Here is a 64,155-nt window from a genome sequence, read left to right as displayed (position 1 = left end):
CTCGTTACCCAGCCTGGGTTATTTGTACGCTGGCGCTAGCAAAAAAATAAAATAAATAAATCATTTTGTTTAATTCATGCGTACAGGTCTACTTCTGCGGTTGATCCCTTTGTGTTCCTCTCATACCAGCATATTGTCCTGTCTCGGTAAGGTCTTTGGCTCCAAAATTCATCCGCTGTCACACGTTTCTTCTTTCTCCATACCTCAGCTGTCAGGTGGTCACCAGGGTCGGTTTTCTTTGCATGACGGTTTCTGCAGTGGCGGTGGTGGTGTCAAAGCACGGGTGTTAGTCAATCTTGGCACTTAACAGTGGTAGTGACGGTTCGTCATTTTGCTTGTTTCAACAGTCCGGTCATGTCTCACGGGTCAGATATCGTGGATGCTTCTGGCGAAGACCTGGGTTCTAGGGCATCGGAATCCGGCAGTATTCCATCTCTGCGCAATTAGACTGTGCCAAAACTCATGTCTGAATTAGCCAAAAGAGGCATTCCTTTCCCGGCCGCTGCCCGGAAGGCGGAATTGTATAGGCTACTGGTGTCCACCCCGGCAGAACCTGGCCAGCAAGAGGTCTCCATGGCCACGGTTCAGACCTCGTTAACTCAGCTCCACGTCATGCTGAATAGCCTCACCTCCTCCGTGTTCGGGGTGCAATCCAGATTGGAATCGGTGGAGACTAGGGTCGCTGGCTTGTCCTCACCCGCCACTCTGTTGCCAGTCGTAGCGGCACCCGTTGCCAGTACTTCAGGTAACTTTGTTACAGTGCCCAACGTCACTCCAGCTCATTTTATTCCGGCTAACATCAAGAAGGATATCCTCGATGGCAGAGACGTGAACTTAGCCTCCCTCCTAATTGCCACTCGTGACTTATCGGACAATAGGGTCATTGCGTGCGGCGATGTTTCTGTCATCCTGAAGGGGCGCGATCTTAGGCTTAGCAGGAAGTTGACGATTCCGGAGTTTGTACTTGCCTTTAGTCTCTACCGAGATATCATCTGTTCGGTACGACCAGATAGGAGAGAAGAGTTGGACCTGTATCTCTTCAGGGTCACTGAGTTGGGCTACAAGTACGGAGGCTTCGGGTTTTATGATTACCATTGCTCCTTTTCTGCCAAGGCAGCAGCTGCGCTCAGTCAGTTCCAGTTTACTACCAACTGGGCCAACATAGACACAGAAATATTCTGTAGGCACTTCGCTGGGCTCAAAGCACCGGCATGCTCTTCATGCCAGTCTATCTATCATACTGGAGAATGGTGTCATAATGCCGCAAGCGCCCCTAGGTCCAACCCTTCTCCTCCTATTCCTGGTCCATCAACTGGCATCCAGCAGAATTCGGCGGTTGATAAACTCGGCCGGCCAATCAAATATCTGGGCAGATCGCAGATCTGCAACAACTACAATTTTGCCACTTGCAATTATAGTCAGTGCCGTCTGTTGCACATTTGCACCAACTGTTTTCGAGCCCACCCGAAAGTTGCCTGCTCATTAAAAACCGATAAACATTGCATGAGCGTGGTAAATATAGACCTCTTGGAATCATACTTACAGGGGCATGAGGATGCTTCCTTCTGCGACTTTCTTGTGTCAGGTTTCACCCATGGTTTCCACACAGGTCTTGTGGCATTACCGGACCACACCCATGAGTGTAGGAACTTGCAGTCCGCATCCCTCAACCCCGGGTCCATAGATAGACTTCTCCAGTTGGAGCTAGACAAGGGGTACATCATCGGCCCCTTCTTGTCGTCCCCATTCGAACGCTGGAGGGTCAGCCCCATAGGGGTGGTCACGGGAAAGTTCAGCCACAAAGAGAGATTGATTTTCGATCTGTCAGCACCTCACGGGTTAGCTACTCCCAGCATGAATTCACTCATTCCAGCGGAGGAGGTCAGCATGGTGTACGCCTCCATCGATCAGGCTATTGCACTCATCCTTGCCACAGGCACTGGGGCGATCTTGTCCAAAGCGGACATATCAGACGCCTTCAAGTTGATGCCTATCAGGCCAGAACTTTGGCGGTGGCACGGGATCAAGTGGAATTCCCTTTATTATTTCGCCACAAAGTTGACTTTCGGATCCCGTAGCAGCCCTTGGATTTTCGATCAGCTGGCGAAAGCCTTGCACTGGATACTCGAGAACAGGTTTTGTTGCGAACACGTGACACATTACTTGGACGATTTTTTGCTGATCGAATCTCCACAGGGCTCGCGTCGCGATCTTCAGAGCTTGTTAGCTTGTTTCGCTCAGCTAGGGGTTCCCGTTTCCCCCAAGAAGGTTGATGGTCCTGCGACCACCATCACCTTCCTGGGCATCGTGTTGGACACAGAGACCATGTCAGCAAAGTTGCCAGCAGACAAGTTGGCTAGGGTCCGGGCAGTTATTCGCAGTTTCGTCACTAGGAGGGTCACCACCAAGGTGGAACTACAGTCGTTGTTAGGCATGTTAAATTTTGCCATGCGCGTCATTCCCCAGGGTAGGTCCTTTGTAGCCAGATTGTTACCACTCCTCTCAGCAGCTCCCTGTCAGGATAGTCCAGTATTCCTGGACAGTCAAGCGCAAGCGGATTTGAGCATGTGGGACCACTTCTTGAGTCATTGGAATGGCGTGTCCATGTTTGTCCCGGCGGTCTCGCATAGCTCCCCCATCATATTCTCCAGCAGCGGGGTCAGCCCTGGTTTCGCTGCTATTTTTGGCCCCCATTGGCTGAACGGGGCATGGCCGGGGGAGATTTGCGAGACCACGGGAGCCCCTCAGACAACGGAGGTTAGGGACTTGTATCCCATAGTGGCGGCGGCTCGTGTTTGGGGCAACCAGTGGACAGGCCGCACCGTGGTCTTCGCCTCTGCTAGTCCCTCCTCCCTGGCCATCCTTGACAGTGGCAAATCCAGGTCTCAACTGGTTATGTCTTTGATGAGACGTCTGGTACAGTTGTCGCTCCTACACAACTTCTTATTCTGTGGTTCCCTCATATGTGATGCGCAAGTAGTAGCAGTTGACGCTTTAGCTAAGATGAATTACTCTTTATTTTACCAGGTTTGCCCCGAAGCCGACACGTCGAGAACCCCGTCTCCTCGTCCGGCCACGCTCTTTCTCAGCTAAACCAATACCTGACCACGGCCCATGGGCTGTTTGCCAGGTCGCTCTCGGCTAATACCACCCGAGCGTACAACACTGGCTGGCGGTTGTACTGCAAATTCCAGCAGGAACACCCCCGAGGCGGCCTGAGCCACATAGACTTCATATTGGCGTTCATCGGGTACTGCCATGAGCACATGCACCTTTCTCCCGGCACCGTCAAAACTTACCTGGCAGGGGTCCAACATAATTTGTCTCGCTCGCAGCCAGAAAGAACGTCGTTGTTTTCCAGTCACGTGGTCAAGGCCACGTTGAAAGGTTTACAGAACTGTACCCCAGGTGTCACCCCCCGTAGACAGCCCGTGTCTGGCCCTATCTTCAGAGGCATGTCCGATTGTTTGACCTCAGGCCCTTCGGGGTTCTGCAAAGCTTAGTACTCAAAGCCGCCATTTACTTGGCCTTTTACGGCTTCATGAGGCCGGGGGAGTTCACGTCACTGTCACTCAGCGGCCCCTTCCTATCCCGCCGACAGTTGGTTCCCAGCCCAGAGGGCTTTGTCTTGTCTTTACCTGTGACCAAGACCTCCCAGTCGGGTCCCCCTACCCAGATCAAATTCTTCCCCACCTCACACAAATGGTGTCCGGTCCACGTTCTGCAGGAGTTGTCAGAGGCACTGGCCAGTCGCGGCACTGACACCCCACTGTTACCCTTCGGGACAGCAGCATTGTCCACATCCCAATTCATAGCGCACGCACGCATACTGGCGGCCAATTTAGGTTTAGACCCCCTCACGGTGTCAGGGCATTCGTTCAGGATAGGAGCAGCCTCTGCCGCTTCCAGGAATCAGGTGCCAGCTCACATTATTCGTAAGTTGGGCCGATGGCGGTCATCTTGTTACAGTCGGTATGTTCCGAACCCTGTCAGTGAGATTCATTGTGCCTTTCAGAATTTGGCGTTGTAAATATGTCAATAAACACGTCTGTATTTTCATGCTGGGTTTTTGGCTTCTTTCAGGTGTACTCTCGACGGAAGCGGTTATGCCACAACTCAAGCCGCCAGTCCTGTTTGGGGGGTATTTCAGGGCAGTAGGTTCTTTCACACATAGCCCCGGCCACAAGTAGCAAGGCCGATTCATTGGCCTGTATTTGTGGGAGGGGCGTCCTGGCCTATATCTGGCTCGTAACATGGAGAGAGGTATGTCGGACGGCAGCGGTGTTCCCCTCCCAGCCCGCCCCATTCCTTTACATTCTCCCATAGGGTATACCCTCTTTCAGGTGTACTCTCGACGGAAGCGGTTATGCCACAACTCAAGCCGCCAGTCCTGTTTGGGGGGTATTTCAGGGCAGTAGGTTCTTTCACACATAGCCCCGGCCACAAAATATATATATATATATATATATATATATATATATATATATATATATATATATATAAAATTAAAATATATCAGCTTCTGGGCTAAATCCTAAATAAAATTGTTTCTTCTGGGTCCTTCTGATTCAGAGAGTCTTATCCAGGAGCCAGATTCAGAATATAAAAAATATCCATACGTTAATTAAAAGAGAATGGAAGGCCCCTTATAGAAAATTGTTTATTTCCAGAACCACACAGATTACCCTTTTGTAAGGAGGATGAATTAGTGTTATTAACATGCTGTAAACTAGATGTCTCTTTGGCAAAATTAGTAAAAAATACTAATGTGTTGCCTTTTGAAGATATGGGAACTCTGAAAGATCCCATAGATAAAAAGTTAGACACCTCTCTTAAAAGAACTTAAAGGGAATCTGTCACCTCCTTTTACCATTTTAAGCTGGCACCATCGCTATGTTGACTAAAGTAGCTTATTTCCAGGACTCTTTTTTTTTACTTTATTTCGTTTAGTAGTTTTGATATAAAAGTGATTTTTATGTTATGCTATCGAGGCTCCAAGGTGCCCAGAGGGGCGTTTTTTCCACTCTCCGGTGCCCAGTGACGCCCCCCGGCAGTGCCCAAGAACGCCTCCTAATCATCAAATAACCTCCCACAGCCCAGAAAACTGTTCCGCCCCCTCCCCACGTCATAGTGTACCTTGTAGAAATGCCCCGTCCTTCTTCCTGTCTGCGGCCTGCGGCCTGCGCCTGCGCGATCATCAACGTCCTGAGGGCAACAGCGCTCAGGTCACATCACTGGGCTCAGCGCATGCCCAGTGAGACTTTTGAGTCTGTTGCCCTCAGGACGTTGATGATCGCGCAGGCCGCAGGCGGTACTGCGCCTGCGCGAGTTTTCTGGCCGCAGACAGGAAGAAGGACAGGGCATTTCTATAAGGTAGACTATGACGTGGGGAGGTGGCGGAACCGTTTGCCGGCTGTGGGAGGTAATTTGATGATCAGGAGGCGTTCTTGGGCACTGCAGGGGGGCGTCACTGGGCACCGGAGAGTGAAAAAAACGCCCCTCTGGGCACCTTGGACCCTAATTAGCATAACATAAAAATCGCTTTTATATCAAAACTCCTAAACAAAATAAAGTAAAAAGAAGACTCCTGGAAATAAGCTACTTTAGTGAACATAGCGATGGTGCCAGCTTAAAATGGTAAAAGGAGGTGACAGATTCCCTTTAAAAGTAGCTTCAGCTTTATTTAAACAGAATTCGGCTTCAACTTCAATGGCTAGGTGTCAGCACCATAGGCAGGAACACACAGACTGTGAGCCCTAACTGGAACCCAGCCCGCTTTCCCTCCCTACTTGCAGTGCAAGCCCTAGGCAGCATGTCCACAACTGGACAACAGTCCCTACTCTGCTAAGTATGAGACAGACACACCCAGACGAAACAACACAGAAACATAGTCGTAAAGGAATGGATCGGAACTGGGCAGACGATACAGTACCAAATCAGAAGACAGAGGATAGTTAGAGTAGCCAAGCCTAAGTCAGAACCAGAAGGGAATCACAGTACAAATCGTGAGACAGAGAGCAGTCAAAGGTAAGCCGAGGTCAATATAATAAGCAACACAAACACACACAGAATGGAACCAGGAGTATAGCTAGGGTGAAAAAAACTATAACTGGGAATGGTGTATTGTCAGCAGGGGATTTAAATAGAGCACCGAGTCCCTGAATCAGAACCTAATGGGTCCAGGACTCAGCAGCACCCTATTGGACCAAAACACAAGTTGTCCTACTATAGGCAGGTTAAGTCACTCAGCCTGCATCATAGTCCTACACACCTAAACCATATACCACAAAATCTCCCCCAGCATGTATGCATGCGTTGCAGTGAGATGGACACAGTCAAGTTACCAGGGGGCATGGCAATGCAGCCCATCACGGGGGGTGTGGCCCGGAATCGTGTCTCACACGGCGCAGCAGGCTATTTTTCGATGGTTCTATAGGAATGATATAAGGGTGGCCACACATGCGCAGTGCACCCTCCTTCACTTTGTGAGCTCCATTAAAAAGACAGGTGTGGGTACCAGAGATCAGACTCACACCTATCAGACATTTGGAGCATATCCTAGAGATATGCCCCCAATGTCTGAAGTGAGACAACCCCTTTAAGTTTAGTTATATAAAATAATATGCTTAGGCCCCATGCACATGACAGTATTTTTTCACGGTCCGCAAAAACGGGGTCCGTAGGTCCGTGATCCGTGACCGTTTTTTCGTCCGTGGGTCTTCCTTGATTTTTGGAGGATCCACGGACATGAAAAAAAAGTCATTTTGGTGTACGCCTGGCCGTGCGGAGCCAAACGGATCCGTCCTGAATTACAATGCAAGTCAATGGGGACGGATCCGTTTGACGTTGACACAATATGTGCCATTTCAAACGGATCCGTCCCCATTGACTTTCAATGTAAAGTCTGGAGTCCCTTTTATACCATCTGATCGGAGTTTTCTCCAATCCGATGGTATATTTTAACTTGAAGCGTCCCCATCACCATAGGAACGCCTCTATGTTAGAATATACTGTCGGATATGAGTTAGAGCGTGAAAACTCATTTCCGACAGTATATTCTAACACAGAGGCGTTCCCATGGTGATGGGGACGCTTCTAGTTAGAATATACTACAAACTGTGTACATGACTGCCCCCTGCTGCCTGGCAGCACCCGATCTCTTACAGGGGGCCGTGATCAGCACAATTAACTCCTCAGGTGCCGCACCTGAAGGGGTTAATTGTACTATCATATCCCCCTGTAAGAGATCAGGGCTGCCAGGCAGCAGGGGGCAGACCTCCCCCCCCCTCCCCAGTTTGAATATCATTGGTGGCCAGTGCGGCCTCCCCCTCCCTCCCTCTATTGTAATAATAGGTTGGTGGCCAGTGTGCGCCCCCCCCGGCCCCCCCTTTCTCCTTCTATTGTAATAAATCGTTGGTGGCACAGTGTGCGCCCCCCATCGCCCCCCCTTCCTCCCTCTATTGTAATAAATCGTTGGTGGCACAGTGTGCGCCCCCCATCGGCCCCCCTTCCTCCCTCTATTGTAATAAATCGTTGGTGGCACAGTGTGCGCCCCCCATCGGACCCCTCCCTCTATAGCATTAACAACATTGGTGGCCAGTGTGCGGCCTCCCATCTCCCCCCCCCCCCGATCATTGGTGGCAGCGGAGCAATAGTACAATATTAGAAGATTCATACTTACCTGCTGGCTGCTGCAATGTCTGTGTCCGGCCGGGAGCTCCTCCTACTGGTAAGTGACAGTTCATTTAGCAATGCGCCGCACAGACCTGTCACTTACCAGTAGGTGGAGCTCCCGGCCGGACACGAACATTGCAGCAGCCAGCAGGTAACTATGAATCTTCTTCTATTGTACTATTGCTAAGTAACCATGGCAACCAGGACTGCAGTAGCGTCCTGGTTGCCATGGTTACTGATCGGAGCCCCAGCGATTAAACTGGGACTCCGATCGGAACTCCGCTGCCACCAATGATCGGGGGGGGGGGGGGAGATGGGAGGCTGCACACTGGCCACCAATGTTGTTAATGCTATAGAGGGAGATGGGCGGCGCACACTGTGCCACCAACGATTTATTACAATAGGGGGGGGCGATGGGGGCGCACACTGTGCCACCAACGATTTATTACAATAGAGGGGGGAAGGGGGGGGCCGATGGGGGGTGCACACTGTGCCACCAACGATTTATTACAATAGAGGGCGCACACTGTGCCACCAACGATTTATTACAATAGAGGGAGGAAGGGGGGGGGGGGGCGCACACTGGCCACCAACCTATTATTACAATAGAGGGAGGGGGGGGCCGCACTGTCGTGTGCATGAGGCCTTAGTGTGTGGTGCTGTGAACTCTCTAGGATGTCCGGATCCAGTAAGACACTGAGGAGGAGCTGGAAGAGGGTCAAATTTATTCTTCGTGTCCCTATGTGGTTGGAGGAGGGTCATCGCTGAGTAGTGCCATCGTAGAGGACTCGTGAAAAGGAAATTACTGGTAAGTGTAAGTGTCATGCTGTTGCCCGACCATGGCCATAGTGCGGCCCGCAAACAGAGGGTCCACAATACACGGGCACCGGCCGTGTGCACCCGGATGCAGACCCATTGACTTGCATGCATTACTTTTTTGCAGTGCGGACAGTCGAATGCGGATCGCTGATCCCATTAATGAATGGGTCTACGATTTGCATGCTGCGGCCCCCGATCGGTGCCCGTGCAAATTGCGGTCTGCAGCACGGGCCCAGGGTCGCACACGTTCGCATACGTGGGCCCTAATCCAGTTTCTTTTTTTTCAGATTTGTGCTCCGATCCTCAAATCCAAGTGTAGGTACTATTTTTGTCTATATTTGCACACAAGAATTCTATTAATGAGAATGAGAAAAATATGGAATTTACACAGAAGGTATCCATATGATGCAGACCAAAATATGGACATGGCCGTGTATATGAGGCCTTAATCGGCGAATATCTATTACTTCTACAGTCAGTGGCAAGACTTAGAAATTGTTGACTCATCAGATTAGCTACCATAAAGTCAGCATTGTTTCCCTTGGCGTGCAATTATAAGAAATAATCAGCGTTGCGATGAGGACTCCCTGAGGGCTGGCATATTGCCTAGACTACTTATAGCTCTTTTATTGCAATTTAGTGAAAGAAACAAACAAGAAACTCAGTAAACCATCACAACTGTAACATGGTCAATGGCTCTAATTCTTTATTTCCGATACATCCTTTCACAATGAAAATGCTGATCAGCTACTTAAAGGGGTTGTCCGGGTTCAGAGCTGAACTCCGAGAGCATGCTCTGATGCTCTCCTTTGCCCTGCACTGAATCGCGCAGGGCAAAGGCTTTTCTGGACATCTGGTGACGTATCGGGCACTCCATGGGTATAAACAAACAGCCCTTGCCCTGGGCATTGGGCAATACAGCGCAGGGCAAGGGAGAGCTTCTATTCTCATATCAGATGGGCTGCCTGGGTGAAAATGGGGATATGTCCAGGTTCAGCTCTGAACCCAGACAACCCTTTTAACAGTGAGCATTTTTGCAGTCTATATTAGGGGTGTCAAACTCATTTTCACCAATCAGCATTATGGTTGCCTTTAAAGGGCCAGCTTCCAGAACTCAGCCACCAGAGTCCGCAGTGCAGTCCTATGTAACACCACAGAGAGTTATAAGTGTGTAAGTGTGTTATCTGTGGTGTAACATAGGGTTGTAGGCATGGCTGTGATGGCCTTTTGGGGCAAGTAGTATGATGCCTGTTGATTGGCTGCTGTGCAGCCTTTCAAAAAGCGCCAAAAAATCGCCGAACACCGAACCCGAATGTTTACGTAAATGTTCGGGTCCGGGTGCCGAAAACCCTAAAGTTCGGTACGAACCCGAACTTTACAGTTCGGGTTCGCTCAACTCTATTCCTAAGCATTCATTTTCCTGTGAAAAGATTCTGTTTACTGATGTGGCCTTGTAGCAATATGCCCTGACCAAGGCAGACTGCCTTGTTGGTGGCTCAGTGACACTATGCATCAGGGGCATATGCTCTACATGGTGTGGTGCTAGTGTGCATTTACTGTGATAGTGATTATTCTACTGTAATAATCGGTTCTGTAATGATGGTGCTGGCTTGGGTTGTATTGTACAAAATTGTACTGGCCTGTGTTCTGCTATGATGATATCTGTGGCATGCCCAGCACTATAAAGTCCCTTTATGCTGTGGCATTAGAAGAATTTTGATATCTCTGATTTTTTGTCTAACCAGACTGTCTATTACTTAAAGAGCTTGAAATAACTTTTTTTATTAACTTCATATAACTTTTCTTCATATAACACAGCCGCCTCCGTAGCAGATAGTCTATGTACATAACACGTGTTGAAAAGATATCACAAAATGGCGGTATGATTAAGATGGTGGTTCAACTGTTCAATCTTGTCATTCAACATAAAATGGTGGATATATTTCTCTCTTGAGTATCTGTACTCTCACTTTAAGTTATTTAGGCACTTTATGATCTCTCTGAGAGGTATATATGAGGTCTAACTAATAGTTCTGCTTGCAGTATGAAGTTAGCAGTGACTATTTGCAGATTGGTTGAGTATGATCTGATATGGTTGTATGCAATTTGGATTGCAATATGGAATCTAAATGCTTACAATTTGTAGCTTGCAATTTGTATTTGCAATTGTATGGTTGCAATTGGTGGAACTGTAAGTAAACACACACACATATATATATATATATATATATATTTTTTTTTTTTTTTCTGTATACAGTTCTAAACACAATACTAACAATAGGAACATTATATAACTGTTTTAAATACCTATATTAGCCTCTTGTTACCATAAAACTCATCTCTCAGTGGAGTGAATGTCTCTTAAGCTCCTGTCTCTGGTTAATAATGATTCTAGCAGCAGGAGCTGGGGGAATTCCCATACAGGCTGTGTGTGAGGCTGGCTGTGATTGGTGAAAACTCTTGCTGTGTGAGAAGCTGGCTGTGATTGGTCTAGACTTCTGCCCAGCAACAACAGATTAACATCATGCTTTCTGTTGTTTTTGCTGTGTCACTGAACTGACCTTAAACTATAAAATGAATCTTAAAGGCATATTATCTTTTTCTGCTTCTGTGAACATAAAATATAACAGTTATATGACATCCAAAACACGATGTCACAGTAAATAACTTTGCTTTTGTCTTTAACACAAACATAGGAACTGTATTAAGGTTATTAGCAGGTTTAGCATTATACACATATAAGCTATACTAGCAACCTAGGACAGGTCCTAGCTGGCCAGCTTCGCTCCAACCAAAATTACCTATAATTCTATGTTCTTACTGGTAGGACTTGAACATGAATTTGATGAATTTTCCATCAGGTTCTTAACTTACAAGTGTCTTTTATCACTCTCAAGTAGGACAACTAACTTCTGTATAGGACGTTTCAACTTAAGTGGAGTAGTGAGACATTTTCAATTTTTGTCAAGTTTTGAGTCTCCTATTTGTAACAACACTCTTCTTACTAGTTTGTCTTCATCCTTTTGAACTTCTAGAACTTTGGACAATTTCCATTGACTTCTAGGTAAATCGTCTTCTTTCACTAACACTATATCACCAAATTGGACATTTCTTCTGGGTGTTTGTCATTTACTTCTTAACATCAGATTGGCTAAGTACTCTTTCCTCCATCTATTCCAAAACTGTTCTGATAAATATTGAACTCTTCGCCATGTCTTTCTGGCATATAAATCCTCTTTGATGAACTTGCCAGGTGGGGGCTGTATGTAATCAGACTTAAGGTGAAGTAGATGGTTGGTAGTTAAAGGGTCCAAACTTGTTGGATCGTTGATGTTATCAACTGTAAGTGGACGACTGTTTACAATAGACATTACTACATAGAATAGGGTCCTAAGTGAAGCATCATCTATTCTTCCGGCGTTCTTTTTCAACACTGAACTTAACACATTTCTCACAGTTCTAATTTGTCTTTCCCAAACTCCTCCTGTATGGCTTGCATGTTGAGCATTCATATGAAAATCAGACTGTTTCTCCAACAAATACTCAGTTACTTTTTCTTTAATGATCTCTTTTAGAGCTTTCTTCAATTCATTCTTTGCTCGGACAAAATTAGATCCTTGGTCAGATCTAAGCTCTCTGACAGCCCCTTTAACCTCCTCCCGACCGCTGTATGCACCGATGCGTCCTGGAGGTGGTTGATTTATTCCTCCTGGACGCATCGGCGCGTCATCTCGCGAGACGCGAGATTTCGTCACAGCCGGCCCGCGCATGCGCATCGCGGGCCGGCATCTCGTCGAGAAGTATTTCGTCAGCAACCTGCCGGCCAATGATCGTGGCTGGCAGGTTGCTGATTTTTAAAAAATCCAATCACAGAGCCAGATAACAGATCATATTTGTAAATATGATCTGTTATATGGCTGCCTGCTCCTCTGCTGGTTCTTTTCGTCGGTTGGATCCAGCAGAGGAGCAGGCTACACAGTGAGTACACCAAACATCACATACTAGCCCCAGATCACCCCCCCTGAACCCCAATTAACCCTTTGATCACCCCTTTGATCGCCCCTGTCAATCACTAGTGAAAGGAAAAAAGTGATCAGTGCAAACTGTCACTTTTTTTTTTCACTGGTATTGACCGTTAGGTTTCAGTATAGTTTAGGCCCCTTGGTTAGGTAGTTTAGGGATCGGTTAGCGCCCAGCCCACCGCACCGCAGTCCGTTATTCGCTGATTAGCGTATCGCTAATCAGCATTTGTACTTTTATAGTATCTGGAAGTGATCAAAACTGATCACGGTCAGATCTATAATAGTATTAGTGTCACTTTAGTTCGCCCTCCACCCAAAACGCAGTGTTTGCCCGATCAGGCCTGATCGGTCGCCCACACGTGCGTTCACCCACGCCCGCCCCACCGCAGTGACCAAAAAAATTTTTTTTTTCATCACTGCACATTCACTTTACACGCACTGCGGCGATAAAAAAATCAGTTTTGATATTTTTTATCAACCGCAGCGGCCTCCGGTACTTCGCTAGCCTCCCATTTGTAAGACAGGCTTGTTTTTTTTTTCTTGGGTAGTCTCAGGGAATACCCCTAAATTTAGTTGCCCACATGTCAAACAGGGGGTATTCCTCTGAAGAGGCCTACAGGCTTCTGACCCAGTCGGATGAGGAATGGGAACCCTCATCTGACGAATCCAGCGGGTCAGAATACGAACCTGTAGAAAGCAGTGGCTCTCTGACCCAAAGTTCGGACGAGGAGGCTGAGGTCCCTGATACCACCAGGCGTACCCGGCCCCGTGTCGCTAGACCGCAGGTTGCGCAGGATCCACTTCAAGAGCAGCAGAGTGGGGCTGGTGCTGTCGGATTACGTGGTGAGGCATACACCAGCAGCCCAGCCCTTCCTGGACCTAGTACCAGCACTGCCGTACAACCTGGTGAAGTAGCGAGCACCAGAAGGGCAGTTGAAGCTGGTACGGTGGCACGTGCAGTAGTGACCCCGTCGCAGCCACCGCAAAGACGTGCCCGTAGAGCCCCTAGAGTCCCTGAGGTGCTGGCAAACCCTGATTGGCAGTCCCCAACTTCAGCCGCACCTGTAGTTTTCCCTTTCACCGCCCAGTCTGGAGTTCGGGTTGAGACAGCTCAGATCAGTTCGGCCCTGGGATTTTTTGAGCTGTTCTTGACTGCGGAGCTCTTAGACTTAGTTGTGGCAGAAACAAACCGGTATGCCACACAATTTATCACCGCTAACCCGGGAAGCTTTTATGCCCAGCCTTTCCGGTGGAAACCAGTCCAAGTTTCCGAACTTAAAACTTTTCTGGGCCTCCTCCTCAACATGGGCCTGACAAAAAAGCATGAATTGCGGTCATATTGGTCCACGAACCCGATTCATCACATGCTCATGTTCTCTGCTGCTATGTCCAGGACACGATTTGAGACCATCCTGCGTTTCCTGCACTTTAGTGACAACACCGCCTCCCGTCCCAGAGGCCACCCTGCTTTTGACCGGCTCCACAAAATTCGGCCCCTCATAGACCATTTCAACCTGAAATTTGCAGATTTGTATACCCCAGAGCAAAACATCTGCGTAGACGAGTCCCTGATACATTTTACCGGGCGCCTTGGCTTCAAACAATACATCCCAAGCAAGCGCGCCCGGTATGGGGTCAAATTGTATAAGCTCTGTGAAAGGGCCACAGGCTATACCCACAAATTTCGGATCTATGAGGGAAAAGATCAGACCCTGGAGCCGGTCGGTTGCCCTGACTACCTGGGGAGCAGTGGGAAGACAGTTTGGGACTTGGTGTCACCCTTATTCGGCAAGGGGTACCATCTTTAGGTGGACAATTTCTACACAAGTGTGGCCCTCTTTAGGCATTTGTTTCTAGAACGGATTGGCGCCTGTGGTACCGCGCGAACTAGTCGCGCGGGCTTCCCCCAACGGCTCGTTAGCACCCGTCTTGCAAGGGGGCAGAGGGCCGCACTGTGTAACGAAGAACTGCTCGCAGTGAAATGGAGAGACAAGCGTGACGTTTACATGCTCTCCTCCATTCACGCAGACACGACAATACAAATTGAGCGAGCAACCCGTGTCATTGAAAAGCCCCTCTCAGTCCACGACTATAACCTTCACATGGGAGGGGTGGACTTCAATGACCAGATGTTGTCTCCGTATTTAGTTTCCCGCAGAACCAGACGCTGGTATAAGAAGGTGTCTGTATATTTGATTCAATTGGCTCTGTATAATAGTTTTGTTCTCTACAGTAAGGCTGGGAGAACTGGATCCTTCCTCAAATTTCAGGAAGAGATCATCGCGAACCTCCTGTACCCAGGAGGTTCCGTGGCCCCATCCACCAGTGTAGTTAGCCGTCTACACGAGCGACATTTCCCCAGTGTCGTTCCTGGTACCTCAAACCGACCGCCACCCCGAAAAAGATGTCGTGTCTGTAGCAGGAGTGGAATAAGGCGTGACACCCGCTATTTCTGTCCTGACTGTCCTGACCACCCTGCCCTATGCTTAGGAGAGTGTTTCCGGAAGGTACCACATCACAGGTACACTATTAGCATAGGGATCATCTCACCAGGACAGGCACACAGGGCTATTAGGGCCCATTCACTCACTGCTGCTGCAAACGTCTCCTTTCACATGGGACAAAGTGCATAACGCACTTCGCCACATCTTTGGGCGATTTGCGCTTTGCACATTGACCCATGGGGAAGGAGAGGTTTGTTCTATAAAGGTAAAAAAAAAAAAAAAAAAAAAAAAAAAAACCAGTAAGCAAACAGGTTAATGTTTAGTTCAAAAGTTAAGTTACATGTTCTGTTGCAAAGTTAATAAAATTATTGCGTTGTGGCCTGGTTTTTTCTTTTTTTTTTTGTCTTTTACCTTCCAGGTGGACCAACCGATCGACTAGCTGCAGCACCGATGTGCATTCTGACAGAAGCATTGCGCTGCTGTCAGATTACACGCAAGTCGGTGTATGCGGCGCTGCAAGACGAGATTTCTACTCTGCAGTAACAGATACGTTTGCCGAAGCATACGAGCTGAGGAGGAGGCAGCGTTCCTATGCTTTGGCAAACACTTTGTATATATATAAAAAAAAAAAAAAATCCCGGCAATGATTTATTCATCCACATCGATTGATGTGAATGGAGAAATCTGGTATGCCAGGGCAAGTGGGTATGGATGTTGGGCGGAGCTCCTATGTCCTGGCAGACGCCTTTCCCCTCCATTTTTTTTTTTGGCAGAGATTTTTTCATCCACATTGATCGATGCGAATGAAGAAATCTGTGCCGTTCATTTTTTTCTTTCAGCCCAGAGGCTGAACGGAAAAAAAAATCTCATTACCTGTATGCTCAATATAAGGAGAATAGCAGAAACTCCTAATGCTGGCCATACATGTAATGATTGCGGAGACCCTCAAATGCCAGGGCAGTACAAACACCCCACAACTGACCCCATTTTGGAAAGAAGACACCCCAAGGTATTTGCTGAGGGGCATATGAGTCCATGAAAGATTTAAATTTTTGTCCTAAGTTAGCGGAAAGTGAGACTTTGTGAGAAAAAACAAAAAAATAAAAATCAATTTCCGCTAACTTATGCGAAAAAAAAAAAATTCTATGAACTTGCCAGGCCCCTCATTGGATACCTTGGGGTGTCTTCTTTCCAAAGTGGGGTCACATGTGGGGTATTTATTCTGCCCTGGCTTTTTAGGGGCCCTAAAGCATGAGAAGAAGTCTGGGATCCAAATGTCTAAAAATGCCCTCCTAAAAGGAATTTGGGCCCCTTTGCCCACCTTGGCAGCAAAAAAGTGTGACACATCTGGTATCGCCGTACTCAGGAGAAGTTGGGGAATGTGTTTTGGGGTGTCATTTTACATATACCCATGCTGGGTGAGATAAACATCTTGATCAAATGCCAACTTTGTATAAAAAAATTTGGAAAAGTTGTCTTTTGCCAGGATATTTCTCTCACCCAGCATGGGTATATGTAAAATGACACCCCAAAACACATTCCCCAACTTCTCCTGAGTACGGCGATACCAGATGTGTGACACTTTTTTGCAGCCAAGGTGGGCAAAGGGGCACATATTCCAAAGTGCACCTTTCGGATTTCGCAGGCCATTTTTTACACATTTTGATTGCAAAGTACTTCTCACACATTTGGGCCCCTAAATTGCCAGGGCAGTATAACTACGCCACAAGTGACCCCATTTTGGAAAGAAGACACCCCAAGGTATTCCGTGAGGGGCATGGCGAGTTCCTATAAATTTTTTACTTTTTGTCGCAAGTTAGTGGAATATGAGACTTTGTAAGGAAAAAAGAGAAAAAAAAAATCATCATTTTCCGCTAACTTGTGACAAAAAAATAATAATTCTAGGAACTCGCAGTGCCCCTCACGGAATACCTTGGGGTGTCTTCTTTCCAAAATGGGGTCACTTGTGGCGTAGTTATACTGCCCTGGCAATTTAGGGGCCCAAATGTGTGAGAAGTACCTTGCAATCAAAATGTGTAAAAAATGGCCTGCGAAACCCGAAAGGTGCACTTTGGAATATGTGCCCCTTTGCCCACCTTGGCAGCAAAAAAGTGTCACACATCTGGTATCGCCGTACTCAGGAAAAGTTGGGGAATGTGTTTTGGGGTGTCATTTTACATATACCCATGCTGGGTGAAAAAAATATCTTGGTCAAATGCCAACTTTGTATAAAAAAATGGGAAAAGTTGTCTTTTGCCAAGATATTTCTCTCACCCAGCATGGGTATATGTACAATGACACCCCAAAACACATTCCCCAACTTCTCCTGAGTACGGCGATACCAGATGTGTGACACTTTTTTGATGCCAAGGTGGGCAAAGGGGCACATATTCCAAAGTGCACCTTTCGGATTTCACCGGTCATTTTTTACAGATTTTGATTGCAAAGTACTTCTCACACATATGGGCCCCTAAATTGCCAGGGCAGTATAACTACGCCACAAGTGACCCCATTTTGGAAAGAAGACACCCCAAGGTATTCCGTGAGGGGCATGGCGAGTTCCTAGAATTTTTTATTTTTTGTCGCAAGTTAGTGGAATATGAGACTTTGTAAGGAAAAAAGAGAAAAAAAAAAAATCATCATTTTCCTGCTAACTTGTGACAAAAAATAAAAAATTCTAGGAACTCGCAGTGCCCCTCACGGAATACCTTAGGGTGTCTTCTTTCCAAAATGGGGTCACTTGTGGCGTAGTTATACTGCCCTGGCAATTTAGGGGCCCAAATGTGTGAGAAGTACCTTGCAATCAAAATGTGTAAAAAAATGCCCTGCAAAATCCGAAAGGTGCACTTTGGAATATGTGCCCCTTTGCCCACCTTGGCAGCAAAAAAGTGTGACACATCTGGTATCGCCGTACTCAGGAGAAGTTGGGGAATGTGTTTTGGGGTGTCATTTTACATATACCCATGCTGGGTGAGAAAAATATCTTGGTCAAATGCCAACTTTGTATAAAAAAATGGGAAAAGTTGTCTTTTGCCAAGATATTTCTCTCACCCAGCATGGGTATATGTACAATGACACCCCAAAACACATTCCCCAACTTCTCCTGAGTACGGCGATACCAGATGTGTGACACTTTTTTGATGCCAAGGTGGGCAAAGGGGCACATATTCCAAAGTGCACCTTTCGGATTTCACCGGTCATTTTTTACAGATTTTGATTGCAAAGTACTTCTCACACATATGGGCCCCTAAATTGCCAGGGCAGTATAACTACGCCACAAGTGACCCCATTTTGGAAAGAAGACACCCCAAGGTATTCCGTGAGGGGCATGGCGAGTTCCTAGAATTTTTTATTTTTTGTCGCAAGTTAGTGGAATATGAGACTTTGTAAGGAAAAAAGAGAAAAAAAAAAAATCATCATTTTCCGCTAACTTGTTACAAAAAAAAAAAATTCTAGGAACTCGCAGTGCCCCTCACGGAATACCTTGGGGTGTCTTCTTTCCAAAATGGGGTCACTTGTGGCGTAGTTATAATGCCCTGGCAATTTAGGGGCCCAAATGTGTGAGAAGTACCTTGCAATCAAAATGTGTAAAAAAAAATGCCTGCAAAATCCGAAAGGTGCACTGTGGAATATGTGCCCCTTTGCCCACCTTGGCAGCAAAAAAGTGTGACACATCTGGTATCGCCGTACTCAGGAGAAGTTGGGGAATGTGTTTTGGGGTGTCATTTTACATATACCCATGCTGGGTGAGATAAACTATCTTGGTCAAATGCCAACTTTGTATAAAAAAATTGGGAAAAGTTGTCTTTTGCCAAGATATTTCTCTCACCCAGCATGGGTATATGTAAAATGACACCCCAAAACACATTCCCCAACTTCTCCTGAGTACGGCGATACCAGATGTGTGACACTTTTTTGCTGCCAAGGTGGGCAAAGGGGCACATATTCCAAAGTGCACCTTTCGGATTTCACCGGTCATTTTTTACACATTTTGATTGCAAAGTTCTTCTCACACATTTGGGCCCCTAAATTGCCAGGGCAGTATAACTACCCCACAAGTGACCCCATTTTGGAAAGAAGACACCCCAAGGTATTCTGTGAGGGGCATGGTGAGTTCCTAGAATTTTTTATTTTTTGTCGCAAGTTAGTGGAATATGAGACTTTGTAAGAAAAAAAATAAAAATAAAAATCATCATCATTTTCCGCTAACTTGTGACAAAAAATAAAAAGTTATATGAACTCACTATGCCCATCAGCGAATACCTTAGGGTGTCTACTTTCCGAAATGGGGTCATTTGTGGGGTTTTTCTACTGTTTGGGCATTGTAGAACCTCAGGAATCATGACAGGTGCTCAGAAAATCAGAGCTGTTTCAAAAAGCGGAAATTCACATTTTTGTACCATAGTGTGTAAACGCTATAACTTTTACCCAAACAATTTTTTTTTTGCCCAAACATTTTTTTTTTTATCAAAGACATGTAGAACAATAAATTTGGCGAAAAATTTATATATGGATGTCGTTTTTTTTCAAAATTTTACAGCTGAAAGTGAAAAATGTCATTTTTTTGCAAAAAAATCGTTACATTTCGATTAATAACAAAAAAAGTAAAAATGTCAGTGTAACGGAACGCCTAGCACCCCGACCGGGTACCTCCGTCGATAGATGCTCCTAGTGCTTTCCGAGGACTCCAAGCACTCCACTTGACACCATACGCCCTGCAGACCCCACGAACCGCCGAAGCTTGGTTGGGGTCTCACCGTCCTCCACCCACGCTGGACCTATGACAAGGCTCCAGGCTCCAGTGGGTGAACCTCTCCTACAGCCAGAGAGCAGGAACAGCTCTTACAAGAGCTCGTAGTTATGCCAGGGGAGTATAGCAAATCTTCAGCGTATAGCAATCCCCCAGTTTGATCAGTTATCCAAACACCAGTCGCAGCATGATGAAGGATAAAACAGGAACACTTTATTGAGGGCTACCCGCCCGTATTTATGCAGGTCCCCATCTGGTGGCCACGCCCTTAGGGGACCAGAATGGAGACTACGACACAGGACAGATATGCAGAAATTCAGGATACACAGACACAACACATCCCCACAATGCATCATGGTTTCCTCCTCTCTGCCTGGCGACACCCGAGGAGCAATCCAATTATGTCTCAGGACAAAGGGAAAACACCAATACACACGTGGAGACAACAGGACAGGAATCACCACCCAAACACACAATGTCACACCCCCACAGCAAACACAGACATTTAACATATCCCCAGATAGCTCAAGTCTGAGTGCATCTCATTAGGTGAATGGCACTCAGAATACACGAATACAATAATATTAGCTATCTGGGTGCCCTCACATAACATACAATTTAACCGAACGCGTAATAACATAAAACACAATTCCAAAGACAGATTTAAGCTGTGCGGCCGGTCTGTTTTCTTTAAAGTTAGTATGGGCCATAATCCTGAGGCAAGAGGCTAGCAACCAGCCCCTTCCAAAACACCGTGGCGAGGTTGGTTTCGTCACACATCTCCCCCTTCCAGGGAAGACTAACCAGATACCTGACCTCACGGTCAGTACCTGAGTTAGTCTGGCAGTCCAACCACAACCCCATACTGGACCTGTTGAATTTTGGGGCCTGGCTCTGTTCCGTATGTCCCCAGCTGTTGAGTGGGCATCTGCGACTCCTTGCTGCCTTGTGGTTCTCCAGCTTGGAGCTGTAGGTACTTGGTGGGCAGAGGCTGACTGCGCTCTGCCCAGATGCCAGCTCTTCCGCTGGGGTCGCTTGTGGGGAGTCCGGCTCTGAAGAAGAGGATAGGGGAGGGCAGAGGCCGACTGCGCTCTGCCCAGATGCCAGCTCTTCCGCTGGGATGGGATCAGGAAATCCTATCCCCAGGACCTTGTTGCAGATCGGCTGTGGAGAGGAGGAATCGCTTACCTCCTCCTCCAGGCATTCCTGCAGGGTTGGTGGGGGATCTGAACCGGCCGTCCAGTATCCTGGTAGGCCTGGTGCAGAGACCGCGGTCCCATATGCACCATCGAAGTTAGGGGTGCTGTCCCCCTGTGGTTGGGGATAGAGACCGGTTGTCTCTTCTCTCTTTACAACACACTGCTGCTGGGGAGTCAGACCGACTGTCTCAACTCTCTGTAACGCTGCCTGGTGCTGGGTAGTGGGTGCGACCATCTCCACTCCTAGTAATGCTGGTTGCTGCAGGGACGGGGGACTGACAATCTCCTCTCCCTGTGATCCTGTCTGCCGCTGGGGAGAGAGACCGGTTGTCATCTCTCCCTGTAAGTTAAGCTGTCGATGGGAAGTCAGACCGACTGTCTGGACTCCAGGTAATGCTGGCTGTAGTTGGGTATCTGGGCCGGCTACCCAGCATCCCTGTAGGGCCGGTGGAGAGACTTCGGTCCCATCTCTACCTGCCGTCGGGACGTCTTCCCAGAACCAGTCAATGAAGTTCCCTACTTTAGGAGTTGGTAGGGAAGCAGGGGGTATTGCCGGCAAGTCTTCCCAGTTGTAGGAGGGCAGATCTGGCTCTACTTGTCGAGTAGGTTGGGGATAAACAGAGCTGAGCAGGTGTTGGTAGGTCTGCTCCAGCTCCCACTCCCTTGTTACCAGGTGGATCATGTCTTTGCTCACCTCCCTTCTGTCAGCATAATCATGCATGCCCATCCAGTAGTCGTAGATGTCCCAAAACCTAGACTCCTCCGTGCTGCCAAAATCAATGTCCTCCTCCAAGGTATCCCATAGTAACCCAGGTCCATCATAATCCTCACCCTCGGGTCTGTCGTGCTCAGCCATCCAGGGGGAATGTTGAATGACATGCCACCTTAGGGCCTGGTAAGCGTCCTCTAGCCAAAGCTCCTTACATACCAGGTTCTGGAGCTCTGTTACCCAGTCATCCAGGGGCTGCTCTCCCAAGAGACCCATCCGCATCGCCACACGCTTTTGTAGCCGCTGCTCATAACTGGGGAGACTCTCACCTCGCCGCCGCTGGGCATCTTCCAGGGCATCATACCAGACTTCCTTTCTGTCTGCATCCCTCCAGTCCGGGTCATCATCCTCCTCGTAGTGGAACGCTGTTCGAAGACTAGCCGATTCCATCCTGCTGTAGCCAGGGGCACTGTACGGATACTAGCGTTGCCCTCAATATACTCCACGAACGGTGTCTCCGAGCTGCTTCTCCTCACATTAGGACGCCATCCCACTGCTTGCCACCAATGTAACGGAACGCCTAGCACCCCGACCGGGTACCTCCGTCGATAGATGCTCCTAGTGCTTTCCGAGGACTCCAAGCACTCCACTTGACACCATACGCCCTGCAGACCCCACAAACCGCCGCAGCTTGGTTGGGGTCTCACCGTCCTCCACCCACGCTGGACCTACGACAAGGCTCCAGGCTCCAGTGGGTGAACCTCTCCTACAGCCAGAGAGCAGGAACAGCTCTTACAAGAGCTCGTAGTTATGCCAGGGGAGTATAGCAAATCTTCAGCGTATAGCAATCCCCCAGTTTGATCAGTATCCAAACACCAGTCGCAGCATGATGAAGGATAAAACAGGAACACTTTATTGAGGGCTACCCGCCCGTATTTATGCAGGTCCCCATCTGGTGGCCACGCCCTTAGGGGACCAGAATGGAGACTGCGACACAGGACAGATATGCAGAAATTCAGGATACACAGACACAACACATCCCCACAATGCATCATGGTTTCCTCCTCTCTGCCTGGCGACACCCGAGGAGCAATCCAATTATGTCTCAGGACAAAGGGAAAACACCAATACACACGTGGAGACAACAGGACAGGAATCACCACCCAAACACACAATGTCACACCCCCACAGCAAACACAGACATTTAACATATCCCCAGATAGCTCAAGTCTGAGTGCATCTCATTAGGTGAATGGCACTCAGAATACACGAATACAATAATATTAGCTATCTGGGTGCCCTCACATAACATACAATTTAACCGAACGCATAATAACATAAAACACAATTCCAAAGACAGATTTAAGCTGTGCGGCCGGTCTGTTTTCTTTAAAGTTAGTATGGGCCATAATCCTGAGGCAAGAGGCTAGCAACCAGCCCCCTCCAAAACACCGTGGCGAGGTTGGTTTCGTCACAGTCAGCAGCAATAAAATACCACCAAATGAAAGCTCTATTAGTGAGAAGAAAAGGAGGTAAAATTCATTTGGGTGGTAAGTTGCATGACCGAGCGATAAACGGTGAAAGGAGTGTAGTGCCGAAGTGTAAAAAGTGCTCTGGTCATGAAGGGGGTTTCAGCTAGCGGGGCTGAAGTGGTTAAGGGTCCATTCACACGTCCGTAAGTGTTTAGCGGATCCGCAAAACACGGACACTGGCAATGTGCATTCTGCGATTTGCGGACCACACATCGCCGGCACTATAATAGAAAATGCCTAATCTTGTCCGCAATTGCAGGCAAGAATAGGACATGTTCTATTTTTTTTTGGCGGAAACGGAAGCACGGATGCGGAAGTGCGGATCCGCAAATGCGGAATGCGGACAGCACCTTCCGGCCCCATTGAAAATGAATGGGTCTGCACCCGTTCCGCAAAATTGTGGAACCGATGCGGACCCATTTTGCGGACGTGTTAATGGACCCTAATGGCTATGAAACATCTCAAGGCGTTGATAAATGCGTCAGTTGACATATCCTCTAACATTTCCAGGTGAATTGCTCTGGAGCTCAGACATGTAAATATTAGTCCATATCTCTTGTACTCCTTGCAGTTCCGTTTGGTGATGAATGGGCCAAAACAATCCATTCCGCTATAAAGAAATGGCGGTGATGGGTTTACACGATCTGCCGGTAAATCTGCCATTCTTTGTTCTTCGGTAGGTCTACGTGCTTTTCTGCAGACTACACATTTACTTATATACTTTGCTATAACTTTGCTTCCTTTCACTATCCAGTAACCACCTTCTCTCAAACAGCTTTGGATAAAGTTTCTTCCTTGATGCAAGGATTTGTTGTGGTAGTGATCAATAATCAATCTTGTGAAGGTAGAGTTTTTGGGTAGAATTGCTGGATGCTTCACTCTGCTAGGTAACAATGCATTTTCAAGTCTCCTTCCCACCTTCAGTATACCATCCTGCAGAACAAGTTTAAGCTTGTACAATGGTTGGTTGTTTGAAAGCTTTTTAGGTTCTTGACTAAGTCTCTTCAACTCTTCACTGTAGAATCTCTGTTGAATGAGTCTTATGACTGTTTCTTCAGCTTTCATTCTTTCTTCTACATTCAACAATTCCTTCTTTCTGATTACCTTTGCCAAACGTTGAATTCGAGCTACTACGTTTATGACCGTATTCCATTTTGAACATCTGGCTAGTCAAGTATGTCATCTTGACACTTGGCAGAAGTATTCAATGTTTATACAACTTTTACTTCTGGATTACCCATAAACAATTCTGTGTAACCTTTACTGGGCGTGATTTCCTTTTCCCAAAGGAACTCTGGGCCTGTGAACCAATTAGAATTTTTCAATTCTGTTACATTCAAGCCTCTTGAAGCATGATCGGCTGGGTTATGCTTTGTGATAATGTGATGCCAATGTTCCTGATTTGTTATTTCCCGAATTTTCTCAACTCTGTTGGCGACAAAGATGGAATCTTTGAGCTTCGTTGTTTATGTATACCTGCATCTGAAAAATGATGAAGTTCTATTTTCTTGTTCTTTCCGAAATCATGAGGTACAAAACTTCTGGCTATCCGAACTTCTCTCAGGTTTTGCAAGTCTCTTATCCAACTCTCTCACCTTGGCCTCAAATTTTCAGGTATGGGCTTATCCCATCCCAACATCTGTCTGCATAATTCTTGTAGTATTTATTTTGCTCTGAGGATTACTGGGGCCAAGAATCCCAATGGATCAAATATAGAAGCCTCTGCGGAAAGAATGGTACGTCTAGTTGCAACTTTCTGTTCAATAGATACTTCAAAGAAGAACTTGTCGTTCTCTACATTCCATCCCAATACAAGTACGTTTTGAACTGGAAGATAATCATAATTGAGATCTACATTCTTCATTGTTGATGCACGTTCAGAGTCACTGATGGATTCCAGTACCGCTCTGTTGTTTGAGATGAATTTGTAAAGTCGCAGGTTTCATTTTGCGCATAACTCTTTGCTTTCTTTCACTAGTTTGATTGCAGATTCTGTGGACTCTAGACTTATGAGACCATCATCTACATAAAAGTTTTTCTTCAGAAAATTTGCTGCTGATGGGCAATCATTTTCATTCTGATTGGCCAGATACTTCATACCATAATTGGTGCAACCTGGAGACGATGCTGCTCCAAACAAGTGAACTTTCATTCTGAATTCTGCTGGCTCTGAATTTGTATCTCCGTCCTCCCACCATAGAAACCTTAGGAAGTCTTTATCTTCATTCTTCACATAAAACTGGTGGAACATCTTTTTAACGTCATACATGACCGCTATGGGGTACTTTCTGAATCTACAGAGTACTCCATGCAGTTTGTAAGATCTGGTCCTTTTAGTAGATGATCATTCAATGCAACACCATTGTACTTTGCTGAGCAATCAAATACTACTCTAATCTTATCTGGTTTTCTCGAGTGGTAAAAACCTTGATGTGGGATGTACCACACCTCTCCTTCTTTAGGTTGGTCATTAATGTTCTCTGCATGTCCTTCTTCGATGATACCTTCCATGAATTTCAAATAATCATTCTTGAGTTTGGGATCTCTTCCCATCCTTTTCTTCAAACATTTCAATTTTGCTAGGTCAGGATTTCTGTTATTTGGCAGACGAGGTCGTTCTTTGAAAGGTTAGAGCATTTCAAGATGACCTTGTTGATTCTGCTGAATACTTTCTTCTAGAGTGTGTACGAACTTTATGTCTTCTTGGGATACACTTTTCTTTAGAACTTATGTCTGCAAAGTCGGATTCAAGGATCTTGATTACTTTTACTGGACTTACAGTTGGTAACTCTTGGACAGCTATTCGATGACACAATCCTGTCACCTGTTTTGAGTTTGCGATCTGCTGTTTTCCTCCAACAACACCCCATCCTAGATCAGTTTGAACAACGTAGGGTTCACCCTTTCCTCCTGTGATTACCTTTCACGGTACCAAGGCTTCGGGGCAATTGTAACCTATCAACAGTCCAACACCAAACTTCTTCAGCGGGGACATTTCATGAGATATGACAGATAGGTGCTCCCATTTATTGGCTGTTTCACAGGTAGGTATGCAATCTCGATCTAGAGGTATATTGTCTTTTGTATAAGCTGGAGGTAGATCTAATGTGCAGTTTGAATTAAGTCCTCTAACTCTCAGTCCTTTGACCCTTTGACTGTTTACTAATATGTCTCTCCCCGTCATTGTGGGGAGTTTGAGCTTCACTGGTTCTGTAGCCACTTGTAATTTCTTGCAGATTTCTTGATCAATGAAGGTGACATCACTTTGGGCATCCAGTAGCGCATAGGCATATACCTTCTTGTTCCTCCTTTTAGGATTTGAAATGCAAATTGGTACAACCATTGATGTGCAGTTGCTTTCTCCTTCCCTCACTGTGCAAGAGAATACTGATACTTTCTTTCCTTCCTCAGTATCTTTAGGTATTGAGGATTTATCTTTCTTTGGACGTTCTTCATGTAGTGGTGTAGGATGGCGTCCTTTGCAAATGCTGCATGTGGCCTTTTTCTTACACTCCTTAGTAACATGGCCTTTTCTTAGACAACCGAAACACAGTTGGTTCTCAAGTACAAATCTTTTCTTTTCATCTGGGGGCTTCTCCTTCAATTGTTGCCACTTGTGTATGGAGTGGTTCTCTCCACAGAATATACATTTGAAGGTAGTCTGAAGATTTGTCGGTTCTGTCTCTCTACTGATCCCAGTAATGACTTTGGACTGGCTCTCGTAGGTATCTGGACATTTAGCTGCTGCGTTGGTTGCAAAGCTAGTTGCTCTTGCACATCTCATCTCTCTTGCAGGCCTTTCTTCTAAGGATTTTAAGAGGTAAGATGCTGTTACTGGATTACATGCTATCCGTGCTTCCTTATTGATGAACTCAGAGAACTCTTTAAAACTTGGAAAGTCCTTACCTAGATCTAACTGTTCAGTCAAATAGTGATTCCATCTAGAAGCCACTTCTTTAGGTAGCTCAGTTAGCATCCTGTGGTTTTCTAGATAATCATTGAGTACTTCTAGTTTTCGTACATGTGGGATGGCATTGCTGCATGCTTGCAGGAAGTCACCATACTCTTGGAGTCTGAAGTGTTCTTTAGGACCTATTTTAGGCCAGTTATTCAATTTCTCTCTAAAGGCTCTTTGTACTAAGAAAGGATGACCATATCTTGCATTTAATTTTTCCCAAGCTTGCTTGTAGGCTTCTTCGTCTTTTTTATAGAAGTTACCTTCAAGAACTTTCTTTGCTTCCCCACCAACATATCTCTGAAGGTAGAATTACTTTTCGACTGGACTGAAGCAATAATGCTCAATCATCATTTCAAAACTTGCCTTTCATTCTATGAACTTCAGTACGTCTCCCGAAAATACAGTAGATTCCGGAACAGGAAATCTAGCTATGACTGTTCTCTGTGGTCTTGCTGGGACAATGGTTGTAACATTCTCCTGAGCATTGCCGTGGCATCTAGGAATAGAATCATCCGGTTCTATTTTCTCACGTAGTTCTGAATTAGATGAGTCCCTTTCTTCTTTTCTGGTAGAGATAGAGGGTAAGTCCACACACCTTTTTCCTAACACTGGACTAGGCCTTTCTTTGGCTTTTTGAAGAGGAATGGAAGGATAATAACTTATTTCTTCACTACATGCTGGAGATTTCCTTTCATTCTCTTGAGGGTATTAAGGAAAATAGGAGTCTTTTTCTTCACTTAGTACAGATTTGAACCTATAACTACTCTAACTAATATCCTCCCCATATACTCTGAGTCTGGCTTCTATGATCTTAACTTATTTCTGCCTTTCCAGACTTTTCATCTGTTGGCGCTGTGCTTCCATTTTAGCTTCCATTTGATGGCGCTGTGCCTTTATTTCAGCTTCCATCTGATGGCGTTGTGCATCCATTTCAGCTTCCATTTGATGGCGCTTTGCTTCCATTTCAATTTCTTCTCTCTTGACACCAAGTTGTTCAGCTAATTCCTTTCTTTTGGCTGAAGTATTTGAGGACTGATATATGGGTGGCACTTCTGCTAGCGAAGGAAGTCACACATGAGATTGTGGTTCCCTCTAAGGACCTAGCATAGTTTCTCATAAAAAGCTCATTCATTCTACTTCTTGATTTAACTTCATCATAATTAGCTGCAGATAAAAATTCTCTCATGAGCTTTACTTAATCTTTAGTGACTGCAGTACATGGTCTCTCCGTGGATAGCGGTGGGGGCACTCTAGCTCTTGACTTTTGCCTCCCACCATGCGTCTCTTTGTCTCCCTAGGGATCGCAGGGGGGTTTTATAGTCGGCTGCAGTTTGACTAATGCACACGTTCTATGGCCTCTATGGTAGCTCCGCTGAGATGTCTTTGCTTGCTCACTCAGGGAAAAGTTGCTGCGTGGCGGTATATATTGGCACTCTGCTGCTCTACTGCGCCTTATACTGTGCAAGTTGAGGAGCGCTAACACTTTGCCCTCTGAGGGTAATAGTTCCATTGTGGCAGGCGCAGCACTATGAAGTGCCTTTTGCGCTGTGGCATTAGAAGAATTTTGATATCACACCAAGCACACCATTTGATATCACATTTCAAGCACACCAAATGCTTGAAATAACTTCTTTATTAACTTCAACTTTTCTTCATATATAACACTGCCGCCTCCGCAGCAGGTAGTCCATGTACATAACACATGTTGAAAAGATATCACAAAATGGCAGTATGCATAAGATGGTGGTTCAACTGTTTATTCTTGTCATTCAACATAAAATGGTGAATATATTTCTCTCTTCAGTATCTGTACTCTCACTTTAAGTTATTAAAGCACTTTATGATCTCTCTGAGAGGTATATCTGAGGTCTAACTAATTTGGTCGCAATTTGCAATATGCAGTTAGCAGTGACTATTTGCAGATTGAGTATGATTTGGTATGGTTGTATGCAATTTGGATTGCAATATGGAATTTGAATGGTTGCAATTGTATGTATGGTATTTGTAGTTTGCAATTGGTGGAACTGTAAGTAAACACACATATAACTGGTTCAGTATACAGTTCTAATCACTAGTACAACAGTAGGAACATTATATAACTTATATAACATTATATAACTCTTTTAAATACCTATTTTGGCCTTTCTGTTTCCATAAAACACAGTTCTAAGGCTACTTTCACACTGGCGTTTTGGCTTTCCGTTTGAGAGATCCGTTCAGGGCTCTCACACGCGGTCCAAAACGGATCAGTTTTGCCTTAATGCATTCTGAATGGGAAAGTATCCGCTCAGAATGCATTAGTTTGCCTCCGGGGAGAAAAAGTCTGGATAAAGTCCGGGACAGATATTGCGGATGTGTGCTTCACACATACAGCCCCAATGGGTAAACTCCAGAAAATGCCAGGATTCGTGTAATATTTATCATCCTATTTCTATGCTCCTAAGTAAGGTCCTCTAGCTATAAGGATTGGACTGCACAGCGTGGTCGTGCTGCGTTTGTTATGCAGCTGTGCTGCAGTGGAGTACTGCGTGACTGTACGGGCTAGAGCCGGCCCTAATGAAACTAATGAGACCACGCTGTTTAGAAGGTCTTCCTTGTTAATGGCCACATGACCATTAACAATGCAGACTGACTAAACAGTGCGATCTCATTTGTTTGATTAGGGCCGGCTCTAACCCACACGGTCACGCAGTACTCCACTGCAGCGCAGCTACATTGTAACCACGATTCGACCACGCTGTAATTTTACTTTATCTATGCCTGTTTGCCTGCTCATACATTTTCATACATTTGGTTCTGGAATAATTACCTAGGTCATCAAAATTAAAGGCCTGGAGAACCCCTTTAATGGTTACATTCTTACACAAATTGATATGCATAGTGCCCCATATATAGTTATGTTATGGAGCAGGAGGAGCTGAGCAGATTAGTGTTGATCGCGAATATTCTAATCGCAAATTTTTATCGCGAATATCGGCACTTCAAGAATTTGCGAAGATGTAGAATATAGTGCTATATATTCGTAATCGCGAATATTCTAGATTTTTTTCATCATTAACCTCCCTTCTTGCTTGTGGGCCAATGAGAAGGCTGCAATATCTTTGTCAGAGCTTAGCATCATCCCTAGCAACCAATAGGAAAGTTTCCTACCCCCTTTACTATATGAGAAACTCCCCAGCAGCCATTTTCAGCTTTTTTTTTTTTTTTGCAGTTCTGCGAGAGAGAACGGTGACATTGCTGTGCTTTCATCTGGATCCTATTCCTTATCCAATTACATTAGATAGTTAGTTCATATATAATACAAATAGTTAGTGGGAGATTGTCAGTGTAGGTTAGATAGTGATATAGTGTAGCTGATAGGTTCCAGTGCAGGATGTTAGGTAGTGTGATAGGAATTACTGTTTCGTTGCTGTATATACATACATGCTACAGACATAGTGCTGCGATGTCACAACAATACTTAGTGCACCAATCAGTAATATCTACTTAGACCTGATAAAATGTGAAGTTGCATGTATTGCGCAAAAAATATGCACATCATTAGTGCCGATTTGTGCAATTGCGAAAATAATGACTGGAGATCACAAATTCTAGAATTCGCTAATTTATTGCGAATATTATGCAAAAAATTCACGAAATATCGTGAAAACTAATATTGCCTATGCCGCTCATCACTAGAGCAGATGGATACATTCTGCAGGGGGAGTTTTATCACGAGAGGAACTCCGTTTTACAGTAGGCTGCATTGCTGTAATTTGGGCCAAATTCATCAAATGTCACAGGATTTTTGATAAATTTGGTGCATCTTTAAACAATTTTAAGTTTTCTTTGTTGTTTTTTTTAAATAGCGTTCACCATGCTGTAAAATTAACTTGTGCTCTTTTTTCTCCAGGTCAATACGGATCTGGTAATACCACATATGTCTAGTCTTGCTTGTGTTTTAATACTGTAAAAAGATAAAAACTTTAGAAATGTTTTTTTCATCAACGTGGTTTTCACTCAAAATCACTGACTGAACACCGACGTGTGAATAACGCCTCATGCACACGGCCGTAGCCATTTTTGCAGTCCGCAAAACATGGATACCGGCCATGTGCTTTCCGCATTTTGCCTTTTGTCAGAACTTTCTATTCTTATCTGTGAAATGCAGCATCACGTCTAATTATTGTCAATGGGGTGAAAATGCAAGAGTTGAACTGTTACATTTTTGGTCACACTCGAATGTGCCATGCTGTCGTGTAGCCCCAGTCTAAGGGCTGGGTATTTAATTTTGTGTATTCACATGAAAATAGGCTTCTAGTAAGTTCCACATTTGCTGCTGTAGTCCTTGGACTTGTACTTAGCTATGAAGGGTAGGACAAATACACACTTGTAAAATCTGTAACATGGAGCTAAGTAGTGCAAATGTGACTTGAAGTGACTGGAGGTGGGCGGGGGTGGGGGTGAAAGGTGAGACTCTTCTCAGGAGCCTCTCACTTCTAGTGTGTGCAGAGGACTGACTGGTCTCCTATCATCATGTCTGACCTAACGCTCTACCTGGATCTGATATCTCAGCCCTGCCGGTCAGTTTATATCTTTGCCAAGGCTAACAATATCCCCTTTAAGTACCAGGAGGTGATACTTTTTAAAGGTTAGTCCAGTGTCTTGCTCTGTGATTGCCCTGATCTGCGGTGGGGGAAGTTCTTGCATGATATGATATGTGGGTTAGGCCTCTTGCACACGACCGTATGACTTTTTTACAGTATTTTGCGGCCCACAAAAAATGGATCCGCAAAAAATACGGATGACGTCCGTGTACATTCTGTTTTTTGTGGAACGGAACAGCTGGCCCGGATAGAACAGTACTATCCTCGTCCATTATGCAGACAATAATAGGACATGTTCTATCTTTGAATGGAAAAAACGGAAATACGGAAGGCATACAGAGTACCTTCAGTTTTTTTTTTTTTGCGGATACATTGAAATTAATGGTTCCGTATACGGTCCATATACGGAACTAAAAAAACGGATCGTAAACGGGGAAAAAAAAAACGTTTGTGTACAAGAGGCCTTAGGTATATATCCATCCTCTGCAATGCCTGATTGTAAGTCATAAAATATTACATCCGGCTATAACGTGTTTGTATGTACTGTGGTATTTATGTGCTTGTACATTTCTGGACTTCACAGGGATTTTTTCCTGAATGTGCTGACAAGTCCTCTTTAGTCCATGAACGTGTTCGGTATCTTGAGAATTTTATGCCACAGTGGAGCTAAGAACACAATTGCATCCAGAGCTGTGCTTGAAACTCCCAAGGGTCTGAACCTATTCTCACAGCACCTGCTACATTCAATTCAACCTCTTTGTGCATTTTCAGAAGCGGCTCATTCATTTGGTAGGTTTACCTGCTGAGGTAGCACTTCAAGTCCCAGTCTATGGCTGTCAACTAGGGATGAGCGAACATGTGTTTTCAAGTTCGGTGTACAAGGTTCGGGTTATCTAAGAATTCTGTTATGGATTCCGCTACCAAGGACCATAAGTTATGGTTAGATAACCCGAACCTTGTACGCTGAACCTGAAAACACAAGTTTGCACATCTCTACTATCCACTTGTTCTTCTATATCTAAAATGTCTACTTGCTCATGGCAACTAAAGTTTATGTTTAGTGTTGAGCGACCTTTGTGTTTCAATTTCGGCATACAAGGTTCGGGTTATCTAAGAATTCTGTTACGGATTCTGCTACCACGGACCATAACTTATATGGTCCGTGATAGCGGAATCCATAATAAAATTCTTAAATAACCCGAACCTTGTACGCCGAACTTGAAACACAAGTTCGCTCATCCCTATTAATGTTTCATTTGCTAGTGGCATTTAAAAGGGACGTCCACAAGGGATGTATAGGCTGCGGATTATGCACCCTGCAATTATGGGCAAAACTTCTTCAGCCTACCACAGAAACGGCAGAGGGCATAAGATTTCATAAAATCTCAACCATGTGCAGTAGAAAAGACCCGCAGCCAAAATCGGTCTGCGATGCAGATTTTAATTTCGTAGCATGTCAATTTGTATTGTGAATTTCTACTTTGGATTTAAATGTAAAGTGGCCCTGGAAAAAAATACTAAAAGTGGCCCCGTTTTGTAGTCTGGCACAAATTGATGGAAGGTAGAGCCAACACAAGTAGGCTGGGCGTGAAATACCATATTGGGGCACATTATACCACCCCAACACAGCCCAATACCACAGTTCATCACAAAATACTGCCCCAAAAACTAGCGGCTGTGAGGAGGGCTCAGGCGGCCCCTGGGCATCAGCCCACCGGGAAATTTCCCTGTAAGGTCTATGGCCAATCCTCCCCTGCTATTGGCACCACACAGGTTTTGTTTAGGGCTCATGCACACGAACCTATTTTCTTTCCATGTCCGTTACTTTTTTTTGCGGACTGTATGCGGAACCATTTATTTAAATTGGTCCGCAAAAAACGGAAGCTACTCCGTGTGCATTCCATGTCCGTTCTGCAAAAAAATAGAACATGTCCTATTGTTGTCCGCATCATGAACAAGGATAGTATTGTTCTATTAGGGGCCAGTTGTTCCATTCGGCAAAATACGGCATGCACACGGACGTAATCCGTATTTTTTGCGGACTGCAAAATACATACGGTCGTGTGCGTGAGCCCTTAGTAAGATCTCTATGTACATGACACTTACAACATTGTAGAGGGTATAACGCTGCTGACAGGTTCTCTTCTTTATAAATCTCTACTCCTTGCTCTTGGCAATAAGAATGTAAAGTTGTCTTGGAGAGTTTTCATAAATGAAGCTCTTTTCTAGTTACAGAAGGAACTTCTGTCTCCCTTGTTAAGGCCTCAGCCAATGAATTTTGTGGACTCATAGTACTGATATTGTGCCACGTTGCATCAGAAAAATTGCTTTCAGGGGAGAATGTTTCCATAAAACTATATGGTATGCAAGCACTAGATAGCAGCACTGTGTGGAAATTGTTAGGCCCCATTCACACGACCGTATTTTTGGCCCGCATTCGATCTGTATTTTTTGCTGATAGCACTTGGGCCCACTCATTTCTATGGGTCCGCAAAAAAAAAAAAAGCACACTATGTGCGGTCCGTGTATCCATTTTGCAGTCCCACATAAAAGATAGAACATATCCTATTCTTGTAAATTTTGTGGACAAGAATAGGCATAGTTTCAATGGGTCCGCAATGAAAACGGATGCAACACAGTCGTCATCCGTATTTTTTTTCGCAAAATACACACAGTTGGGTGAATGCACCCTTAGGCCTCTTTCACACGAGCGTGACGATTAGGTCTAGATGTGTTCAGGGTGCGTTCAAGGAAACTCGCACCATTTTGCAAGCAAGTTCAGTCAGTTTTGTCTGTAATTGCATTCAGTTTTTGCTGCACGGGTGCATCTGAACCATGGTGACCGACAAGAACATGGTGTTGGCGCTGCATCAAGGAGGGCTGAGCCATGCGCCCTGCATGGCGCACTTGTTCAATCTGGTTGAAAAGCAGTTGCTGAAGTCTTCAGCCCAATCCTGAAAATGTGTGTGGGCAATTACCCCTGCGTCTATGATTTTGGGTTCCGAATTCAAATAGCATAATGTGCACAGAGAAGGCTGATACAAACACACAATGGTAGTAATTAGTAATCTACTTTATTTTAAATTAGCAGACAATCTTATACCATGATTATTGGTAGACGCCCAACAGCCGTGCATCACATAAAACCACAAAGACAGAAGAAATGAAACATCTTTATCAGAAAAGAGGATGTGAACGTAGACAGCAGAAGCTAGCATTTATAAAAATAGAACAGGAAGGGGAGGGGAAGAATGTCAGCTGATTTCCCCACCCGCGTGCCTGCAAAGAGCTGGTTCAGATAGATATAGAATATACAAGATGGAGTTCTATATCTCACAGCATGCACTTCAGCCACTCGTACACCACAAAGCACCCCCCCTTGAGCTGCAGCGGCAGAACGGCGTCCCCCAACATAGACTGATATGCAAAGTTTCCACCCGTTAGAATTCCACCCTCCATATGTAGAAAACGATTATATGAACAGAGAAAGACCATAAACGATTTCCTGATAATACAGGCGGACAGAGGTACCCCCCTGTGTAACTTCGATGTTAGCCAGTGGCAGCTCATGCATGACACCTGCCGTTTTCTCGGGCCCTTTGAGCAGGCCACATTATTTGTCAGTCGCCAGGACTATGAGATGAACAACGTCATTCCACTGATTCATGTCCTGAAACAGATGCTGCTAAATCTGGCTGGCCAGGGGACAGGAGACGTGGTGACTACATCTCATGGCCATATGAGCCCTGTGGGGGCTGAACTAGAGGAGGAGGAGGAGGACATTCGAGCACAAGCAATGCGTAGAGAAATGGCTGGTTTTTCTACACAGGTGACAGAAGAGGAGGAGCAGGAGCAGCCAGAGGAGCTACAGGACGATGAGGAAGACGAGGCAGATGACCCAGACACACAGTGGCAGTATGCAGTGGAGATAGAGGCAGGGAGTCCCTCCGAGTCACATGCGCAAATGGCTCGATGCATGCTTGGTTGCTTGCGTAGTGACAGCCGAATTGTCACCATTTGGCAGAGGGATGACTACTGGCTCTCCACCATGTTAGACCCTCGCTACCGGTTCAAAATGGGGGCCTTTTTACACTACTTTTGAACTACTATCGAGACCTATCCTATGTATTCAGTTGACCGCTGCCTATGTGCGCCATCGCCAATCCTCACGCAGGTCTGACTGGGGGGCCCTCTGTGCTCACTGCCATGGCTGCTGGGAGGGATTGGGGCAGGAGCAGTACCAGCTCCATCAGCAGCAACTTAAGTCTAGAGTCGCTGATGAGCAGTTTTCTTCACCCGCCTACTGAAGAAACTACTCACCAGCAGCAGCAGAGAGACATAGAGCAAAACCTGAACCAGCAGGTTGTAGCATATTTGGAGTTCACCCTGCCACCCGACATCGAAGATCCCCTGGACTACTGGGCAGCCAAAATCGATTTGTGGCCGCAACTGGCCGAGTTTGCCCTGGACAAGCCGGCCAGCAGTGTGGCATCAGAGCGGGTGTTTAGTGCAGAAGGGGCCATAGTTACCCCAAGGAGAACTCGTCTGTCCACCCAAAATGTGGAGAAACTGACCTTTTGTGAAGATAAATCAGGCATGGATCAGCTAGGATTTTGAAACACCAGTGCCTGATGCATCAAACTAGATCATCTATGGTGTCACACCTAATCCAAAGAAAAAAAGTTGTGGTCCAGCGTCCCATAAAAACTTGTAGCTTAATTAATAACAATAAAAAAGTGTTATCCAAACACGAATCACATACAGTTGTATGTGCAAAGTTCACTTATTTCAGTAATGCAACTTTAAAGGTGAAACTAATATATGAGAGACTCATTGCATGCAAAGCGAGATATTTCAAGTCTTTGTTTTAATTTAGATGATTATGGTTTGCAGCTTATGAAAACCCCAAAGTCACAATCTCAGATACCCTTTGCCCAGGGGGTATGGATTACTTAGCTGACTAGAGTGTGGCACTTTGAGCCTAGAATATTAAACCTTTTCACAATATAAAAATTTTAAGTTGCATTAATGCAACTCCTTTTAAGTTGCATTACTGAAATAAATTAACTTTTGCACGATATTCTAATTTTTCGATTTTAACCTGTACAAGATCCACGATGTCTACGCATTTCGGACTCCACAATCTTGGTTCTTACTCATGACATACAGAAAAGTGAATGTTCACCTCTCTTTAACCATGTGGTGCACCAGGTAATCAAGACATCACATGCTCAAAAGGGGAGGAGAACTAATCAGACACCAAAAACCAACACCCAGTGCATCAAAAAGAAAAGACAACATGTATATAGTACTGAAAAACTATAAAAATAGTTCTTTTAACGATATTGTAAAATCAGATCGTGTTTTCTGTTCAGACCTGTGGGAAAGCAACTTCCCAATTCAAACATCCAATATGCCTCACGGCTGAGGAGTTTTCGTTTGTGATCTCCTCCTCTAATGGGAAGAGTAACCCTTTCAACTCCATGAACAGAAAACGCTCTTGTATCTCCTTTGTGCACAGTGGCAAAGTGAAAACTGGCTGCAGATACATTGAGTCTCATAATACTGGTATATCTGATAAATGTTTCTTATTCTGCTTTTTATTTGTTTTGTAGTGCAACCTACATATTGTAGAAGACAATCTCTGCAGGTGATTAAATAGATTGCATAATCCGTGTTACAGTTCAAATATTGTTTTATGGTGTAATTCTTGCCATTCACAGAAGATGTCACATTTTGACACACTGACCTGTATTTACAACAGATACATCTGTTACTACCACGTTTGCAGCTCCCTTTATAGGTGAGCCACATAGGTGGAGTTGCTGATCGTTCCTGGAAAAGACTGGGGCAGATTTTTATTGTCTCTGCTGGCCACACATTTAACCCATTCATTGACTATCCCTTTCCACTCCTGGTCAAAGTTTAATACAGGGAGATGTCGCTGTATGATATTACAAATCTCAGCATATTCCTTACTATAACCTGTCACGAAAGTTGCTGGCTTCCCTTTTTTTTATCTTTTTTGTTGTTATTTTCCTATCCAAAACTGCCTTTTTGAGAAATATTAATTTCTTTCTGTCTAAAGAGAGAGCCCATTTATTGGCCTCCTCTATAGACCATGTAGCATAATTTCTCACAACACAAGCAATCTGCTACCGATATTATCTGCTTCCCTCATAAATACAGTACTATCCGAACAGTTGCATCTTGCTCGCAACATTTCGCCCCTTGGTATGTTCTTTGTCACATGAGGTGGGTGACACGAAGTCGCTAAAAGGGTAGTATTGCCAGCAGTCTCTTTTCTAAGGGTTGATGTTGAAATTGCTAAATTGGCGGCATCACCATATAAATGCAGGTCCAGAAATACTATAGATTTCAGGTCATAATGGATGCTAAATTCGATTGTCTCTATCCCCTAATTGAAGTATTCACCTAAAGCTTGAATGTCCGCCACATCGCCGACCCATATAATCAACAGATCCTCTATGTAGCGTCCATACCACTTGATATTATCTAAAAAAAAGGGTTAGCTTCCGTAAATAAAAACTGTCTTTCCCACCAAACCATGAAAATATTAGCTATGGAAGGCGAAAATTTCGCCCCCATAGAGACTCCTGCCAGCTGCAAATGATACTCCCCATTGAACATGAAAAAATTATGCTTCTAAAAATTGCGAACCTTGCAAATATAATCTTGGAGCTGTGTGGTATAATCACTATAAGAAACCAAAAACCACTGTAAAGCTTGTATCGCTAATTGATGGGGAATATTGGTATATAGCAATACCACATCTGCTGTTATCCATTCATAATTAGCATTCCACTCGAAACTGTCGCAAGCTTGCAATACAGTACGTGAATCTTTCAAATTTCCGGGAATTAGCAGTACCAAAGGTTGAGAGAATCCACCCACTCTGATAATTTCTCCGAGTCAGAACCAATACCAGCAACTATTTGTCTCATAGGGGGTGGAAAGATAGAAACGATGGGATGTTATATATATATATATATATATATATATATATTCCATTTCTTTTTAGCTCAAAATACCCATGGCGAAACCACACTGCACCAAATCCTGCAATTTTTTCTGATAGAGGGAGAGAGGATTGCTCTTCAGTAGGGAGAAAGTTGCTGAATTTCCCAACATTTTCAAAATGTATGATTTATACACATAACTATCCATTAGAACAACTGCTCCACCTTTATCAGCTTCTTTAATTACTATATCCAATCGCTTTATTAATTCATTTAGTGCTTTGTGTTCATGGATATGTTGAAACCATTCTTATGTGGAATTGTGCACCCCACCCTTTTCTTTTTTAGTAATATTTTTTCATGTAACACACATAAATCTTTTTCCACTAGATCCTGTAAACAAGGTGAACTTTTTTTTTGAGAATATCAAGTGGTATGGACGCTACATAGACGATCTGTTGATTATATGGGTCGGCGATGTGGCGGACATTCCAGCTTTAGGTAAATACTTCAATGAGGGGATAGATACAATCAAATTTAGCATCCATTATGATCCGAAATCTATAGTATTTCTGGACCTGCATTTATATGGTGATGCCGCTAATTCAGTAACTTCAACATCAACCCATAGAAAAGAGACTGCTGGCAATACTACCCTTTTAGCGACTTCATGTCACCCACCTCATGTGACAAGGAACATACCAAGGGGCGAAATGTTGCGAGCAAGATGCAACTGTTCGGATAGTACTGCATTTTTTTTTTAACCTTGTTTTATTGAACAAGTAAAGTAAATATAACATGCATTACAATCTCAAGTACAAAAAGCGACAGATGTTACCATAATTCAATACAATATTTTCCCGTACAACACAATAAAGACGGATACAATATCCCAACTGTCTCTCGTTGCAGATTATTGAATCAGAATACAATACAAATATTTGCATCAATATAAGCATGTAACGTACAGGCTGGGTATTTACGTATATATATGGAAACAGAGGGTAAATGACAACATCCAGCCATATAGGCGTCTAAAAAATTACCAAGATTCAGGATCTGAAAGATAGATGGGCCTGTAAAAGACGGTGAATATAGCGTCAAGGGAAATGAGCACCAGGTCCCCCACACCTTCTCAAACTTAGGGTCACATTTCCTATGTTTATAAACAATATGTTCATAGAGGATAATTGTGTTAATGAGTCCCTTCCATTGCGAGATGGACGGGATTCCATCGCCCATCCATCTCAGAGCTATGGCTTTTCTTGCCAAAAATGAGGTTTCTCGCAAGAAAATTTTAATGTAGTGGGTGTATATCTCACCATCCAATGGATAGTACTGAATTTATGAGGGAAGCAGATAATATTGGTAGCAGATTGCTTCTGAGAAATTATGCTACACGGTCTATAGAGAAGGCCAAAAAATGGTCTCTCTCTTTAGACAGAAATTAATATTTCCCCAAAAGGCAGTTTCGGATAGGAAAATAACAAAAAAAGATAAAAAAGGGAAGCCAGCAACTTTCGTGACAGGCTACAGTAAGGAATACACTGAGATTTGTAATATCAGACAGCGACATTTCCCTGTATTAAACTTTGACCTGAAGTGGAACGGGGTAGTCATTGAGGGGGTTAAATATGTGGCCTGCAGAGCCACAACCATAGGACAAAAAAATCTGCCCCAGTCTTTTCCAGGAACGATCAGCAACTCCACCTATGTGGCTCACCTATAAAGGGAGCTACAAACGTGGTAGTAACAGATGTATCTGTTGTAAATACAAGTCAGTGTGTCAAAATGTGACATCTTCTGTGAATGGCAAGAATTACACCATAAAACAATATTTGAACTGTAACACGGATTATGCAATCTATTTAATCACCTGCAGAGATTGTCTTCTACAATATGTAGGTTGCACTACAAAACAAACAAAAAAGCTGAATAGGCAAACATTTATCAGATATACCATATTATGAGACTCACAATGTATCTGCAGCCAGTTTTCACTTTGCCACTGTGCACAAAGGAGATACAAGAGCGTTTTCTGTTCAGGGAGTTGAAAGGGTTACTCTTCCTATTAGAGGAGGAGATCACAAACGAAAACTCCTCAGCCGTGAGGCATATTGGATGTTTTAATTGGGAAGTGCTTTTCCACAGGTCTGAACAGAAAACACTATCTGATTTTACAATATCGTTAAAAGAACTATTTTTATAGTTTTTCAGTACTATATACATGTTGTCTTTTCTTTTTGATGCACTGGGTGTTGGTTTTTGGTGTCTGATTAGTTCTCCTCCCCTTTTGAGCATGTGATGCCAAAGTCTTGATTACCTGGTGCACCACATGTTTAAAGAAAGGTGAACATTCACTTTTCTGTATGTCATGAGTAAGAACCAAGATTGTGGAGTCCAAAATGCGTAGACATCGTGGATCTTGTATGTGATTCGTGTTTGGATAACAGTTTTTTTGTCACAACCAGACAGCTGAGAAGCTCTGACAGAGGCCTTTCAGAACCTCCTCTTTGACTTTCTTTGTTGTGGTATTCAGTTCCTCATCTCGTTAGCCTCTCTCAGCTGTCATGTGTTGGACTAATTGCTTCCCTTTAAATTCCTCCCTAGAATGCTTTTCTGGGCGGCTTATACTTCTTCCTGGAGTGTGTGTGCATGCTGATCTTGTTCTCCTGTCTGCTACAAAAGCTAAGTGTTGAACATTTATCTGTTATTTTCTGTTTGCTGGATCCCAGGTGACCCTGACTCCCTCCGTATCTTGTGTAGGGAGCCGGTGGTCGTGTCCCCTCACTATTGTAGGGTGCTCAGGGGTTATATAGTCAAGGTACGTGGATATGCAAACTTCCACCATTCGGATCTTTGCATAGGCTGAGCAGCCAGGGAAAGTGCCAGGTCTTCTGCAGGGGTCTCCCCTTGGTTCCTTAGTTTTTGGATCCAGCGAGTCATTTATGCATGTTGCTTTGCCTTGTTTCCTGTACACCGTCCGTGACATTTTTATTGTTATTAATAAAGCTTCAAGTTTTTATGGGAAGCTGGACCACAAGTTTTTTCTTTAGATTGCATTTGTACACAGTGAAATCCGGACTGGGCCCGTGTTTCCGTTCCGTGTAAGCAACAAAGGTGAGAGCTTATATATATATACAGTACAGACCAAAAGTTTGGACACACCATCTCATTCAAAGAGTTTTCTTTCTTTTCATGACTATGAAGGCATCAAAACTATGAATTAACACATATGGAATTATATACATAACTAAAAAGTGTGAAACAACTGAAAATATGTCATATTCTAGGTTCTTCAAAGTAGCCACCTTTTGCTTTGATTACTGCTTTGCACACTCTTGGCATTCTCTTGATGAGCTTCAAGAAGTAGTCACCTGAAATTGTCTTCCAACAGTCTTGAAGGAGTTCCCAGAGATGCTTAGAACTTGTTGGCCCCTTTGCCTTCACTCTGCGGTCCAGCTCACCCCAAACCATCTCGATTGGGTTCAGGTCCGGTGACTGTGGAGGCCTGGTCATCTGGCGCAGCACCCCATCACTCTCCTTCATGGTCAAATAGCCCTTACTTTCAAAGTTTTCCTAATTTTACGGACTGTCTGACCTTCATTTCTTAAAGTAATGATGGCCACTTGTTTTTCTTTACTTAGCTGCTTTTTTCTTGCCATAATACAAAGTCTAACAGTCTATTCAGTAGGACTATCAGCTGTGTATCCACCTGACTTCTCCTCAACGCAACTGATGGTCCCAAACCCATTTATAAGGCAAGAAATCCCACTTATTAAACCTGACAGGGCACACCTGTGAAGTGAAAACCATTTCAGGTGACTACCTCTTGAAGCTCATCAAGAGAATGCCAAGAGTGTGCAAAGCAGTATTCAAAGCAAAAGGTGGCTACTTTGAAGAACCTAGAATATGACATATTTTCAGTTGTTTCACACTTTTTTGTTATGTATATAATTCCACATGTGTTAATTCATAGTTTTGATGCCTTCAGTGTGAATCTACAATTTTCATAGTCATGAAAATAAAGAAAACTCTTTGAATGAGAAGGTGTGTCCAAACTTTTGGTCTGTACTGTATATATATATATATATATATATATAGTGCCACACCTACACTTTGACAAAAGAGACCTGTTTATTCTGGCTGCCTGCTTCAGCTACTATTCTTACGTTGCCACCTGCCTGATGCCACACCTGATGCCAGATGCTCCTACAACCACCCACCATCTTCAGCTGGTACTGGTATTGCTCCCCACTATGTCACTGGGCCACTCTGGGGTCTCCTCATGCTGCTGCCACCTCAACACTATGTCACTGGGCCACTCTGTGGTTTCCTCATGCTGCTGCCACCTCAACACTATGCCACTGGTCTCCTCATGCTGCTTCCACCTCAACACTATGTGAATGGGCCACTCTAAGGTCTCCTCATGCTGTTGCTACCTCTACACTATGTAACTGGGCCACTCTGTGGTCTCCTCATGCTGCTTCCACCTCACCACTCTGTCACTGGGCCACTCTGTGGACTTCTCATGCTGGTCCCAACCTCTCCACTCCATGACTGGGCCACTATTTAGCTTTTTTGGCCTGGTTGACATCATTTATTTGAGCCTTCTTCTGATGTGTCAGAAGGAAGGAAAAATTAAACGCACAACGGATCCTGTCTATGTAACAACTGTAAGGCCTGCATGACATGGTCCCTATTTTGCATCAGAATTCGCTTATAATTTGGTAGCCAAAAGCAGGAGTGGGTAGAAAACACAGACATGCAAAGATTCCATTCACGTGTAATCTCTGTTTTGGATCCACTCCTGTTTTTTTTTTGGGCTTTAGCAATACTGATGGATTACTGACCAAATGCTGACCGAGTGAAGGCGGATGCTCAACAGACAAGATCAGTTTTTTGGGGTTATTGTTCTAACAGATCAGAGAAAGGGCAAAATAATCAGTGACATCAACACAAACTTACTGCTGACACCCTCTTCACTCTGTCAGGGAGACTCTACTTATATAAGCGTATAATAGAACAGTTTCTGTAGACATCTATGTGGAATCGGCGCTCTTTCACGCTATAGTAGGATCTTGGGCCTGTGCATGGTTCTTTATACCTGGAGCTAACATTGACCTGTAAGGCTGAGTCCACACTTGAGTTATTTGGTCAGTTCTGGACCCGTAATTGACCAAAAAAGTGAAGTGTGCAGTGATTCTAAGAGCGATGCCTGTCATGTGCGTGTCATACTGACCCACAGTATTGTGTCACTACCACAGCAGACTCCCTATGCGTGTTCTACACCACTATATAGGCTCTCTGCAGTCAGGAAATAGCTGTTTTTAACGCGATTTGCCACAAATAAATTTGGATCAAATCAAATCTTTTCTGAATATTCGGCAAACCCGACCGAATCGAATTTTTGAGAAATTCGCTCATATCTAGTTATGACGTAAATGCAATCGCTTAGGACTTATTCACGTCATGTAATCAGACATCTGCTGTCCATATTCTGTACAGGCAACACACGTATCCGTTAGTTTACACATGCTTGTTGTTACACTGACAACAGAGACTTGTACTACTTTGGTTCATTTTGCGGACCAAACCGTATGCAACACTGTCCTAGTATTTGCATCGTCTGTGAAGGTTCTCATTTATCCAGGTCATGGTATATCTGTAAAGAATAAATCAAGGCAATCTACAGTACGTCCAGTTGCCTTGATTTATTCTTTACAGATATAGTATTTGCATCCTCAAAACAGACACAGATGTGTGAATGAGAGCTTACTTTGGAATTCCTCCAGGATTCAGGGATTCTGGGTCAGGTCATAGGTTTTTAAAGTGTACTGACTGAATATGCTTTCTTTAACCTGTAACTTTTACTTGAAATACTTTGTCGTCTGGCAGTGGCTTTCTCCTCTCGCCGATACACAACACGGGCATGCTTGGCTGAGCTGAGCATTCATGTGTATGGGGGGACCAGGTAAGAAAACGGTTGGCCACACTTTCGCTTGGCTGTCAGCTAACTCATCTTTATGGCCGGTGAGCCTAGCAAATATGTTTTGATGAAGAAATGCATGTGAATATTCATATAATGGTTTATTGACTATACCTGGGCCCTTTATGTACTCTAGATGGCTTGATATTCAAATGCATAATGTCGAGATGTCTAACTTGCGTTGCACCTTGCCACACAACTTAGCTCTCCATACTACCAATGTGGATTTTGACATTATTCTATGTCACAGTTGACTCTTTAGTATACCATTTTGGTCCATATCTTTATTTCTCCATTGTAGTTGCGTTGCTTTTTGTGAATATGTATATCCTTCTACATATGTTATAAACAATTTTTGTAATTGTTTAGCTTGTCTGAAAAATAAATATATATAGTGTCATTTCTGGTGATCATAGATTCAGGCTACAAATTACAATATTTGGTTCCTTTCTGTAGAAGAACAAATGACTGAAGATTTTGGCAAGGTGAATCCACTTCGCAAGGTACCATCTCTCAAGGATGGAGACTTCACAATGGGTGAAAGGTGAAGCATTTATAGTACTGTAATCTAACCAATCTCACTAATGTATAGAAGAAAAAAGCCCTTGTGTATGCTGTGACTCTCTTCCAACCCCATCCCCTGCCTAGCAGCCAACAGGTCATTCTGATGTGTGCACATTATTATTATTATTATTTATTTTAAAAGCGCTATTCATTCCATAGCGCTGTACATATGAAAAGGGGTATACATACATAATACAGACAACTGCACTAAGCATAAACAAGACGAGTTACAAAATGGTACAGCAGGAGAGAGGGCCCTGCCCATGAGGGCTTACAATATACATGGTATGAGAGAAGGACACAGTAGGTGAGCGTGAAGTTGGTCATTGCAGTATAGAGGCAGCAGGGTCACTGGTTGTAGGCTTGTCTGAAGAGGTGGGTTTTCAGGTTTCTTTTGAAGGATTCCACTGTAGGTGAGAGTCTGATATGTTAGGGTAGCGAGTTCCAGAGTGTGGGGGATACATGGGAGAAATCTTGGAGGCGATTGTGGGAAGAGGTGATAAGAGAAGAAGAGAGAAGGAGGTCTTGTGAGGATCGGAGATTGCGTGTGGGGATGTATCGGGAAAGTAGCTCAGAGATGTAGGGAGGGGACAGGTTGTGGACGGCCTTTGTATGTATTTGTTAGTATTTTTAACTGGATTCGCTGGGCAATGGGGAGCCAGTGAAGGGATTGGCAGAGGGGAAAGGCAGAGGAGTAACAGGGTGAGAGGTGTATTAGTAGGGCAGCAGAGCTGAGGATAGATTGGAGGGATGCGAGAGTGCTAGATGTAAGGCCACAAAGGAGAGTGTTGCTGTAGTCTAGGCGGAAGATGATGAGGGCATATACAAGCATTTTCGCAGATTCAAAGTTAAGGAAAGCGCGGATGCGGGAGATGTTTTTGAGTTGGAGGCAGCAGGTGGTGGAAAGGGCTTGGATGTGCGGTTGGAAGGAGAGAGCAGAATCCAAGGTCACTCCAAGGCAGTGGACTTGGTTGACCGGGAAGAATGTGCACCCATTGATCGTGATAGATCGGTCTGTTGGGGTGGTTGAGCAAGATGGGGGAAAGATGATGAATTTCTATTTTATCCATGTTAAGTTTTAGAAAGCGAGAGGAGAAGAAGGCTGATATAGCAGATAGACATTGTGGGATTCTGGATAATAAGGTGGTGATGTCTGGACCAGAGAGGTAGATTTGTGTGTCGTCAGCATAAGATTGATCCTGAAAGCCATGGGACTCTATGAGATGTATCAGGCCAAAAGTGTAAATAGAGAAGAGCAGTGGTCCTAGGACAGAGCCTTGCGAGAGAGTGGGAGACGCTAAACGTCCGGTCTGTGAGGTATGATGTGATCCAGGAGAGGGCCAGGTCAATGATGCCAAGAGATGAGTTTGCAACAGAAGGGATTGGTCGACAGTGTCAAAGGCAGGGGACAGTCAAAGAGAAGGAGGACAGAGTAATGTTTTTTTGTTTTGGCTGTTAGTATGTCATTGGTGACTTTAGTAAGGGCAGTCTCAGTCAAGTGGTGGGGTCGGAAGCCAGATTGTATCCGGTCAAAGAGGACAGTTCAGAATGGACATGTTGTTCAAGTAGCTTTGAGGCATATGAAGGAAGTGATATGGGGCGATAACTGGACAAAGGAGATGGATCAAGTGAAGGCTTTTTTAGGATGGGTGTAACGGTAGCATGTTTAAAAGCAGAGGGTAAGACACCAGAGGTTAGTGATAGGTTGAAGAGATGAGTTAGGGATGGGATAAACACTGTGGGAAGGTTAGGGATGAGGTGGGATGGGATTGGGTCAAGTGCACAGGTGGTGAGATGTGATCTGGAAAGTAGAGTGGAGAGTTTTTCTTCTGTAATGGTGGAGAAGTGGGTTTTGGGAGAAAAGGACCGAGCAGTTGTGTAGAGTGTCTGTGGGGACTGTGTACTGAAGCTTTCTCTGATGTTGACTATCTTTTTTTTGAAGTATGTGGCAAAGTCCTGAGCTGAGATGAGAGGAGAGGGTGTGGGCGCTGGGGGACGGAGAACGGAGTTAAGTGTTAAAAAGCTGTCTAGGGCTGTGGGCCAGGGACGATATTATATGAGAGATAAGTAGGCCTGTTTTGCATCAGCAAGTGAGGATTTGAATTTGAGGAGGGATTACTTGTATGCGGTGAATTGATCTTTAGAATAGGATTTCTTCCATCGCTGCTCAGCAGCCCTGGAAGCTTCTCTGTGTGTTTTGGTCAGGTTGGTGTGCCAGGGTTGTCTGTTGATTTTTCGGGTTTTGTTGTGTGTGAGGGGGGCAACAGTGTCCAGAGCTGAACTTATTGTGGTGTTATATAGGGTGGTGGCAGCATCTGGGTCTTGGAGGGAAAAGATGGTAGAGAGTGGGAGAAGAGAGTCAGAAAGCAAGCGAAAGTCGAGATGTTTAAGGTTCCTGCGGGAGTGTGCTAGTGTATGGACTGGGGGAGCAGCAGAAGAGACCAATAAAGAGAAGGTAAGTAGGTTGTGGTCGGATAGGGGGAGAGGCGAATTAGAAAGGTTAGATAGGGAGCAGAGGCGGGTAAAGACAAGATCCAGAGTGTGACCATCTCTGTGGGTGGGAGCTTAAGACCACTGTGAGAGGCCGAAGGAGGAAGAGAGTGATAGAAATTTTGAGGCGGCTTAGTGGCAGGTGTCAATAGGGATGTTGAAGTCACCCATGATGATAGTGGGGATGTCGGCAGAAAGAAAGTGTAGTAGCCAGGTGTTAAAGTGGTCAAGAAAGATGGTGGCTGGGCCTGGGGGGCGGTAAATGACATCTACTTGAAGGTTGGAGGGAGAGTAGATGCACAGAGTACAGAGTGTACTTAAAATGAGGTGAGCGTAATGGAGGCTGGCAGTGGAGTTGGGCTGTAGGAGCAGGTGTCTGATAAGAGAAGACCAACTCCTCCACCATGTTTGCAGTCGGGGCAGGGGGGGGGGTGTGAAATTAAATCCACTATATAAGAGTGCAGCAGGGGAAGAGGTCTCAGAGAGTGTCAGCCATTTTTCTGTGACCCAGAAAGGAACGTTTTTGAGAGATGAAAAGATCATGAATGTAGGACAGTTTGTTACAGACAGAGCGTGCATTCCATAATGCTCCTGCTAGAGGAACCAAAGGAGCAGGGGTCAGAGCAATGGGTATAAGGTTTAAGGGGTTGCAGAAATTTGTAGAAGGAGATTTGGACTGGGACATGGAGGTGATAGTGGGGATTTGCTGAGGGGGCCTGGATTTGGAGAGATATCACCAGCAGTAAGGAGAAGCAGAGAAAGTGTTAATAGATGGGAATAAGAAAGGGCATGAGGTATCTGTGTGTGTTTGGGAAGGAAGTGTTTTACATTGCCAAACAGGTTTGTGCAAGTGGCTAGATGAGAAGGTAAGATGGAGGAAGAGATGAATAGTTCCTTGCTGGGTGAATGGGTGTGGGGGTATTTCAGGAGGTTGTGGAAAAGTGGGAATAGTAAGATGAAAAAGTGAAAAATTGTTTGCATTAACTATTTCTGTAATTACCTGTGGTCCCCTTCTGGTCACATTCCGGTATAATTCGGTATGTGCACTTAAAGAGTTGCACTTAAGAGATGTTGAATTTGTAAAGACGAAGGTCTGAAAGACCTAAGGACTTAGATTTATACCACTCAGTGTTCAATCAGGTGTGACAAAGAGGGGAGGGGGCTTTGTACTCAGTTTGTAGTAGTATGTAGTGTCGCCATGCGTGGACTTTGCGTCACATCATACTTCATTCATACACAATTTTACCATGTAGCTTTAGCCAAACTATTTTCTTGGACGAAATGGTTAAACCCAATAAACGTGAATATTCTAAAACTAGAAAAAGAGAACCAAGAAGAGATGATTGAAAAGTAATAGCAGGATATTTTGGCCTTTTATTCTTGGCTTCCTCAATTCTGTATTTTTACTCCTATCAGAATATCTGATCATTCAGCACCTCAGGTACCATTAATACTGTGTGACGGCACATGTGTAAAACTACTTTAAATAACCTGCTTACCTTTCATTCTTTTTACTAGCACTGCAATCCTGCTTTATCTAGCTAACAAGTATAAGACCCCTGATCACTGGTACCCAGCAGACCTCCAGAAACGTGCTCGTGTAGATGAGTACCTTGCTTGGCAGCACACAAATACCCGTCCACATGGCTCCAAACTTTTTTTGATGAAGGTAAGCATGGCTTTATTTAAAACTATTAGCAGATACAGAATTTGGGTGAACTCATGCAAATATATAAATGAGACCTGCCAACCTGGAGTATGATGTGACTGATGGCATTTTTCCAAATTGAGCCACAATTCCCATGCACATGGTGAAAAAGGCCCAAGATGTGACACTGTCCAAGGAAATTGTGGGGCAAAGTAAGCCAAACAATAGGTAGTATAAAGTTAGACGAGTATTTACAAAGCACTCAATTTATTATTCAGCCTGAGAGGTGTCGATAAATTTGGCACATTATCAGACTGCCATGTCTATTACCAGGACTGGTAAATTTGCCTCATAATGTTTTGGTATTTGCCATTTCTTCATAGGCTTGTCAATAGAACTTGGGGGCATCTGGGTGTTAAATTTGGAACAGATACTTCAGATACTGTTAGACTGGATTAAAATATGACATATTTGTTGCATAATCTGCATTGAAATTCTGCAACATAGGACAGTGCAGTGTAAGTCAATGGAGTTTAATGCTGCAGATGGCTAAGCCTACCATCAATTTGCCCTAAACATCTGTGGAAGAAATCTGAGACTGAAGCAGATTTCTTCCATGGATGTGCCAGAGGCTGTGCATGTAGATTAGTCCCGTTGCAATGCAGAATCTGGGCCATAATGGACATTCTGCATATGTTAGAGGGGTTTTTCACACTTGATGGCATTCTGGGCAGATCTCCCAGCAAAGCCGGACCTGCGGAGGGAAGTGCACTTATCTGATCCTGCCGTTGGGTTTCTTCGGTCTTCTCGCGTCACAATCCTATTTGACATGTGGTCATGCGGAAGCCAATGACTGGCCGCAGCGGTGCTTAGTCCCCCATGTATTAGGTCACTGGGTCATATGACGCATGGGAGCCATGTCAGTCACTGCTGCAGTGGCTATCTGATGCAGGGAGACCAGGGATCTGCAGCCAGGGAACAAAAGAGCCAGAACCCAGCGGCAGGGATCAGGTAAGTAGGTTTCCCTCCACAGGTCTGACCACGCAGGTGGTCTGCCCAAAAGGTCTCCAGGGGTAAACAATTCCTTTAAAATGTCATTCTGTACAGATATTTTCCATTGCATGTGAATGTGGTATAAAGTATTTTATTCACGTGTCTTACCTGTGCAATGCCGGTGGATCCTCCAAGGACTGGAGCATGGGTAAAAGAGTACTGAACATGTAAGCATGTCCAAAACTTGGTCCACATTTGGCCGACGGCTATCTCTCCTGACATGTCTGGCAGTGGGTTATCTCCATATGGGTTCAGCTGACTTCAATCTAATGTGTATGGCCAGCTATAGCTTACAGGGGTTTTCTGAGATTTAAAAAAAAAATGGGCACAGAGCAGTAACTTGGATAAAATAAAAATAATTGCCCCATTAAAGAGACTCTGTTGGCATAGAAATACCTTTTACACTACAACGCACAGTAACTAGCTTTTAATTGGGATCTATAACTTTTAAGGGGTTTTCCAGGATTCCTATAATTAAGAGATATGGTCATGTAGTTACTTACCTCATGTACATCTTCCCCACGCTTTATTTTTCATTATAGACTCTCCTGACCTGTTTTTACCATGTAGACAAATCCCCCTGGTTTTTGTTCATCCTGTATGTAGCACTTTCTGTTGCCGTATCCAACCAAACCCATGATGCACTTCTCCTTTTCCTACTCCAGCTCCACCCCTAACAAAGCCCAGCTTGTTTATAGCTCCTCCCACCCAGCTAGTTACATAAGACTGCCTTGTTGCTGCTTTGACACGCCCATGGACATAACCACAGGAAAAAAGAGCTGCTTGGACATGATCATGTAACCACAGCCCAGAGCAGAAGATGAGGCAATAAATATAAAGGAAAAATGTACAAAATTACAGCTTCCTTCATAAATTATTATTTTAAAGGATGTTGATGCAAACTGGAAAACCCCTTTAATACTCCCCCGTCCCCCACTGTGCACATAGTGGAGAGGATGAGTTCACTTCGTGTAATACAGGGACAGTTTGCGGGCGCTAAGCTTCCCTAATGTTCACTGTGCCCTGTGGTTTATAAAGGATTTCTCTTCTTATAGATTCATTTTAAATTTAAAACCCCTGTTTACACAATGTGTTAGGTACCCACCTCAACGTTTTTTTCTTTTTGTTTTTTCTTTTTTTCTTTTCTGTTACAGGCCATGATCCCCTATCTCCTTGATCATGAAGCAACACCTGACACATTAGATCCTCCTCTTTGTGAGTTTAATGCCACTTTGGCAACCTTACAAGATACATTCTTGCAGAACAAACTATTCTTGGCTGGAGATAAGATCTCCATGGCTGATTTGGTAGCTATTGTGGAGATTATGCAGGTGAGTAAATAAAATACTTTGCAGCACGTTTATTTGATTTCTTGTGCTTGATTTAATATTTTCATGCTTTTTAGGGCTCATGCACGCGACCGTGTGTATTTTGCAGTCTGAAAAACACAGATCCGCAAAAAATATGGATGACATTCCGTGTGACATCTGTATTGCATCCACTACTTTTTTTGGGTGGCTCCATGGCAAAATGGACAAGAATAGGAAATTATTATTTTTTTGCTGCTTTGTGGAATGGCCACGTGGACATATGTAAATCAAATACACACAGAGTCATTTTTTTTTTTTTTTGGGAGACCCATTGAAGTAAATGGTTCCGCATACGGGTCGCAAAAAAAAAAATAATGGAACAGACACGGACAAAAAATACGTTGTTAGGCTGGGTTCACACCAGCGTTGGCAATTTCCATTGTTCTGCTTATTAGTTAGACAAGGAGAACAACATAAAGGACAGATTCTGGACATAACTGAAATGAACAGTACTAAACAGTTCAGTTTCTGTTTGAGTTCCTGCTTTTTGTACCTAGAAAAAAATGTCCTGAATGCAAAACTTTTTTGTCCGGTCTTTGATAGAATCTAAGACAGAGGCCACAAACTGAGCCACCGATGGAGATGTGAACAAGCCCTTAAAGGAAATCTGCCACCAGGTGATAGACACAATGATTAAGCAGTGTGTCATAAAAAAAAAAAGAAGTAATTTTCATTTAATCTTTGCTTATTTGGCGCAGAGTGCTATTTGACCATGGAGCCTCATATCTTATGATCAATGGGCACTTGGCGCCACTGCAAGAGAGGACGCTATCAGCGTTGGGGTTGCTTGTGAATATGGAGGACTCCAGAATACAGATAGATCATTAAGAATACTCTTGTGGTTTGTCACTTAAAGGGAATCTACTGTCACTTTACAGTGTGGAATATTAATGTCCAGTTCTATACACAACCTGTGATTTTATTTATTTTTTATATTTTTTATAGCCATTTGCAGTTGGGTTTGATGTTTTCGAAGACAAACCCAAGTTGTCAGCTTGGAAGCAAAGAGTGGAGGAGGCAATTGGAGCAGATCTATTCAAAGAAGCACATGATAAAATACTGCGTATCAAGGAGATACAGAGTCTACCAATAGCTCCAGAGCTCAAGAAGCGACTTAAAGCCAAACTAGAATATTACATTCGCTGATAAAGCCAGTCCACTGGATGCAAGCTACTCTCAAAGTCTTTTTGTAAAAATGCTGCATGTGTAATAAATGAGCCATAGAAATCAGTGGGGAGGTGATTACAATGCAAGTCTATACATTGCATCAGTGTCCAGCGTTTTTAAATAAAAAATTATGCTCTCAGAGTTTTTCTGTTAGTAAATGTGCTTTGATACCAGTTATGGGGTGGTTTCACGCCAATCCTGGCATACACTGGGCCAGATTTACTAATGTGTCAGTGCCTAGAATCTGTCGATAAAGCAGTATAAATTGGTTTCTACAACTTTTTCAGATTTTCTTGAAAAGGGGAAAGGATCCTAAGACGAAACTTATCAAGCCACAATTGCGGCATAAAATTCTGTCTCAAAGTAAGCAAACCAATAGAAGTGTATTCAGTGTAGGAAATACGCTCTGTGTGGCAGCAGTATTTACTGCACTAAACACACTGCTCCTTTGACACGAACTCACAGCATTATAAATCATTATAATGCTGTGTGTCCCTGCTCTACTGCGGCTGTACTGAATTGTACTGATGGCATAATGCGAGTACAAATTAGTACAGCTGAAGTCTGCAGGAACACACCACATTATAAATCATTATAAGGCTACATGCACACAACCATTCCGTGTTTTCTGTTTCAATAATTCTTTATTAGTATTTTTATCAATAATAAAGTATGACATAAATCGACAATCTTACAGTCTGTGTTCCATAGAAATAAAGAAATGTAGAGAGATAAGATAAAAATATTAAAGATAAAAGGAAACGAAATATAAAGGGATTGGAACGAGGACAGAAATTCCACTGAGGTCATTGGTATGGAAGTATATGTGTGAGTATCTAGTAGTTTAGCGTAGGGTGAGGACCACCATAGTGCCCATGTTTTTTTATGCTTAGGGTCTCTATTAGAGTTGAGCGAACACCTGGATGTTCGGGTTCGAGAAGTTCGGCCGAACATCCCGGAAATGTTCGGGTTCGGGATCCGAACCCGATCCGAACTTCGTCCCGAACCCGAACCCCATTGAAGTCAATGGGGACCCGAACTTTTCGGCACTAAAACGGCTGTAAAACAGCCCAGGAAAGGGCTAGAGGGCTGCAAAAGGCAGCAACATGTAGGTAAATCCCCTGCAAACAAATGTGGATAGGGAAATTAATTAAAATAAAAATTAAATAAATAAAAATTAACCAAAATCAATTGGAGAGAGGTTCCATAGCAGAGAATCTGGCTTCCCGTCACCCACCACTGGAACAGTCCATTCTCAGATATTTAGGCCCCGGCACCCAGGCAGAGGAGAGAGGTCCCGTAACAGAGAATCTGGCTTCATGTCAGCAGAGAATCAGTCTGCATGTCATAGCAGAGAATGAGGCTTCACGTCAGCCACCACTGCAACAGTCCATTGGCATATATTTAGGCCCAGCACACACACAGGCAGAGGAGAGAGGTCCCGTAACAGAGAATCTGGCTTCATGTCAGCAGAGAATCAGTCTGCATGTCATAGCAGAGAATGAGGCTTCACGTCAGCCACCACTGCAACAGTCCATTGGCATATATTTAGGCCCAGCACACACACAGGCAGAGGAGAGAGGTCCCGTAACAGAGAATCTGGCTTCATGTCAGCAGAGAATCAGTCTGCATGTCATAGCAGAGAATGAGGCTTCACGTCAGCCACCACTGCAACAGTCCATTGGCATATATTTAGGCCCAGCACACACACAGGCAGAGGAGAGAGGTCCCGTAACAGAGAATCTGTCTTCATGTCAGCAGAGAATTAGTCTGCATGTCATAGCAGAGAATGAGGCTTCACGTCACCCACCACTGCAACAGTCCATTGGCATATATTTAGGCCTAGCACACAGGCAGAGCAGAGAGGTCCCGTAACAGACAATCTGGCTTCATGTCAGCAGAGAATCAGTCTGCATGTCATAGCAGAGAATGAGGCTTCACGTCACCCACCACTGCAACAGTCCATTGGCATATATTTAGGCCTAGCACACAGGCAGAGCAGAGAGGTCCCGTAACAGACGATCTGGCTTCATGTCAGCAGAGAATCAGTCTGCATGTCATAGCAGAGAATCAGGCTTCACGTCAGCCACCACTGCAACAGTCCATTGTCATAAATTTAGGCCCAGCACCCAGGCAGAGGAGAGAGGTCCCGTAACAGACAATCTGGCTTCATGTCAGCAGAGAATTAGTCTGCATGTCATAGCAGAGAATCAGGCTTCATGTCAGCCACCACTGCAACAGTCCATTGGCATATATTTAGGCCTAGCACACAGGCAGAGGAGAGGTTCATTCAACTTTGGGTAGCATCGCAATATAATGGTAAAATGAAAATAAAAATAGGATTGAATGAGGAAGTGCCCTGGAGTCCAATAATATATGGTTATGGGGAGGTAGTTAATGTCTAATCTGGACAAGGGACGGACAGGTCCTGTGGGATCCATGCCTGGTTCATTTTTATGAACGTCAGCTTGTCCACATTGGCTGTAGACAGGCGGCTGCGTTTGTCTGTAATGACGCCCCCTGCCGTGCTGAATACACGTTCAGACAAAACGCTGGCTGCCGGGCAGGCCAGCACCTCCAAGGCATAAAAGGCTAGCTCTGGCCACGTGGACAATTTAGAGACCCAGAAGTTGAATGGGGCCGAACCATCAGTCAGTACGTGGAGGGGTGTGCACACGTACTGTTCCACCATGTTAGTGAAATGTTGCCTCCTGCTAACACGTTGCGTATCAGGTGGTGGTGCAGTTAGCTGTGGCGTGTTGACAAAAGTTTTCCACATCTCTGCCATGCTAACCCTGCCCTCAGAGGAGCTGGCCGTGACACAGCTGCCTTGGCGACCTCTTGCTCCTCCTCTGCCTTGGCCTTGGGCTTCCACTTGTTCCCCTGTGACATTTGGGAATGCTCTCAGTAGCGCGTCTACCAACGTGCGCTTGTACTCGCGCATCTTCCTATCACGCTCCAGTGCAGGAAGTAAGGTGGGCACATTGTCTTTGTAGCGTGGATCCAGCAGGGTGGCAACCCAGTAGTCCGCACAGGTTAAAATGTGGGCAACTCTGCTGTCGTTGCGCAGGCACTGCAGCATGTAGTCGCTCATGTGTGCCAGGCTGCCCAGGGGTAAGGACAAGCTGTCCTCTGTGGGAGGCGTATCGTCATCGTCCTGCCTTTCCCCCCAGCCACGCACCAGTGATGGACCCGAGCTGCGTTGGGTGCCACCCCGCTGTGACCATGCTTCATCCTCATCCTCCTCCACCTCCTCCTCATCCTCGTCCTCCTCGTCCTCCAGTAGTGGGCCCTGGCTGGCCACATTTGTACCTGGCCTCTGCTGTTGCAAAAAACCTCCCTCTGAGTCACTTCGAAGAGACTGGCCTGAAAGTGCTAAAAATGACCCCTCTTCCTCATCCTCCTCCTCCTCCTCCTGGGCCACCTCCTGTTCCATCATCGCCCTAAGTGTTTTCTCAAGGAGACATAGAAGTGGTATTGTAACGCTGATAACGGTGTCATCGCCACTGGCCATGTTGGTGGAGTACTCGAAACAGCGCAACAGGGCACACAGGTCTCGCATGGAGGCCCAGTCATTGGTGGTGAAGTGGTGCTGTTCTGTAGTGCGACTGACCCGTGCGTGCTGCAGCTGAAACTCCACTATGGCCTGCTGCTGCTCGCACAGTCTGTCCAGCATGTGCAAGGTGGAGTTCCACCTGGTGGGCACGTCGCATATGAGGCGGTGAGCGGGAAGGCCGAAGTTACGCTGTAGCGCAGACAGGCGAGCAGCGGCAGGATGTGAACGCCGGAAGCGCGAACAGACGGCCCGCACTTTATGCAGCAGCTCTGACATGTCGGGGTAGTTGTGAATGAACTTCTGCACCACCAAATTCAGCACATGCGCCAAGCAAGGGATGTGCGTCAAATTGGCTAGTCCCAGAGCTGCAACGAGATTTCGCCCATTATCACACACCACCAGGCCGGGCTTGAGGCTCACCGGCAGCAACCACTCGTCGGTCTGTTGTTCAATACCCCGCCACAACTCCTGTGCGGTGTGGGGCCTGTCCCCCAAACATATGAGTTTCAGAATGGCCTGCTGACGTTTACCCCGGGCTGTGCTGAAGTTGGTGGTGAAGGTGTGTGGCTGACTGGATGAGCAGGTGGAAGAAGAGGAGGAGGAAGCCGAGAAGGAGGAGGTGGCAACAGGAGGCAAAGAATGTTGCCCTGCGATCCTTGGCGGCGGCAGGACGTGCGCCAAACAGCTCTCCGCCTGGGGCCCAGCTGCCACTACATTTACCCAGTGTGCAGTTAGGGAGATATAGCGTCCCTGGCCGTGCTTACTGGTCCACGTATCTGTGGTTAGGTGGACCTTGCTACAGATGGCGTTGCGCAGTGCACACTTGATTTTATCGGATACTTGGTTGTGCAGGGAAGGCACGGCTCTCTTGGAGAAGTAGTGCCGGCTGGGAACAACATACTGTGGGACAGCAAGCGACATGAGCTGTTTGAAGCTGTCTGTGTCCACCAGCCTAAATGACAGCATTTCATAGGCCAGTAGTTTAGAAATGCTGGCATTCAGGGCCAGGGATCGAGGGTGGCTAGGTGGGAATTTACGCTTTCTATCAAATGTTTGTGAGATGGAGAGCTGAACGCTGGCGTGTGACATGGTTGAGACGCTTGGTGACGGAGGTGGTGGTGGTGGTGTTGGTGGTACATCCCCTGTTTGCTGGGCGGCAGGTGCCAACGTTCCTCCAGAGGCGGAGGAAGAGGCCGAGGCGGCAGCAGCAGAATAGGCCGAGGCGGCAGCAGCAGAAGAGGTAGCAGGGGGAGCCTGAGTGACTTCCTTGGTTTTAAGGTGTTTACTCCACTGCAGTTCATGCTTTGCATGCAGGTGCCTGGTCATGCAGGTTGTGCTCAGGTTCAGAACGTTAATGCCTCGCTTCAGGCTCTGATGGCACAGCGTGCAAACCACTCGGGTCTTGTCGTCAGCACATTGTTTGAAGAAGTGCCATGCCAGGGAACTCCTTGAAGCTGCCTTTGGGGTGCTCGGTCCCAGATGGCGGCGGTCAGTAGCAGGCGGAGTCTCTTGGCGGCGGGTGTTCTGCTTTTGCCCACTGCTCCCTCTTTTGCTACGCTGTTGGCTCGGTCTCACCACTGCCTCTTCCTCCGAACTGTGAAAGTCAGTGGCACGACCTTCATTCCATGTGGGGTCTAGGACCTCATCGTCCCCTGCATCGTCTTCCACCCAGTCTTGATCCCTGACCTCCTGTTCAGTCTGCACACTGCAGAAAGACGCAGCAGTTGGCACCTGTGTTTCGTCATCATCAGAGACATGCTGAGGTGGTATTCCCATGTCCTCATCATCAGGAAACATAAGTGGTTGTGCGTCAGTGCATTCTATGTCTTTCACCGCTGGGGAAGGGCTAGGTGGATGCCCTTGGGAAACCCTGCCAGCGGAGTCTTCAAACAGCATAAGAGACTGCTGCATAACTTGAGGCTGAGACAGTTTCCCTGGTATGCATGGGGGTGATGTGACAGACTGATGGGGTTGGTTTTCAGGCGCCATCTGTGCGCTTTCTGCAGAAGACTGGGTGGGAGATAATGTGAACGTGCTGGATCCACTGTCGGCCACCCAATTGACTAATGCCTGTACCTGCTCAGGCCTTACCATCCTTAGAACGGCATTGGGCCCCACCATATATCGCTGTAAATTCTGGCGGCTACTGGGACCTGAGGTAGTTGGTACACTAGGACGTGTGGATGTGGCAGAACGGCCACGTCCTCTCCCAGCACCAGAGGGTCCACTAACACCACCACGACCATGTCCACGTCCGCGTCCCTTACTAGATGTTTTTCTCATTGTTATGGTTCACCACAACAACAAATATATTATTTGGCCCAATGTATTGTATTCAAATTCAGCGGGATATAAATTTGAGGCCTAGTATTTAGGCGCTGGGTGACCGGTATGGATTTAGTGACAGAATTAGACTTGGAAATGCACAGAAGCGTGTGTGTGAAGTTATTCTGAATGACCCAATGTGCACCTTGAATATTATATACCCTTTTTGGGATAGATTTCAAATAGCTCTGATATAGCAGGAACCACTAAATTATGAAATTGCTAAATTGGGAATTGTACTTCAACCCAGAACAAAAAATGTGCTTTGACGGGCACTAAATAACTTTCCCAGCTACAACAGTACAGCGGTAACGAGAGATTTAGAGGGATTTAAATTTGAGGCCTAGTATTTAGGCGCTGGGTGACAGGTATGGGTTTAGTGACAGAATTAGACTTGGAAATACACAGTAGCGGGTGTGTGTGAAGTTATTCTGAATGACCCAATGTGCACCTTCAATATTATATACCCTTTTTGGGATAGATTTCAAATAGCTCTGATATAGCAGGAACCACTAAATTATGAAATTGCTAAATTGGGAATTGTACTTCAACCCAGAACAAAAAATGTGCTTTGACGGACACTAAATATCTTGCCCAGCAACAACAGTACAGCGGTGGGTAACGAGAGATTTAGAGGGATTTAAATTTGAGGCCTAGTATTTAGGCGCTGGGTCACCGGTATGGATTTAGTGACAGAATTAGACTTGGAAATGCACAGAAGCGTGTGTGTGAAGTTATTCTGAATGACCCTATGTGCACCTTCAATATTATATACCCTTTTAGGGATAGATTTCAAATAGCTCTGATATAGCAGAAACCACTAAATTATGAAATTGCTAAATTAGGAATTGTACTTCAACCCAGAACAAAAAATGTGCTTTGACGGACACTAAATATCTTGCCCAGCAACAACAGTACAGCGGTGGGTAACGAGAGATTTAGAGGGATTTAAATTTGAGGCCTAGTATTTAGGCGCTGGGTGACAGGTATGGGTTTAGTGACAGAATTAGACTTGGAAATACACAGTAGCGGGTGTGTGTGAAGTTATTCTGAATGACCCAATGTGCACCTTCAATATTATATACCCTTTTTGGGATAGATTTCAAATAGCTCTGATATAGCAGGAACCACTAAATTATGAAATTGCTAAATTGGGAATTGTACTTCAACCCAGAACAAAAAATGTGCTTTGACGGACACTAAATATCTTGCCCAGCAACAACAGTACAGTGGTGGGTAACGAGAGATTTAGAGGGATTTAAATTTGAGGCCTAGTATTTAGGCGCTGGGTCACCGGTATGGATTTAGTGACAGAATTAGACTTGGAAATGCACAGAAGCGTGTGTGTGAAGTTATTCTGAATGACCCTATGTGCACCTTCAATATTATATACCCTTTTAGGGATAGATTTCAAATAGCTCTGATATAGCAGAAACCACTAAATTATGAAATTGCTAAATTGGGAATTGTACTTCAACCCAGAACAAAAAATGTGCTTTGACGGACACTAAATATCTTGCCCAGCAACAACAGTACAGCGGTGGGTAACGAGAGATTTAGAGGGATTTAAATTTGAGGCCTAGTATTTAGGCGCTGGGTGACAGGTATGGGTTTAGTGACAGAATTAGACTTGGAAATACACAGTAGCGGGTGTGTGTGAAGTTATTCTGAATGACCCAATGTGCACCTTCAATATTATATACCCTTTTTGGGATAGATTTCAAATAGCTCTGATATAGCAGGAACCACTAAATTATGAAATTGCTAAATTGGGAATTGTACTTCAACCCAGAACAAAAAATGTGCTTTGACGGACACTAAATATCTTGCCCAGCAACAACAGTACAGCGGTGGGTAACGAGAGATTTAGAGGGATTTAAATTTGAGGCCTAGTATTTAGGCGCTGGGTCACCGGTATGGATTTAGTGACAGAATTAGACTTGGAAATGCACAGAAGCGTGTGTGTGAAGTTATTCTGAATGACCCTATGTGCACCTTCAATATTATATACCCTTTTAGGGATAGATTTCAAATAGCTCTGATATAGCAGAAACCACTAAATTATGAAATTGCTAAATTGGGAATTGTACTTCAACCCAGAACAAAAAATGTGCTTTGACGGACACTAAATATCTTGCCCAGCAACAACAGTACAGTGGTGGGTAACGAGAGATTTAGAGGGATTTAAATTTGAGGCCTAGTATTTAGGCGCTGGGTCACCGGTATGGATTTAGTGACAGAATTAGACTTGGAAATGCACAGAAGCGTGTGTGTGAAGTTATTCTGAATGACCCTATGTGCACCTTCAATATTATATACCCTTTTAGGGATAGATTTCAAATAGCTCTGATATAGCAGAAACCACTAAATTATGAAATTGCTAAATTGGGAATTGTACTTCAACCCAGAACAAAAAATGTGCTTTGACGGACACTAAATATCTTGCCCAGCAACAACAGTACAGCGGTGGGTAACGAGAGATTTAGAGGGATTTAAATTTGAGGCCTAGTATTTAGGCGCTGGGTGACAGGTATGGGTTTAGTGACAGAATTAGACTTGGAAATACACAGTAGCGGGTGTGTGTGAAGTTATTCTGAATGACCCAATGTGCACCTTCAATATTATATACCCTTTTTGGGATAGATTTCAAATAGCTCTGATATAGCAGGAACCACTAAATTATGAAATTGCTAAATTGGGAATTGTATTTCAACCCAGAACAAGAAATGTGCTTGAACGGACACTAAATAACTCGCCCAGCTACAGCACTAGGGACAGATTTAGCTGGATATAAATTTGAGGCCTAGTATTTAGGCGCTGGGTGACCGGTATGGATTTAGTGACAGAATTAGACTGGGATATGGCCAAAAAATGAACAGACTATTGCTGGTTAAATGCACTTGGTGTGACAGCTTCACCCTGATGTAGGCTTTAGCCAAAAAACAACCACACCATTGAGGGTTAAATGCACTTGGTGACAGGCGCAGCTTGCCCCTGATTTTGTATATGGCCAAAAAATGAACAGACTATTGCTGGTTAAATGCACTTGGTGTGACAGCTTCACCCTGATGTAGGCTTTAGCCAAAAAACAACCACACCATTGAGGGTTAAATGCACTTGGTGACAGGCGCAGCTTGCCCCTGATTTTGTATATGGCCAAAAAATGAACAGAGTATTGCTGGTTAAATGCACTTGGTGTGACAGCTTCACCCTGATGTAGGCTTTAGCCAAAAAACAACCACACCATTGAGGGTTAAATGCACTTGGTGACAGGCGCAGCTTGCCCCTGATTTTGTATATGGCCAAAAAATGAACAGACTATTGCTGGTTAAATGCACTTGGTGTGACAGCTTCACCCTGATGTAGGCTTTAGCCAAAAAACAACCACACCATTGAGGGTTAAATGCACTTGGTCGCAGCTTGTGCTGGCGCACCACAAGACACAAAATGGCCGCCGATCACCCCAGAAAAATGAGACTGACAAACGGTCTGTGCAGCCTAAAAACAGTGAGCAATTGAGGATCAGCAGCTCAATGATCCACAGCTGCAGATCGATCAGTTAATCAAGTCCTTTGGAGGAGTTAATCTGCCTAATCTCGCCCTACTGTCGCAGCCGCAACCTCTCCCTACGCTAATCAGAGCAGAGTGACGGGCGGCGCTATGTGACTCCAGCTTAAATAGAGGCTGGGTCACATGGTGCTCTGGCCAATCACAGCCATGCCAATAGTAGGCATGGCTGTGATGGCCTCTTGGGGCAAGTAGTATGACGCTTGTTGATTGGCTGCTTTGCAGCCTTTCAAAAAGCGCCAAGAAAGCGTCACAAAAGCGCGAAGAAAGCGACGAACACCGAACCCGAACCCGGACTTTTACGAAAATGTCCGGGTTCGGGTCCGTGTCACGGACACCCCAAAATTCGGTACGAACCCGAACTATACAGTTCGAGTTCGCTCATCCCTAGTCTCTATTGTTACTATTTGCAATCATCCTTTCATACCTACAATTAATGTTAATTTTCCTGATTATTTAAGATATATGGGGGATTGATGTTGTTTTCCAGTTTTGTGCAATACCTTGGAGGGAAGCTGTAAGTATGTGGCAGATGATTGTTTTCTGGGATAATGAGAGAGAGTCTATATTTAATCTTAAAATAAATATTTCCGTTGTAAAAGGAAGTTTTGTCCCTGTTACAAAATGGACTAGGTTGTTGATTTTTTTCCCATAGGTCAATTATATATGGGCATTCCCAAAATATATGGATAAGAGTGCCTATTTGGCCGCAACCTCTCTAACAAATATTGGACACATTTTCATATATCTTCGATAATCTATATGGTATGTTGTACCATCTATATATTAGTTTAAAAAACGCCTCATGATGTTCAGTATATGCTGAGCTACTTATTGATGTTGCATATGCTTATTTTCCATTGCGAGAGCGAGATGTCTAGATTTAGGTCTTTTTCCCATTTTTTCATGTGAGATATATGGGAGTCAATATAGGGTTCTGAGAGTTGAAGATAAAACATTTTTATCCCTTTCCAGGTAGTACCAATTTGATTTGTCAGAAAGGTATATGATTGGGGTGGGACAGTAGGTGAGGTAAAAGAATTGTGTTTCAGAAAAGTGCGAACTTGTAGGTATTTATACAGGTCTGATTTATCTAAATGATAATTATTTTGTAAGAATAAAAAATTATGCATTGTTTCCCCGTTATATAGGTTTTAGATAGAGCATAGTCCTGCCTAGACCCAGGTCGATAATGTTAAGTCTGGTATATGTAGTTCTAGGGTTGGAATTGGGATATCCAATGTTTTTTGGATTGGGAGGTGGGAACACATTGTGATATAGGATTTCCAGGCTTGTATGGTGGCTTTCATTGTGGGGAAGATTATTATTAAAGTGCATTTTGCGCTATGGCATTAGAAGAATTTTGATATCTCTGACTTTTAGTCTAACCAGACTGTCTATTACTCTGTAATTTCTCTAGCGCCGTTCTATGGAAACAGTAGGTTTAAAGAGCACACCAAATGCTTGAAATAACTTCTTTATTTACTTCAACTTTTCTTCATAAATAACACTGCCGCCTCCGCAGCATATAGTCCATGTACAAAACACATGTTGAAAATATATCACAAAATGGCGGTGGTAGTAACTATTTGGCAGTTGGCAGTAACTATTTGCAGATTGGTTGACAGTGGCGGATTACAATAGGAACGTTCGGGTCGGCAGCCCAGGGCCCAGCACCGCTGGGGGGCCCAACGCTGACCCGAACGCCCACATACTGCTGGGGAGCATGGGAGCGCATAGCTCCCTGTCCCGT

At 44.7% G+C, this 64,155-nt stretch overlaps 1 protein-coding gene across 1 annotated transcript; it reads left to right on the top strand.

The window, feature by feature from the left end:
• Positions 1-31,622: 31,622 nt before the first annotated feature.
• Positions 31,623-52,933, top strand: LOC122934282 (glutathione S-transferase theta-1-like). The gene is made up of 5 exons (XM_044289634.1): positions 31,623-31,737; positions 45,119-45,206; positions 49,235-49,385; positions 51,572-51,752; positions 52,743-52,933. Exons 1-5 carry the CDS (start codon positions 31,623-31,625, stop codon positions 52,931-52,933), a joined length of 726 nt encoding a protein of 241 aa, XP_044145569.1.
• Positions 52,934-64,155: the final 11,222 nt, after the last annotated feature.

Source organism: Bufo gargarizans, chromosome 1 (genome assembly GCF_014858855.1).
Source record: "Bufo gargarizans isolate SCDJY-AF-19 chromosome 1, ASM1485885v1, whole genome shotgun sequence".
NCBI classification, from domain to species: domain Eukaryota; kingdom Metazoa; phylum Chordata; class Amphibia; order Anura; family Bufonidae; genus Bufo; species Bufo gargarizans.
Note: the sequence above shows the minus strand (reverse complement) of the source record. Positions and strands in the feature narration are given on the sequence as shown.

Bases quoted from the DNA above. Each gene is read 5' to 3' on its own strand.
- LOC122934282 (XM_044289634.1), top strand. From the start codon at position 31,623: ATGTCTGACCTAACGCTCTACCTGGATCTGATATCTCAGCCCTGCCGG. The intron at 45,207-49,234 runs GTGAAGCATTTA...TCTTTTTACTAG, and splicing joins GACTTCACAATGGGTGAAAG to CACTGCAATCCTGCTTTATC. The intron at 51,753-52,742 runs GTAAATAAAATA...AGCCATTTGCAG, and splicing joins TGTGGAGATTATGCAGGTGA to TTGGGTTTGATGTTTTCGAA.